The sequence below is a fragment of the Homalodisca vitripennis genome, chromosome 1 (genome assembly GCF_021130785.1).
Source record: "Homalodisca vitripennis isolate AUS2020 chromosome 1, UT_GWSS_2.1, whole genome shotgun sequence".
Lineage (NCBI taxonomy): Eukaryota > Metazoa > Arthropoda > Insecta > Hemiptera > Cicadellidae > Homalodisca > Homalodisca vitripennis.
In genome coordinates this window covers 128,279,682-128,351,770 of record NC_060207.1, presented here as the reverse complement: position 1 = coordinate 128,351,770, position 72,089 = coordinate 128,279,682, and the positions used below count along the sequence as shown (strand labels likewise).

The window sequence follows — 72,089 nt, the reverse complement described above, 5'->3', positions numbered from 1 at the left end:
GTTTTTCTAATTTACAGAGATTTATAGTAACTCATTCGTAATATTAAATCAAATGTTTCTCTCAATAATATTATTCAAGTAAATAATAAGCCACGGTTTAGTTATATTAAAGTGTAACGGATGGCTTAGTTAACAATAGATCCAAACTGTAAGATTTTATTCACATTTCTTATTTTGATCAAAAACAGCCATTGAGTTTAATTTATTTCTACTCTGGAATTCTGGCTGCCTCGAGATAAATCTAGATTAGCCCAGAAACACGCCGATGTTAGATGCACCAATCTCGGTAAAGCTTCTCGGGAGAAATGGATTCCGCAATATATCAGTCAGTATTATCTTAGAGTACGGAACGGTAACTGGGATTTCCGCTGAGTTTCCGGATACAATCAGGATGGAAGATCAGTTTTAGTTTATAACAGGATATTATAGTTGAAATATCTTATTTATGTCATTTTTTAAATCCATAGATATGATAACAAATTGTTTTGTCTGGTAAACAACACCTGGTTGACATTTTGTTGCTTCTGTATGACTCGAGTATATTGAACTTTACACAGTTCATCAAAATCAAATTTTTAAAAAAATAGTTATATTATTATAGGTGAAATATCTTCAGCTTAGAATTTTAATTCCCTGCTATGATCGACTATGTTTAGGCCATTACATACATATTTATTACTGTTTGGACCACTGATTTTATTTAATTTTTTATATACAAGGCTTTCCCATACAATCTCAAACTTGCATTATCTTAGTAAAATTTAAACAGTTTGTTTAAAACATATCAAATAGCAGTTTTCATCACTTATACGTTTTATTTCAATTTTATTACATAGTATTTAACTCAATTTGGTTATATTACGCGGAGATATTTTAGTAAGTGAGTCCATGGACCTATAATGAAATGGAAATAATGAAAAATGTCCTATAAAGGTACTTTCTAAATTGCTTCTTTCCCCAGATAACCGCTATTTTTTTTTACAACCGGTCTATAATCGGTGTTAAATAGACTAGAGATTTCATATGACCCAGACATATACTCGTAAATCTATGGGCTTCATATATGGAGAACGTGGAGGCCATGCCTCAGAACCACCTCTGACTATAGACTTCATTTAAATGTTCCCTCAGCAGCAAAGTGTAATGTGCTGGTGCACCATCGTCCATAAGTATACATTTTGTCTTCTTACAAAAGTTAAATCTTCTAAAATGTCTTAAAAGTCACTGATTAAAAAGTTTCTGTAAGTATTGTCATTTAATTGTGGAGATAAAACATGGGGTCCTGGTAAACAATCACAGATAATACCTACTCAAATGTTTAATGTAAATATTGTTGTTGGTGTCTACCTTGTAAAAACACCATGTGAATTTTCATCACACCACAAATGGGTATTTTGTAAGTTCAGGATACCATCTCTAGAAAGGTTATCTGTAAATATCACGGAAAATCGAAAATCCGGACATCACATGGTCTTCTGAAGAAACCCGTTACAAAACGTAATACGGGCAGGAAGTATTTTTTCAAACATAATATCTATATCCATTATACAAAATTTCAATTCAATCAGTCAAGCCGTTGAACTGCAGATATTCTGAGTACTAAGACACGACAACCAGTAAGTACCGTAATACTGGAATATTAATTACTGAGGAACCTATTTGGGAAGGGTGTGGTGAATAATCCATAGACATGACATGAGAGGATGAGCATATTTTAATTGAGTTCAAAGATAAAAACCGTTAGTGTCGTAACACTTAAACAGTAATTACTGAGGAACCTATTTTGGAAGAATGTATGACTGGTAATCCTTTAAGAAGGGAAGCTAATATTATTTAATAATTTATTTACCAAATTTACAAAGCTGTAATAACTCTGACATATAAAAAATGCGATTCTGAGAAAGTTATCACTAGACCCTTTCACAAGTAATCTTCAGGTTTTGTTCTTTCCTAATGCATCCTAAGACTCACACTGACTAACTTGGCTTGAATTACCAGATCCGTTCCCATAATAACACATATGAAATTACTTTGCGTGTGTTCAGATACCTCGCAAAGCGTTGAGATCATTGATCAAGCAGCATTACCAGTTGGTCAGATTCCAGAGAGTTCTCTTTGCCTTCCTTTTTACCTGTTTTAGTTACTTTCCTGATACATCATGTAACCAAGCGCCCGTACCTGCGTTCACAATTGCAATAATTTATTATTTTCTATCAAATCTAAGATATTAAAAGATTTTAAATTATTTTTATAGTTTTATTTTTTATTTACTTTCTTCCTTGTTAACTTTTATAGTAATTCATTGATTTATAGTATAATTCGTATAAAAAACCAATTTGTATAGTTGTGTGAACCTTCATCCAGAATTTCAAGTCCATAGATCAGTTTGTTCTCAAAATATCGTGTGTACAGACTGACCGACATAAATGAAGTTTTTCCAGCCCATGAAGTGATATTTTTCACTAATGCTCAGCCTAAAATACCTGTGTCTTAATTCCTGATACCTGATCATATCTGAAAATTATTTTACTTTTACAATCACTCTGTGTTAGAAGTTCGTTATTAGTGGTTGATGTCTTTTGAAGTAATATTAATGGTGTGGATATTTCCCAACGTTATGTTTAACTAGTTTATGTTTACTATCACTAAATAGTTCTTTCACTTCAACGTTTCTGCAGTTGTGCAGGTAGCGCTATTTAGAAATTTACGCGTAATTTTCATTTAGAATTATTTTAATGATACCTAACATACTTAAATATTATTTACATAATTAGATTTTATTACTCGATATTTTCTCCATAAAACGCTAAACTACGTATTAGATATTTGGACATCAATGTAGGTTGTAATACTCATATTATAAAAAGTCTGTCAGCTAGTGTTTTAACATGACATTACAATAACACAAATACAAAACAGCATGTCGTCTTAGACAACTTGATGTCCGCTCAGAGTTGACATCTGTACGCAAAACTGTCTCGGAAAATTATCAAACCATGGCATAAACTTGAAATTCACCTAAAAAACTTGTATCCTTCACAAACTGTTCGACCTTGGACTCATTTTTCTTCCTCCACCGTTCCCTAAAAACCACTAGGGAAAATACCTAAATTTAAAAACTAACTTGTTGTAGCCTTTTATATATTCTCTAAGGCATTATGTATGATTTTCATTATTAATAATTGTAAGAATGAGGGTTAGTAAAATTTATACTCGTATTATGAATTTGATGAAATCAGTATTGTTAATTTGTTCCAATGTTACAGTTTAATTAGTAAACAATGTTGGAGTTTGTATAAGCTACTGACTACTGTAACTTGCTCTATCCACCGGCGCTGTTCGACGTAAGTTCCGGAGTTCCAGTGACAAAGTCTATCTCCAGGCAGTTCTACCAACATCACATCGCCACTGCCACAATTCACTCAATATTAACTAAACAGGGAATTCTTCTGCCCGATACACTAATCGATGTTCAAAGTGTTTACATTTTCTCTAAACTTCTAAACAGTCAAAATACGTTCTTGCACATAACACTTATTGCATAAAAATAATTTGCATGAAAACGTACAACAATTTCATGAAGTAAACTGCGTGAAATTTATAGGAAATGTTCCAAGAGTTCAGTCCTTGTGAAACGCGATTTTCACGAACTTTGCCATTGATTTTGAACATCAAATCTTCAGTCGCTAGGCTAATCCGATCGCTACGACTATCATCATAAATATTTGTGCGGCCATTTTTAAAGTTAACACACCACTGCCTTACTTTGCTTTCACTCGTTATTCCATTTCCATAAACTTCACACAGTTGGCGATAGCTTTCAATTGGTTTATGGTTTTTTTCCAACAAAAACCTTATCACTGAACGCACTTCAAAAGTGGTGGGATTTTCGATTGCAGCACACATTTTAATTAATCACGTAAGAAAAATAAAAGATATAGAGGCCGCGCACGACTACGGCTCGATTCGTACTGAACGCCAATGGAGGCTGTAGCCTCGCCCACTGCCTCACCATTCAAAAACGTCTGTTACTTTCTGGATAGCCCTCGTAAATCGGATCCGATATTTGAGAAACATTGGAGATTCGTCAATCAATTATTAATGCGATTATCCGTAATTAAAAAGTTAAGCCAGACGTTTAAGAGTGCAGAAAACACTTTTCGAAACGCCCTAGTGTTGTGATCATTAATTTGTCTCAGTACTTGGTTCTCAAATCCAACAAAATTAAATGTTCCAATTAATTGTGTGAAGATTACACAGAAGGTGGATGAGAGCCAAGACATTACTTGGGCCGGTTGTGTGGATTATCCGTCGTTACAATTGTTCCTTCTTTATCGTCTTCCTGGGTAAGATTTCATTCTATGTTCAGTGGATTAAGAGTAAGTAATTACAAGTCTTTTAAAATACATAATTTACTTTAAATAAAACACTTCTTTATAACTTCTTAAATTTTATTTTGAAAATAGATAATTTCATCCAGGTTTTCGATTAATTAATAATCGCTCCATGTTTATAAACTCGAAATAACCATTTGGCAGAGACATTATAGGGCTGGTGACAGACGATGGTAGGATCCTGAGGAAGATTACACCATCTCCTCACAGCCACATAATGTGTGTACTGTAGCACAGTATAATACAGTGATGTGTAGATATTGATATACGAAGCACTGCAGGGAAATCACATATGAATCTACTTATCCGCATCAGTATAAGACTACAACGATTATCTGAGATAGTCACTGTAATGTTGATAGAGAAGGTGAATAAATAATGAAGTACAACTAAATGAATAAATATGATAAATAGCATGTACTACGGATAAAAATTCAACTACACTATCTAAGGTTGTTTTTTTATAGTTTTCATTGAATTTTAGTCAGCAAGGTGCGATGTACTTAATGATATACTCAGAAAACAGTCAAGAATTGTGAGCAAAATGTGTAATTTCTGAACCATAGCTGAAATCGCGATTGATAGGTTTCTACCGCTTATTTATCACTCATGTTACCGTCCAGCAGGCAGAAGTGTTTTATAGTTATTTGATATCGATGGAAGTGGGGCAATGGTATTGTGACGTTGGTAGAACTGCTTGGAGTTTGATTTTATCAGAAATCTAGATTTTTAGTTGAAAATTGCTTGTTAACCACACTTGTTAGATTTTGTTTCAGAAATCAATAACGGTTTAACTACCCAGAACATCAGTTTATATGTTTATGTATATATATATATATATATATATATATATATATATATATATATATATATATATATATATATATACATATATATATACATATATATGTATATATATGTGTGTATATATATATATATGTGTGTGTGTGTGTGTATATATATATAAACATACATATATTTGTGTGTGTTTGGGGGGGGGGGGTAAGGAGGGGTAAATCATCCCAAGACATCCCGGAGGATAGTGTCGGATTCGCAAGATGCGCCTACCGACTAAAACCCCCCTCCTTTCGTTGCCAACTGTCAGGTCTGAACCATAAACCCATTTCTTCTGCCTCTGAGTCCCTGTGGAAACCGCCGTAAGGCATTACTTCGCAGAGAGAGGATCTAGCATTTCTGCTCTTTTATGATAAAGTATGACTTCAACCACCTGAGGTGGTTGAAGTCATATTTCTTCTCGCCTAGTTACTACGAAGTCTATTTCTCTGTCTTTCAATGAACCTTAATTCTTTCAGCACTTCCATGGCGAAAGTGCTGGTGGCGTCCTATGTAGCTTTCGATGACAGCATCACTTCCACTAGTACCTCTGGTTGCAGCGTCCGGTTAAGAATAGTTTCCAGGTTGTCACGCTGCATTCTGAATCTGCGGCACATAAATAATACGTGTTCTGCATCTTCAGAGACTCCTGGACAGGACGGGCACTCCGGTGAATTTTCGTGCTTAAAGCGATAAAAATATGCTCGGAAGCAGCCATGCCCTGACAGCATCTGCGTCAGATAGTAAAATTGACTTCTCCGTGGCTTCTTTTCAGCGAAACATCCCATTGCGCTTGCCATTGTTGTATGCTGTTCCTCAGGACTTGCCGAAGATGTTTTCCGTCGTTGATAGAGTGCCCACCTTTCTTCGGCTAGCACTCGGACCGGCAGCATTCCAGCAACAACGCATGTGCGGAAGGCACTCGTCACTCTCAGAGCACTTAGCCGATGCGACTTTTCTTATTGTCTCTTGTACTTCAAGCGCATCAGCCCAGATTGAAATTTCATAAGTCAGTATCGAGGTGACTACCGATGATAATAGCTTCCTCCTGCTTTGCTTTGGGCCTCCAACATTTGGCATCAGTCGTGATAGGCTTGCCCTCACTGCCGACGTTTTAGTACTCACATGTTCAACTTGCTGCTTGAAATTAAGCCGGGCATCCAACATCAAACCCAAATACCGAATAAACGGCTGCGATGTGATATTGTGCTCTCCAACGTACAACGTGACGGTTTCTAGCTGCTTTCTGCTTGTGATAAGCACTGTTTTGGTCTTATGCTGTGCCAAACGCAGTCCTACCGTATCCATCCACTTACTGACTTTCTCGAAGGTGATGTCAAACGCAAGCTTTATCTCGTCGAGATGTTTTCCGACAATCACCGCGGCCACGTCGTCTGCGTATACCGCCAGTTTGACGCCCACTGGTAGTTTTATTCTCAGTAAGCTATCATACATAATATTCCACATAAGCGGGCCTACAACTGAGCCCTGCGGTACTCCTCCAGTTATTTGGTATTCTCTCGGACAAGTGTTTGTGTCGTATCTCAGGAACCTGTCCATGAAGTAGCTGGCTACGATTCTACACAGTTATCCTGGTACACGTTTCTCTTCGAGGGCTCGCATGATGATATCACAGATATGGATGTCCAAAGCAGCCACTAAGCAGTACTTCTTCGTACCACGCTTCCATCGGGTCCCCGCGATTGCATCTTTGGCAGTGGTGATAACAAGGTTGATCGCATCCAAGGTTGACCGCTCTTTCCGAAAGCCATATTGGTTGTTAGCCAAGAGCTGGTCCACTACTTTTTCAATCCAGTATGTGTATATCCAATACTGATGTACGAGTATTATTCTTTCCAGTATCTTACCCGCTGTATCCAGCATACAGAGCGGTCTGTAAGATGATGATGATGATGGTGTGTGTGTGTGTGTGTGTGTGTGTGTGTGTGTGTGTGTGTGTGTGTGTGTGTGTGTGTGTGTGTGTGTGTGTGTGTGTGTGTGTGTGTGTGTGTGTGTGTGTGTGTGTGTGTGTGTGTGTGTGTGTGTGTGTGTGTGTGTGTGTGTGTGTGTGTGTGTGTGTGTGTGTGTGTGTGTGTGTGTGTGTGTGTGTGTGGTGTGTGTGTGTGTGTGTGTGTGTGTGTGTGTGTGTGTGTGTGTGTGTGTGTGTGTGTGTGTGTGTGTGTGTGTGTGTGTGTGTGTGTGTGTGTGTGTGTGTGGTGTGTGTGTGTGTGTGTGTGTGTGTGTGTGTGTGTGTGTGTGTGTGTGTGTGTGTGTGTGTGTGTGTGTGTGTGTGTGTGTGTGTGTGTGTGTGTGTGTGTGTGTGTGTGTGTGTGTGTGTGTGTGTGTGTGTGTGTGTGTGTGTGTGTGTGTGTGTGTGTGTGTGTGTGTGTGTGTGTGTGTGTGTGTGTGTGTGTGTGTGTGGTGTGTGTGTGTGTGTGTGTGTGTGTGTGTGTGTGTGTGTGTGTGTGTGTGTGTGTGTGTGTGTGTGTGTGTGTGTGTGTGTGTGTGTGTGTGTGTGTGTGTGTGTGTGTGTGTGTGTGTGTGTGTGTGTGTGTGTGTGTGTGTGTGTGTGTGTGTGTGTGTGTGTGTGTGTGTGTGTGTGTGTGTGTGTGTGTGTGTGTGTGTGTGTGTGTGTGTGTGTGTGTGTGTGTGTGTGTGTGTGTGTGTGTGTGTGTGTGTGTGTGTGTGTGTGTGTGTGTGTGTGTGTGTGTGTGTGTGTGTGTGTGTGTGTGTGTGTGTGTGTGTGTGTGTGTGTGTGTGTGTGTGTGTGTGTGTGTGTGTGTGTGTGTGTGTGTGTGTGTGTGTGTGTGTGTGTGTGTGTGTGTGTGTGTGTTAAAGAATTGGTGGTGTGATGGTAGACCTACCAGGAACCATACTTTATCAGGAATCTAGATTTTTGTTGCAAATTGCCGTTTGATGGGCTAGTATTTGCCTTGTACTGACATTAGTTGCGAAGTTGACACGTATACCCTTCAGTTATTGACGGAAATGTGGCACTGGGGATGTAATGTTGGTAGTACTGCCTAGAGCTAGAGTACAGACCCTGGAACACCCCAATGTGAGTTTAATTAGAGTAGGCATGCAGATAGGGGTGTCAACTTAAGGCAATAAATGAGTGGGTGTTCAGTTAAAATACAATTTTTCCTGTTTTATTTTAGGAAATTTTGTTCACAGCCCTTTGAATATACAATTTCTAAACACGGAAAACAACACATTGTTTATAATTCTTTGAAAATATATATGCATTAGCAGTAAAATTGTTCAGCATCTTACAATTAGGCTCTGCTCAAGGTTGTGCTGCCATAAAACAATATTTATAAAGAATAGTTGACATTTAACAGGAGGAAGTGACGCATTTTTATTTACTAAAAGATTTAATCCTTAAAAAAACAAGTTATTTTAAAACGTGTCTTTTTCTCAGAATGTTTAGGGGTGTCAACTTAAGGCAATAAATGAGTGGGTGTTCAAAACATTTCTTATATTTAATTTTAAAATTATAAGAATCCTTAAGTCATAGTGATTTTTTTTATACATGGCACTCCCGGGGTTCATACCTCACGTATGTACTGACACTTTTACCGTTTTTATGTTCAGCTTTTTTATTTCGGTCTATTTGCTAAATTGGGTAATTTTCTTACTTTAAATGCTTAAAACTCCTCATAGATTCAAAACAATTTCTACTTTTTGTTCAGGGTATTTATGTTAAACTTTCGTAAATTTAAAATAAAAAAATATTTTCCCTACCAAATATGCACCATTTTAATCAGGCCCATGTTAATTTAGCGTTGTTTATTTTATTAGATTTGCTTGGAATTGAAGCAAATCATATGATTAAAATTTTGTTCCCAAGATTTCATTTAAGTTTTATATTAATTTACTTTTAAGTGAAAAAACTGTTATGAGAAAGAATTTATTTTTACCATATTTTCAGTATATTTATTATGTACAAGTTAGTTCACAAACTAATTGTGTTTTGTTTGATGTGTTACTAGCGGCTTCGCACGCAATTCCATGGACCTTACAATTCGGGTTCGAGTGAATTGTATTTACGAGACCAGTATTGAGTTTGCCTTGTTGCCACGATCAAAAAACTCTGTCTGAAAGTGTATATTTATGGCAATTGTAATTTACTACAGTCTTAGTATTTTTGTCCCATAGTTGATTTTGCCTTGTTTCTCGATCAAAAACGCATATATGCATATACAGGTCTGATAAGCCTACTCTGTCAAAAAACAACTAAGATGTGACTTATAACAGTCTATAAATTAATAGTTTGCTTATAATAATATAAATATTATATATATATAATATTACAAATATATATATACAAATATTTGTAATTTTTGCTAAAAATGTACAGTTAACATTACATTTTTCTAAAACTTTTAATTATCTTGTGTGGATATTTTCTTCTCTGTGTTTAACTGCGGTTGCAGAAAAAGTGAAAACAAAAAGTATTGTTTCCATCAAGTTTACTCTATGCTTTCATACTATACATGTAAACAAATTATAGAGGTTAGATTAATTAATCTTCTGGTTGTGGTTGTCCTACCACACAATAATGTTTAAAAAGAACAGTTGACATAACAGGCTCTTTCAATTAATATTTCGCTCCTTTTGTAGGGGGTAGGGAGTAGCTCAGAGGGGAGTTTTGTAATAATAATATTCCTATATTCATAGTAGGCACCCTAAGAATGGCCATGTAAAACTTCAACACATTCGGATTGTATAGGTTACGCGTGAAAGCAAAAAAAAAGTAATTTTCCCTTTTATAACATTGGATGTGACAACTAAATAATGTGTCTTACCAACTGTTTGTTGATAACATTGCCATATAATTCATAGCCTATGAAATGTTATAACCAATTTGTTGTCTTCATACGCATACAATATAAAAGCAGGCATTTTTATACAAATAAAAACCAATCTAAGGTGTGATTTCTTAAAATACGAAAGAACTGAATGGTAAGTATTTACTCCGTTCTGTTTTCCAACTTAATTTAGTCTTGGCAAAACAGAAGTTTAACAGAAGCATAATTTCGACAAGTATCTAATCAAAGACTCGAAGTTATAACAAGACTAAATGGAGCGAATAATAACCAATTTATGTGAACTTACTAAGTGTTACACTTGTTAAAATATTTGTAAAGTAAGTTGGATAGTTATGATTAATGAAGTCTTTAATACCCGTATATGGCATTTAATATTTGTATAACACATTATTGTATCTCATCTTTTGTACACAATGCAGTAGACGTTTATGTGGTTACTTACGTACATTATTTAGTAGCCTACGTTGTAAGAGTAACATTAAAGACTGTTGAGTTAAGCATATATATATACTTTTTGCCTCTGTAATGCATAATAATGTTTATATAATCACTCCTTTTCCAAACTATGAATAGCTGCCATCTTCAAACCACAAAAGATTATCGTAATTAGTTACAAAATAAAACATAATTATAATTACCTAATAAATTTTTAGAGTGCATAATCATTGGTCTATATTAATAACTCGAGTAATTATTTTGCTCAGATGTGTATAGCCGCCATCTAGAAATGTTTCTTGGCTAACGAACTCACCCAAGATATATACAAATATTGCTTCTGTATTAGTTTATTCTTGATATTTAATTCTCTGGCTATGGTAGTTTTGGATTCCGGTGGTCATGAACTGAGAAAATGCTAAAACAATCTTCCGTGAATTCCGTTATCAGTGCTGTTGAAATTCGCAGATCTATCTAAAAGAAACTTATATGTATTGTTATGTTTACGAGTTACAAATCCAAATCCAATCCTTTATGTCAACAATAAGCTTCGCTAACGACTTTATAAAGTTCTTCTGCCTCTCCTGAAAACGAAAGCTTGAGATAAGAACGCAAAATATATTCCATAATATGGGACTCTGCTCTATAATCACAGGCCTCGACTTCAGTTTGTCTCCATTTAATTTTCAAGAAGATACATCAACCCACCCCGGCACGGACACTGTTATGCAAGAACCACTTTTTATGAGATATATCTATTCTAAGTCTCTCTTCTAGTCTAATCAGTATCAGTCGTATGTTTTGTTTTGTCCATTGAATATGGACAACCTGCCGGTATACGATGAAGTTTTTGTATATTTCTCTTAAGACTGAGATATTGATTTAGTGTTACATTTAAATACTGTGAGTTACCATTTTATTTTAAAGGAACGCCATTAAAAGATACAATGAGTTTATATTTAGATATTCGTATTATTTAGATTGAAACATGCGATTGCATTTTTATAAGGATTAGGCTTTTTTGTATTAAAATAATTTTCTATCGAGGACAGAAGAGTGTGATTTCAGCTGTCTTGACCTCATTGTGCAGGGTAACTAGAGCACCGTCGACTACATATACGAACTTGCTTAGCATAGTATCAAATAATGTCAGCAGTGTAGATGTTAAACTGTATCGGAGCTACGACTGATCATTGAGGAACTTCATCATGCGTAGTTATGTATGTATTTCCATACAGCCTATGGAGCCATAAGATGGAGGGACAAGCTATAAAGTTGAAAAGTTTAGAAACCAAAACCCTCCCGCTGAGAAAAGATTAGTAAAATCTGCAGATGGTTTCATCTTTCCCTTCGTAACCGTTCTTAATGATAGATTTCAGTGCAAGTAAGTACCAAGTGGCTGCAGTACTTATTCCCACGCCTGGAGTCAGCTAGTCCTATGTATGTTCAGTGAGAACAGCAAAAATACTGTTGTAAATGAATCTTTCAAATATAGAGTTTGAAACATACACTCAGAAAAGCTATGAGGCGGTTAATATCTACCAGCTCAGCTTGTTTTCCTGGCTTCAATGATTTGTTTTACTTTAGACTGTTAAATACTTTAGACAAGCAGCTAGTAATCGAAGTGATATTAATAAGTTAGAGAAGGACTCATTTTACTTTAGGATACGGATGTTTTAAAAAATCAGGAAATATTTCGTTTATACCCGCAGCATTACCTATTTGTGAGTGAATGGCTTGGACATTTCAAGAAAAGTTTAATACGATATTTAATTTCATTAAATTTGTAGATACAGGCGTATCCGACTTCAGCAGCATTAATTTAAAACCCTAATATCCACTTGACTAAGCCATGTGTTACTATTATTAACTGTTTTGTTAAGAATCTGTTACATATATTGCTATTTAAAAATCCATCTTGGACATTTTAAAAAGTATTTTTGTTTAGTATTTAATGTTATTTATGTAACTTCTTGTGTTTTTCTACTTATAAAATAGTGATACCATTGGGATGGATAAATAAAATAAAATCCTATATCGCTGACCGTTCAACTATATATAATCTAATAGGTCAAGTTAATTTAAATATATTTAAATTATTACAACACAACCATGCCGTTCGTCTTGTTTAAAACCCTCTATTACGCAACCCGTATACCAATTCCAATTTATACTTTTTTTAATTTCTTATATTCTAATAAAACAATAATCATCGTTTCCAAATGTTAAAAATTTTAGTTTAAAAATAAGCTCCTTTCGTTTTTAAAAACAACTAAAACAAAAACTACATAATTCTAAATAAAAACTATTGTACATCGCCTACAAAATTTTCACAATCCTGTTTATATTTTGTCCTAGCATTATAATTACGAATAATAATTCAAAATCTTTAACATTGCCTGTTTTACATTGTCTGCGTACTCTACAAAGTTATACGTGTATAAGTTTAATTTCATATGATATATGGAAGATATCACCAGATCTCTTGATAACACTAATCGCTTAGAGTTTTGGTTTAACAAAGACATAATATAAATTTTATTTCTCAGGTACTAACTATTACATACAAGTGTAGCAATACTGAAATATTATAAAAATTAATACTCTTTTAATACAAATTGTTATTAAATATTTTTACTTTTTAAAATTCCTTTAGGACGTGTAAATTTCTCGTTAACTAGCGATTATAAAAAATTATAATTTTTTTATCAACATTGCTAATGTAATTTTAATACCTGCAGTGTGCACTGATTTATTTTTCAAGTCATGTCAAATAGGAAAAAGTTTTAAATAATCGCCTTAGCTTTGCTTTAAATATGGTTAGATAAAAAAGCAGATTCTGGTTATATAACATTAACTAGCAGTTACGCGAGGCTTCCCACGCAATTTCGTAGGTTTCGCACCTTTATGAGCACTTCTTGAGTGAATTGTATTTCTGACGCCAATGTCGAGTTTGCTTTCTTTCCACGACCAAGAAAATATTTTTAAAAGTGTATATTTATGGCCATTGTAATTTACTCCGGTCTTAGTATATTTTCCTCACTGTTTTCCTCACAATTTAGTAGATGTTGCACATGTATGACAAGTACTGGTTCGAGTGAATTGTATTCCCGATGTCAATGTTGATTTTGATTTTGTGATACGATCAAGAAATTACGATCAAGTGTATATTTATGGCCATTGTAATTTATTCCGGTAAAACTATAATCTTAAAGTCCACTAATGTGATATCAAAGTATAGGCGTGTACATGACTGGTATTTTTGCGGATATAACACTGGTGCTCAGTACAGTATCAAATTATTGTATTACCAAACTCTCATGATGTAATCATATCTCTAACTGCAAGTATTCTGTATCACTTCTAGAAGTTTTTCATATATCATTCGATCAAAAAACTCAACATGGCGGTTAAACATATATTAAAGCAATCAGACACACTTTCTATCATGTGAATAACAGAACTGTGGACTAACATGTTTTAAGCGTAAAATCATATTTAAATATTAGAGCTGATAAGTGTGAAATCTGCAAGTCTGAAAGGAAAGTACCGTACGGCTATAGCCTGTGTGTTGAAGGAACGTTCTAATATATGGGTTTCAAACTGTAATTAGTATTTTGTAAGAGAAGCCAAGGTTGTACTTCGTAACCACAAGTATTATACATACGTGTGTTGGCACAAAATACCTCCAGATTAAGGATTTTTTACATTATTATTTACTTGAAATTTGTGTCTGTCTGTCAGTTGGTATGATATCTTAAAATGAACTGCTGTGTAGATTTGACATTTTGAATGAAGCTTTATTTCTATAATAGCAACACTGAGTTCGATGATGGTGCATCTCACTCCATGCGATTTTGCTGAACGTTAGCGAATATTTTACACTGGCCTTATGGGTAACCATGATGGGTACGAGAAAATAACAGAATAAATAGACTTATAAAATAACTGTGTACAATCTTATGATATTTTAATTTTAGACATTTTTATTCACGGAGTAAAACGAAAATATAATAGAGTGGAAAGCCGGTGACAAGCGTTGTAATGGAGGTTTGATTTTAGCGCACTCTTGCATTGTAATATTCTCCCTAGCTCACTTTAACTTTTATTATATAAACACTGGTATGAAACGTAACTTAATGAACATAATTTGAATGTATCATATGCAAGATATCTCGAAAAATATTTAATCTGTAGACTTTACATTTTACATGACACTTCATTTCTACGTAGACAAGAATTTGTTTTATAATTTTCTAACCATGTAATGTTGCTTGAAATATTTTTTGTATTAATTTCTATTTTTTAAGACTTTCTAAAGTAGTAACCTTAAATTTCTTAAACTTATACTTTTTGCAGATCAACAAATTTGCTGTATATATTATGATGGTTCGGTTTTTTCAAACGGTGAACACAAATCATTTATAATGATTCTATAAATTACTATATAAATTACGAAATGTAAGTATCAAAAAATTACTTATAAGTGGCAGGGTTATGACTTTGCCTATATCTTTGTCTCTAGTATGTACGGGAAAATGTAAAGGTCATCTTCGAAATTGTAATGGAAGGTGCAAAAGTAATTACTGGAGTTGATGAGCACCATATGTTTGTTTTGAATGATGATGCTATTTTTATTGAACATTATGAATATGAAATGTGTTTGTAATGGTATCTCATTTACCTCACATCTAGACAACAACATAATCCATTTATTAAAGAACGTTCCATAACTATACTAATAAAATAAATAAGACAAGGTTATATTTGAAATAAAGTAAATCACCGTATTTATTAAAATTGTCAGTACATCAAATTATATTACGTCTTAGTTGTATCGTATTCTAAACTGACAAGTAATGTTATAATATGAGAAGTTTAAGAAGTATAAGTTAGCAAAATAGCTACAACGACCTCATCTGACTATTGCCAGCGCATTTTAAGCAATAGTATACTCATGGGATTATAAAAAGAATGTAACATTACGTTCACAATACGAATGCTGAGTTCATCTCCATTTCAACTTCCGTTTAGAGCAGCGTCTGAGATCTGACGTTGTTGCAGATTACCTCTAGAACTTGGAGCCGACGTCCGTCTGAAGGGATTCAAAAAATTCTCACATTTCAGCCACGATCCCAAATCACGGTGGAGCAACCGAGTTTTCTACTCGTATCGTAGCTGTGGTGGGAAAGATTGATTCAATACGAATGTTGAGTTGATCTCCATTTCATCTTCCGATTAGTGCAGGGTCGTATTAAATCAACCGTTTACATCATAGCTACGTTAATCATGTTGTACCAACAGCGTAACGATCAGATAACACTCTTCAGAAGCTCTCAAGAGTTATGCTCCGCATTAATGTGTGTTACTGCCAAGTCTTGAGCTTACAGAAATAAATGTTCCAGTTAAATAATTGCCGATTATACAAAACGTGGATTAGAGCTATGATATTACTTGGACCGATTGTGTGGATATCCGTTGTTCCTCCTTAGTCACCTTCATGATAACTTTACTCTTATAAATTTAAGTACTTTTAAGTTAAATATAATGTATTAACACCCGTAGTGTTTCTATGATTCAATAGGAATACAGTCCAACTTAATATGTGTATATAGCATATTATTCTGACTGTCTTCCACAGTTTAAATAGTAGGATAATTATTGTTTGTATTTTAGTATTGTCAGTCTATAAAAAGTCACTACACTCCCATGTATAACAACTTGTCAAACCATTAGCCAGAGACATTATAAGGCTCATGACAGACGATCCTGAGGGACATTACACCATCTGCTCACAACTCCATCGTATGTATATATATATATATATATATATATATATATATATATATATATATATACATATATATATATATTGAATCGCAAATATAGTATTATATATATATATATATATATATATATATATATATATATATATATATATATACTGCAGTTCTGTACACTACAATGATATATCTAGGTACTGCCATACTGAGGACAGGCTTCTAAAGCACTGTGGGGAAATCACTCAATAATATAACCATCACTTATGTGTACCTAAAAAGGTAGTTATCCAATATCCATATTGCGATGATATGATATATATTGTGATGATTAACGAATAATAAGCAGTTAAGTTAATGAATGAAGTGAGTGAGTTTCATAACTTTATTTATAAAATACTATGCATTAAATCATTATATCTGTAAATATAACATATATTTTAAGATTAAATTAAATTCATATATTCTTACGGTAAAGTAACTTTTAGCACAAAAATAAAAGTACGAAACAATAAACAAAAGTATTGCTTTTTCATAAACACAAAACACATGTTTTAACCTTACTATAAACTATCAGAATTGTCTTATTAGCAGTTTAAATTTCGCACATAATTTATCCAGAATATGAAGAAGAAACTAAACAGCAAAATAATCAACCGTAATCCATACTGTATATACAAAAAGTACTGATCGTTTGCTATACTATTTATAAGTACACGTTACGTTTGTAACTTACAATGTACTTTTAAAGTATAAAAAGCAACATTAATTCACTAATGGAGTAATATATGGCCATTTTATCAACAAACAATATTTCTAAAGTTTACATAAGCTATTGACTGTTGAAACTTGATTTGGCCACCGGCACTGTTCAAGTTCTGAAGTTCCAGTGACAAAGTCTAACTCCAGGCAGTTCTACCAATATAAACACGGCCTTACCACACTTCCCTCAATATTAACTAACTACAGAATACCTCTGTCTGCTTCATCGAACAATCTAGATACTGTACAATCTAGTGTATAAAAGGTATTGACTGATGAAACTTGATTTGGCCACCGGCACTGTTCAAGTTCTGAAGTTCCAGTGACAAAGTCTAACTCCAGGCAGTTCTACCAATATAAACACGGCCTTACCACACTTCCCTCAATATTAACTAACTACAGAATACCTCTGTCTGCTTCATCGAACAATCTAGATACTGTACAATCTAGTGTATAAAAGGTATCGACTGATGAAACTTGACGTAGCCATCGGCACTGGCCAAGTTGAGTAGTTTCTGTGGAGTAGAGCCATTACACCAGTCTAAATCAATACCCCAGTGCCTATGATGTCATTTGATGTCACACATGAGGGGTTGTAATGCCAGACCTCATCGTGTCCAAATACTGCAACTACATGTCCGGGAGATATACTTTCAGCGCTGTACTTGTACACAGCTTAAATTACACCCCCGGGGTGGGGGTGTTGTATTAGAGCCTCATCATGTCTAAACACTGGAACTACATCTTTCGGGAGATATATTTCCACGACTGTTTATATACAGTGTCTGAATTACTTCCCTAAGAGGGGTACTGGTGGAGCCTCATTATGTCTGAGTATATTCCCCTGGAGATCAGTTCCAGCGCTGTACATGTACACCACCCAAATTACGCCCCCGAGGTGGGGGTGTTGTATTAGAGCCTCGTCATGTCCAAGTACTGGAACTACATTCCCGAGAGATATAGTTCCAGCGCTATACATTTACAGGCGCGGCGTAAATTACGCCAATGGGGTGGGAGTGTAATATTAGAGCCTCGTCATGTCCAAGTACTGGAATTACATTCTCGGGAGATATAGTTCCAGCGCTATACATTCACACGGCCTAAATTACGCCCACGGGGTAGGGGTGTAGTATTAGAGCCTTGTCATGTCTAAATACTGGAACTACATCTCTCGGGAGATAAACTTCCAGAGCTATTCACATACATGGCTTAAATTACGCCCCTATTAGGTAATACAATACGTCTGAGCCTGATTTCACAACAATTTCGGGTTCAAAGATTGCCAACACAGTTAAACTCTTGAAACAGTTGAAATAATTAGTGAAATTGTTGTCGTTAATTAAATTTTACGTTTTTGGCAAGAAATATCTGTTTTGGCTGAAATATTTCTTCGATCAACTTATTTCTTTTTCGGCGACAATTTGTATGACCAAACCGGAGTGCGGCACTAGGGTCACCACTGCCACCTGTAATGGCAAACTTACAGAAATCTTTTAGAAACCGCACTGGAAGTAACTAAAAGGAAGGCGAATTTATGCATTCACTACATAGATGGAGTATGGATAATTTGGTAGCACGGTAAAGCCATCTTAAGTGAAATCTTACAACATATACATGTCATATATCCAAAATTAAAGTTGACAATAGAAGTTGAAACAACAGAAGTTTACTATTTTTGGTCTTGGTGACAACGATGATTAAAAAGGAGTACAGGTCATTCGTTATACATACCACTATAATTACTCGGATATAATAACGCTAAATCTCACCAATATGTAGCCTTGAAGTTCAGGGTTTAGAATACATTTATCACTCAGGGAATTGACATCCTAATCCTAATAATAATATAAATGCGGAAGTGGCTTTGTTTGTTTGTTTTCCTTTCACGCTTAAACTATTCAACCGGTTGAACTAAAACTTTACATGAAAACTACATAAAACTTATATTCTTGATGAGACACAGAACCTGTTCTGACAAGAATATACGCCTGTTCTCATTTCGAAAATCCCTCTGGACTACCCTCCACTGGTCTGTAAATTAGCGAAAAGTCCCATTTTGGTCTCTAAAGTTGTGGAATATTAAATAAAATATCCTGTCAAATTTAATAAACTGTTGTGTGTAATTAGTAAAACCATGTGTTTAATTAATTAAACCACTATTGTTAATTTGTTTACATTTATAGTGTGAACGCGTAGGGTACGCTAAACATTAAAACACTTCTTGTGTAAATCCTTTCTACAACCGTTGTTTAGCAAAAAGTATGAAAACATTCAGATAATAAAATTTAAATCTTTAGTAAAACATATACTATTAACTGTAAATTTTTAGCAAATGTTAAGTATTAGTTTTAAAAGACAAAGTTACTCTAAATCTATAAGTAGCAAAACTCCTTTTCTTGGTCTCTAAAGTTTCGAAATATTAGTTGAAAAAACCTGTTAAACAGTGGCGTAGCGAAGGGGGGGTCCAGGGGGTCCAGACCCCCCCCCCCCGAAATTTTAAGACATATAAAAAAAATAAAGCATGGAGCAGGAGAAAAAAGGAGAGTTTATTATTACTCTTGTATACAAACATTAAATTGATTGATTTAATTGATTAAAGTGACCGTTGTTAAAAATATAATTGTCCTTTCGTTTAAATCATAAAGTATCAAACGATACTTTTGGGCTCGTCCTTTCGGATAGTGTAGTGTAATCACGGTATTTCTATAGGGCGCGGTCACGTGACGTCGCAGAGTAACCTGGACCGTAACACGGCGAACAGTTTAAATTAGCGACCACTTCGTTCGAATTCGTCTTGAGGACGTAAAATGACTGCTTAGAATTAAGTTACGACGTTGATTTTAGGTGTCATTAAACTGTAGACGTGTATATAATTTATCGAAAAAAAATTATTATATAAAAATCACTTTCGGTCGGAAAAATACCACTTGAAAAACACTACTGATTAGAACTTCAACTAATTTGGACTTCAGTGATTCAGGTAAATGTGGTGTTTTCGACTGAGTTAGGACGATGATTTTTGTTATCATTAAACTGTACAATGTACCTATATAATTATCGAAAAAAAAAAATCACTTCCGGTCGGTAAAATACCGAAGAAAAAGGTCTCTACAGATTCAAGTTTTGACTATTTTGGATTTCATTGGTTGAGGTAAAAGTGGTACTTATAATTATGTTAGGACGTTTTATTTTAGGTATTAATTCAACGTCGACTAAAATATATATATATATATATATATATATATATATATATATATATATATAAATATCGAGAAACAAAACAATAAAATCACTTCCGGTCGGAAAATACCGAGGAAAAGCTCTACTGATTCAAGATTTTGAGGATTTTGGATTTCCACCGGTTCAGTCATTGAGATAAAAGTGGTACTTAGAATTATGTTAGAACATTGATTTTAGGTATCAATTGAACGCCGACTAATACCTATATAATTATCGAAGAAAAAATTGAAAAAATCACTTCCGGTCGGATAAATACTCCGGAAAAACTCTACTGATAAGAAGTTCCGACTACTTTGGATTTCACTGACTGAGTATTATTTCATTTTTCCTTAATATATTCCGATCGGAAGTGATTATTTTAGTCTTTTTCTCGATAATTATAAATTTATTAATCGGCGTTGGATTAATACCTAAAATCAATGTCCTAACATAATTATAAGTACCGACTTTACCTTAAACACTCAACCAGTGAAATCCAAAATCGTCAAAACTTGAATTGTAGAGAGCTTTTTCTTCGGTATTTACCGACCGAAAGTGATTTTTTCTCGATAATTATATAGGTAGTGGAGTACAGTTTAATGATAACAAAAGGCGTCGTCCTAACTCAATAAAAAAATACCACGTTTACCTCAATAACTGAAGTCCGAAGTAGTTGAAGTTTCTAATCATTAGAGTTTTTCAAGTGTATTTTATTTCCGACCGAAATTGATTTTTTTCCGATAGTTATATACTCGTCTACAGCGTAATGATACAAAAAAATCGTCATTATAACTCATTCATAAATACCTCAATCAGTGAATTCCAAAGTAGCCGAACTTCTAATCAGTAGAGTTTTCCGGTGCAATTTCCGACCGTTAGTTTGATCTGTAGGCTACCCGAGCAACACTCGAAAATTGCCCTCCTTTTCTAAAGGGTTTTCGGCCGTCAGTGGCCCAATGTCCCCGAAGGGGTATTTCATTTTCTCCATAGAATATAGTTGTGTCAATTATACGCTTGAGTGAATCTCTGTTTTGTTCGTTTTCTTTCTTATCCAGTGAATCCAACATCACTTTTGGTGCTTCTATTCGGCCAGAATTGAACTTCGTAAAGTTTCTGTAGCTATACAAGAAAATTGGTGGTACTAGAGTTGCTGTGAGAGTTGAATTTGCCTATTACATCTTTCCACTTTCTATAAGGCGTAGTTACTAAAAGCTCCAAATCTTTGGTATTTACCTTTTACATTGGCAAATATCACACAAACGTCCCCCGGATCCCCCGGTTTCGAACCCAAATTTTCGGACCCCCCCCCCCCCCCGAAACGAAATTTCTGGCTACGCTACTGCTGTTAAATGTGATCAAATGTGCTGTGAAAACATTGTTCTATGACAGCACAATCATATTTTTAACAAAAATTGTATTTATTTACAATTTGTTCAATTTGAGAAAAACAATAAGTCGATATTATATACAGATACAACAATAACAACAATTGAGTTAGATGTTAACCATTGTTAACACTAGTATAACTAATTCAAGATATGCCATTTATCATGAACGTTATGTTCCATAATGGAAGAAGTAAAAACAAACAATCAAGTCCTCAACCTAATTTGTTCAATTTGAGAACCAACAATAACAATTAAAAATGGGTTAGATGTCCTAACCATTGTTAACACTAATATAATTAACTCAAGAAATGCCATTTATCATGAGCTTTATGAAATAAGTAAAAACAAACAATCAAGTCCTTAACCTACGAAAATAAACGGAATATATTATCAAACCAAGGAATGCTCAAAATTGAAACTCAACTGACCACTGACTGTATATGATTAATTCTTCGCGCTTTAACAATTCAAAACACAGGTACATACAACATAAATAAGATCAAAAAGTAACTAGACGATTTCCTAGGGAAAACTGAACGTATATATCTTACGTGCTCTCGCAACAATATTGAATAGCACAACCATTTAAATAATCTAATGACTATTTTCAATTTGTTTACATTTATAGTGTGAAAGCATAGAGCAAGCTCCATAATAACAACACTCCTTATTTCAACATTTTCTGCAACCGCTGTTGAGGACAGAGTAAGAAAATATTCAGATAAGAAAATTAAAAGTTTTAGTAAAAATATACTATTAACTTTACATTTTTATTAAATATTAAGTATTAGTTATACAAAACAAAGTTACTACATAACTTTACTATTAATTTAAAGTCTGTTATACAACCTATCTTAGTTGACTTTTGACAGTAGTAGGCGTTTCAGATCTGTTTATGTATAGATTTATAACATCCATAAAGGCCATTTCGACAGATTTCTTGATCAAGGCAACAAGCCAAACTCATAATAATTTACATAGGATAATTCACACGAACCAGAAGTGCTCATACACGAAATTGTATGCGAAGAGGCGGGTAACTGCTAGTATCAGATAAAGAAACTTGAATGCAAAGATAGATATAGATTTAAATAAAGATCAATAAATCAGTAAACAAAATGGTGAAAAAAATAATTAAATTATATGTCAGAGTATGCCGAATCTCACCCAATTAAAAAAATAACTTTAAACCGACGTAACCTCCTTACTTCCAATAAAGGCTGATGAAATAGATAGAATATTGTTTTATATCAAAACGGTATTCATGCCAGTAATACATTAAAGATCATTTTGAGACTAGTGAATGACACTACACTACTAGAGTACAAAAATTCATGTAATATAATTCCACAAAACAAAAGTACTTGTTTCCATATTATCCAAGGGTAATAAAAGGAACTTTAAAATAATCCAGAAAGAATATTTGTATCAACAAAGTAGAAAGCGTGGAATTATTATAGATCTGGCAGCCTGGGTTAAGAAATCATGTATTGACCTTTCTATCTGTTATATTGGTTGTTGATTGGATAAACAATACCCTAACCATGTTACACGCGTAGATTCGCCTCCTTCAACTTACCTGTACAAGCAGACATGTTTTATTTGATCGTTTTTGTTTAAAATCTGTTGACTGAATATGCCATTTCACAGCTAGACATACACATTTAAATAATATTATAGCGTAAACAATGTTTCTACACTGTGTGAACAGGAAATCCTGAATTAATAGCAAATAAGCTTTTTAACTCCAGAAATCTAATACACGAGTATAATTACAGCATGCCAAATACCTCTTTTCTAGCCCCTACTTTTACTTTTGTAGTTTCTAGACAAATAAAACACGTCAGCTAGTTCAGGTAAGATGAAGGGAGCGAATCTATAACACGGTTAGCTGTGTAGTTTACCCATATATATTTGACCTCACGTTTTAGTTTTAAAAGTCAACGAATGGTGAAAGCAAGATTTATCTATCACTTCCCCAATCCACAAAAAAATGCCTAACCTATGTCGGTCAATCAAACTTCCAATGCAAGTTGTATTTGTAGATTTTAACGAGAAATATTGCTTTATTAATAATACTCTAGTTCATCCCACTGCTTTACTCTCTATAAAGCAGACATCTAAATAAAAAACGATACTTTAGCTGTAATGCGTAGTTTACGAAACGCGCTACGAACAACTATGAACAAGCGTCTTGGGTAATAAGGTTGAATCAAGTCAGATTGTAAATTTATAATTTTTATTCCACGTTTGGTCAATCAGCTATGTTTATTAATAATCTATGTCTACGGCACATTTGTGTGTTTTATTTGTTCACAATTTAGAAGTTGTAAAGTCGCGAAAACTTGTATGTTACAACAAAAACCATAAAAGTGTGCTGAAACTTACACATGCCCTGGCTCCTGTCTTGGAAGTGCCGCTTCTCTTAACAAAGTGGAAAATATGAGGATATCTTTCCACGTTAAGGAAACATTACTTGGTCCTGGGTGGACAATAAATTGCGGCGGTATTGGATGGCTGGAGCGAGTATACAGCAATTTATACAGACCACTCTTTGTTTTGCTGAAACTTACTCGTGTTAGAATTTCTCGTTTTAAATTATTATATTTTAGTAATCTAGTTAAATTGAAATATGTATTTACTATTAATTGTCAATCGTAATTTATTTAGTTTTATGAATAAGTTTCCATGCAACAGTACGTGGCTTACTCCAAGAAGTACATTCATTAAAATGGACTAAAATATTCATATACATAACTAAATTTAGTGGCTGAACGGTAACGAGCACTATTATTATTCACGGAGCTGACAAAAATTATGTTTGTTTCACCGAACGATATCTCGAAACCGAATTAATAACCTTAAAATTAAAACCTTTAATAACCAAATTAATAAAAAATAATAGACTTGCATTTTTTCATAAAGCTTCATTTATATTTAAGATGAAGCGTCGTTTCTCATAAAACCAGGTGGAGTTGAACCATCAAACCCAGATGCTAGTAAGAGAAAAGAATATAACTACGCAATCGTCGTGGAGCATCTTCCTGACTTCTCTAATATCGTATCTGCTAAATCAGTAAGGACTTTTAGAATCTAGTAGGAAGTACTAGTTGCAGTTCATGATTACCTTTGCATCTTGCCACAGACTGTTGAAGATGGAGCTTCTATTGGTTATTTTTAACTTATCTACTTTTAGAACACACCAACCAATACTAAAAACTTTTTATTTTGTGATACCTTTCGATAGCAAGGTTTTCTTATTTATTATATCGTTTGTCGTGTATATTAGCCACCCAATCAACTTTTTTTTACTTTATATACTGATTTGTGGAGCTGTGGATAAGGTCAAAATATCTTGCAGGAACTACGATGTTTCGCTGATGGGCGGGCGATTTAACCTTCCAAAAATCAACTGGTCTGATATAAGCACTTATAATGATAATGAGCACCTCTTCCTTTCCTATCATTTACTGGTCGTAAACAATACCATTGTTGTATAATATTTACAACATTGTTTATTATAATGTAATTTAATTGTAATATTAATTTGTGTTAGAGGTATATAGTTTCATTCAGAGGAATTTTAAAAGAAAACTGCAATTATTTACTGTACAATATTTCATTATTATTACAACTTTCTGAAGGACATAAGTATAAAAGTACACTGAGTAAAAATAAACAAACAAAAGAAGAAAGATCTAAAAACAAACTTTCTAAATGTAAATGCAAGTTTTGACATTCAAACAAATTTTAATTAGTTGTATATTTTTAAAAGTAATATGACATGATATAATTTTGAATTTAGGTAAATGTTGTAAATCAGAATTTAAAGATTTAAGTGGAAAACAATAATTTAGCAATTGTTAAGTTCACGTGGTTGCATATATATTGTTTGTAAGAGGCTAGATTCGTTCGTTGCAATACATTATTTGCCCCCTTTGTAAACCGAGAGCGTCTAGTTCATTGTTGCGATACTGGTTCATGTTCAGTTTGCCAAACTATAGTTCACTCTACCCCAGACCCGTCCTCATATTAAAAAAAAAACTATCAGCTGTCTATCTATTTAAAATGTAACTTAATCTTGCTCTGCGTCCATGAATTGTTGTGCCAGGGTGCTTTACTATGAAACACTGACACAGTATCTCATTAAGTTGCAAATGTAACTCATTACTTTTAAAATATAATAAAATGTAAGATATGGTCTGAAAATGATACTCCTTAATACAGTCCTTTAACAGTTACGGTATTAACGCAATTTTACACTAAATATTAATTTATTCATCAAATGTAAACAATGTGTCTTGTCTGGTAGCATTTTCAAAGCAAATGATTTAAATTGAATATTTAGGTATAGTAACCAATTTACAGCTGACATACCCATCTTAAAGCGTTAACTAGTAATATTTTTATTCTACTTGTCTACATTGCTCTATATCCAGCACAGTGCACATTATAGTCAATAACATTTTTGACGTGACAACGTCTTAAATTAGGTTTGCGGCTCGGAGTCACTCATGAAAAAGTGTAACGCCCGGTAACGTTACGATGCCCGTCCAGTGAGTCCGCCACACGGGATCCGCACGGAATAAAGCAGATAACTGTGGGTCCGCCGCACGGGATAAAGCAGATAACTATGTTTATTCGTGAAAATGTGGAGTGCTTAGATTCGTCATTTACAACAACTACAACAATAAAGGTAAATAATTGTACACTGATATTTCATTATCGTAAACTATGATTGATTGATTAATTGTTAGATTGACACAAAAGTTGAGAAACTGAGTTTATAGGTTATGTCATACTATTGACAAATGTTGATAGTGTTAAGTAAATTATTAGTTTAAATCACTCTGCAATCAATCGTAATTCAGTCGATTGAGAAGAAACAGCGCGTATTGCTAGTCAAACATTTAAAATAACAAATTATAACCTCTAACCTGTCATAACAGTGCGACCAAACAAACGAACTAAACCGATCAATCACCACGCGCGGAGTTAGAATTTAACTGTGTTTAGCAAGAATTTCAAATTCCAATTTTAGTAAATGTTTTATTCAACTTTACCATTTACAATAACAAATTTTAATTATTTTCAAATTATGTACAATGTTTTAGTAAACAAAATATATTTCTATAGTTAAAATTTGTGCAATTCTTATTTTCATTCAATTCCTTGTTCCTATTGTGCAATTTAATAATATTCATATCAATAAATATTCTACCGAGAAAAAGACGTTGTCACGTAAAATCTTCGCCCGTAAAACCGACTTTACAGGCAACCATAATTTTTTACAATTAAATTATTCTTCGCTGATAAATAATTACACACACATTATCCACACATCATTTCTTAAATTTAACATTTTACTGTTTAGTAACAATTAATTACATTATACAATTATAATTAACTACTCAACCACAGACCACACAAGTATTCATGGCCAATCAAATGAGTTTTTGTTTCTTGAGAGAAGCTAAAACTTGTCCACAAAATTTGAATTGAAACCCAAAATAAAGATTAAAAAACAATTTTACAACATACCAGAGGGTGTATAAAAATGTCATTTAAGCAGATAAAGCTTATAACAGTAGATCTTTGAGCAGTTAGAAAATATTTTTGAAAACCAATCAAAATTAAAATCAATAACATTATTGTTGAAGATGAACTAAGAATGGCAGATTACTTCAATAAATAATTTTCATCTGTTGCACCACATTCATCTTTCACAGAACCTCGAATTTGTGAAAGAGGTAGTTTTAGAGAGTCAATTGCATCCATGGCTTTGTCTCTTATGGGTGAGCAATAGGCAGCTCATGTTATTCAGAAACTGAATGCGAAAAAGACATGTGACGCCAATGGCATGTCAGTATAGATACTTAAGCATTGCTTCAAGCTTTATACTGAGACAACTCACAAAGTTTATAAATGTTTGTTTTGAAAATGGAAATTTTCCATCTCTTTTTAAAAAGCCAAGAGTTATTCTGATCTCCAAAAAGGACAATCTATGTCTCATGAGCAATTATCATCTGATTTCTATTCTTCCAAAATTAGCAAAATTTTTGAAAAACTTGAAATTTTTCTAGATAAGAACAAAATTCTGAATCCAGAACATTTTGGATTCAGAAAAGAAATCCACAATCAACAGGGTGAATAGCCTTCTGGACGATGTTGCCAATAGTTTAGAAAAGCATGTGACAACAAGACACTCTTTTAAAAGAAAGGTTTGAAACTCACTGCATTTATGGAACTGAACTCATGTGTTCACAATATTTCACTGAACTGAATTTGATAACAAAGTCGTGTCATAACATTTTGCCTTCGACAAATTTAACATGCAGAGGAACCAGCTTGTCTTTCTGAATGGTGTTCTGGAGGAAAACAACTCGACAAAGTTCCTAGGGATATTTCTTCATTGAGAATTGACCTAGAATGATCATGTTGGCAACATATGTGCTAGATTTTCCTCAAGCATATATTCCAGGTGCCACCTTGCAAAATTCTTTTCCCAACAAAGTTTAAAAAAGGCTACTGTGGCCTCATCCATTTTTATTTTGCGTATATCGGAAGATTATGGGGAAGTTGTGTCAAAAGTAAAATAAATCATCTCTTCAGACTTTAAAAAAAGCATTAAGTATTATTGGTAAACTTAATTATAGAGAGCCGTGCAGGGAAACTTTTGAGGAGTCGGGATTGCTGACTTTACCTTGCCTCTATATGTATGTGATCATGTACTGCAGATCAGGGTGCGCCTTGATATGTGGTGGGTACGTTCACCAATACGACATTAGAGGTTGGGACAACTTTCAAAGTCAACAGTTCAGATTGCTGTCTCAACATTTACCGCAACAAATTGATGTCAGATTAATCAACAAGCTCGCTTAAGCTAAAAATAATTGCAACACTCATTCAATTCAAAACTCGTCTCAAATGTGTGTTAATATCCAAAGCATTTTACTCTGGTGAGTTCATGATGAGCTGGAATATACAATATACGGAAAGGTTGGGTCTAAGATCAGTGCAAATGTGTGATATTGTAAGTTTGACTGTGAATAAATGTTCATGTTAGGGTTAACAAATATTGAAGATTTCGATACAATATAATTTTGTGAAATAATAATAGATATTATTATTACGTTGAGTACTCCCTCAAAAGCACTGTTTGGCTTACAATGCCTCATTTTTGTGTAACTCATACAATTGTGTTTTAAACCAAAGAGGTTTTATACTTGACCTTGTCTTTTTGTCACTGACCTCAACTGATGTTTCACAAACTGATGACATTATATTTATTGAAGATAGACATCACTCAGCTTTCATCATATTTCTCTCATTTATGATTATGTTAGACTAATTATATACTACAAAACGAATTTTGGAGTACCAGAAGTGTAACCTGGTGTAGGTTTTTTGTCAACAACAAAAATTGGATTACTGCTTTGTTCATACTACTGATGCTTAAAGACACTTGAATGCTTAAAAATAATAAATAATGTTCAAATAATGAATAAAATCTGCTACCTGTGTGAAAACATTGGAGAAAAATTATCCAGTATGGTCAGTTAAAACATCTTGCTATGAAGAAGACACAGAATTTATAAATCTACATTAGACTTCGTGACTACAATTGTTTAACACAGCAATAACAAGGGAATACAATAATTTGTCTAAGGAATGCTAAGTCATCCATATTAAGAATCTTTAAGAAAGTAAAACATAAAACCAGGTGGTCTCATATAAGCAACTTGAAGTCCACTCCGGCTTTTTTCGTTTAGAATGTTTTATGAGACCAATGAGGCTGATGACTCACCTATTGTCAGATTATGTTGTATTCGTTCTCTAAGAGGCGAGGCCGACATTCTATCATCAACTTTTGACTACTTGCTGAATGATCTCTCTCAAAATGTGTATTCTCTGTCACTGACATTGAAAAGAAATTTGAGACTATGGATGCGAATAAAAAGTGCTGGCTATAGAATTCCACCAGTTATTCTCAAATAGCAAGCTTACATCTTATTTCCATATTTAACCATTTTATTTATTTCTTTTTGTTCTTGAAAGGCATATTTTCTGAAAATCTGAAACAATTGTTTTCTCGATACACTGTATAAAGCGAGGGATAGAGACAACCTGAAGAATTATAGACCCATTATTATAAAGCCAACATTAGCAAAAGTCTGAAAGTATAATTTTGTATCATTTACAAGGACTGCAAAAATGGGCAACATCAATTAGCTTGAGTGCATCATTTAATGGTTTAAAAAGCAACTGAACTTGAATACAAGGGAGGCTAACTTAAAATCATTTACTATTAAAGTTAAGGAGCTTACGGATTTAATACTACAGCTGAGGTTTAGCACAAATTACCCAACACTACCACCACAAGCTAAACTACTACAGACATTTTCTAGTTAAAAAGAGACTACTCTGGCAGTACTAAGTGCGTGTAGATCAGCAGCCAAGACTTGACTCAGAACTAGAAGTCTGGTTCTCTTGGGGGGAGTTTTCCCTGCTGAGTCGCACCCAGAATGGTCCTAGTTCATTGCTTAGGCTCAGCTCAAGTGAACCCCCTTTTGCTTATTATTCGGTTTTCTGATAATAATCTTGCTCTTCACAAGTAACCATTCAAGTCAGATCTGATCTGCCACAGAATTATTGATTTTATTAGACATTGTTTCATTATTGACAAGTCGATATACCGGATGATGTTTTTAGTCAGGTTCCTCTATTGTATCGAGTTGCCTTCAATCTTATTATACAGGGTGTTAAGTCCCGCATGGGCTTGATAATTCCCGAACATTCACAGGTAAAGCAATAAAACTTGGTGCATCATTACTGTACCTATAAATCTAAAGTAACTACCATTTTTTTCATGTCAGAGAGATGGCCCACAAGGAGTCAGGAGGAAATCTTAAATGAGAATAACTCAATAATAGTATATCAAATTAAAGGTCTTTATTAGTTGAGTACAATGCCACAAATCCGACATCAAAAGATTCTTCTTTAAAAAATTACGATGGTTAAAGTTTGAAACATTTAAAATGTAGGTCCTCTTCTGATGGTTTAACATTCCTGTCTTGGCTCAAGTTGTGAAAGTAAAACTTAATAAATTAATTCTGGACTTAAAAAATAATTTTTAAGATAGTGACTTCACATCCAATAGATGATAGCCTACAAAGAGTTTGGAAAAATATTAATGCAAACATAGCTCAAGATATACTTAATTTTAAAGAGTTTGTTTACCAGAGATGATGATAAAGAGCAAAATCTGGTTTCAGTTATTACAATAGAAAGTTCTTATTTTTAGGTAGGCCTTTTTACACTTAGCCAGAACACTTATTTGAGTTTTTCTGTAATAGTAATGCAGTCCAACTTTCTTTCAGTTCATTACTCAAAAGAGTTTGTGATATTGCTTGCAACTTTTCAACAATGTGGCTGGTTGAACGTTAACGAATAACACTTCTTATGATGGTTGGATAGGGAAACAAGATGATCAGAGTGTGTTACATGTTATGAATATATTTGGGCATATTTTTTTATTACAGATTAAAATGGGCACATCATATACCTTACCTTGGCACAAATGTCAGGAAATATATCTATGCCTTTGAAAGATTATATGCTGTATTGGGACGTAAGATAAACCAATATCACATATTTTGCCTAAATCCAGTCCCTCCTTGCGTTTGGAAACATTGCTTAAGGAGGAGCATCCCGATCAGTTCTTGGACCTCTTTTTATTCCACAAAATTACATTAAAGATAGGCTTAAAAAAGTAAACAGTATCCTACTGACACTTTTTTCAAGAAACGTCCGTCTTTCGTTACGCGAGTTGAACATAAAACTTTAACCATTTAAAATTACTTAAATCTAGCTCTATTTCAATATTTAAGCATAGAGTTAACAATTTTGACAAGACAACGTCTTAAATTAGGTTGCGGCTCGGAGTCACTCATGAAAAAGTGTAACGCCCCGTAACGTTACGATGCCCGTCCAGTGGGTCCGCCGCACGGGATCCGCACGGGATAAAGCAGATAACTGTGGGTCCGCCGCACGGGATAAAGCAGATAACTATGTTTATTCGTGAAAATGTGGAGTGCTTAGATTCGTCATTTACAACAACTACAACAATAAAGGTAAATAATTGTACACTGATATTTCATTATCGTAAACTATGATTGATTGATTAATTGTTAGATTGACACAAAAGTTGAGAAACTGAGTTTATAGGTTATGTCATACTATTGACAAATGTTGATAGTGTTAAGTAAATTATTAGTTTAAATCACTCTGCAATCAATCGTAATTCAGTCGATTGAGAAGAAACAGCGCGTATTGCTAGTCAAACATTTAAAATAACAAATTATAACCTCTAACCTGTCATAACAGTGCGACCAAACAAACGAACTAAACCGATCAATCACCACGCGCGGAGTTAGAATTTAACTGTGTTTAGCAAGAATTTCAAATTCCAATTTTAGTAAATGTTTTATTCAACTTTACCATTTACAATAACAAATTTTAATTATTTTCAAATTATGTACAATGTTTTAGTAAACAAAATATATTTCTATAGTTAAAATTTGTGCAATTCTTATTTTCATTCAATTCCTTGTTCCTATTGTGCAATTTAATAATATTCATATCAATAAATATTCTACCGAGAAAAAGACGTTGTCACGTAAAATCTTCGCCCGTAAAACCGACTTTACAGGCAACCATAATTTTTATTTTACAAATTGGACTTGAGGAAGCTCAGTCACTACTTGTGGCCAAATGTGGCAGGGCATGAACTTATAACTTTTTCCCATCTCCCCCGCTCATTCATCAGACCTTGTAACTATCTATTTTATTGTTTGCTACCAAATTTTATTTTTGATGCAACATTTATAAAAGGGTTTACTTTTTTAATTGTTTCTTAAATTAAGTTAAGGATTTTTATAAAGTTGGCTGTTTATGATATACACTACACACAGGCGCCCACATAGGCTAATTTCTATAATTGTTATTATTTATACTTATACATAGTTAATGTCAAAATGTTTACATTTAGTTTCTAATTAGGTCAAGTTGTACTGTGTACAGTAGTTATGCATTTTATTTTTGGAAAAAAGTGTTATTTCACTGTTTGTAAAATGTATCTATTCAGATAATTAATTATAATAAATAACGCGCAATTAAAATTTAGAAAATATTGCGTCTTTATTGATTTAGTTGTTCAATTTATGTACCAAAACTTTGCTTTAAGCTATATGATTTTTTAAGACGTCCAAATGGCTTATTTAAATTAAAATATTCCTGATTTCAGAAACCATAAATATTTTCTACAAATACTTTAAGAAATTGCATACAACATGCTATGTGTAATAATTCATATGTGACACTTTGGGCTATTATTACATTTTTATATATGCTTTTAGACACAAACAAATATAACTTTTAAACTAAATCTCTGATTACCAAATCTTTAGAATCTGTTTTGTGGGGCTGGATTTAAAGTTATAATGTGAGTTTGACTAATTATAGGGACATATTGACATGGAATACCCTAACACGCGGCAGACGCATTACGGTGCAGAGAGAGGATTAAGAGGAGTAGTTCAGTATAGGTCAGTATACAGCCGGAGTGAAATATTTTAAGTATATTTAAATTATAGAAAATGTCACAATGTGAAACCTCAACATATTTTCACTACTGTGATTTTTCAATAAATACACCTTTTTAAATAATTGTTTCAGATTAAAAAATTGTAACATGTTCCAGAAAATTAGCCTTAAAAAAATAAGCAATTTGAAACAAAAGTTCAAAACCAGAATTTCAGGGCTAACAGAAAAATAATCATTAATACTCTTACAATTTTTATTACTTTATTGTTTCAAAAGTATAATACAAAATAAATTAATTTCAAATACATATGTTCTTTATTATGAAAACCATTTACAGTAAGACGCTAACTTAAGTTTAACAAAAACCCATTATCATTAAATAACTGACGTATGTCACGTTAAAACATTGTACATTACGCACCCAAACATACATATTACTTAGTCATTCATTTGTTGTATTTACAAATATATAAGTGATGATATCAATACACACAATGTACAAATAAAGGAACCTTAATCTACCCTATCTCTACACCAACAACTAGCAAAAATAGCCTATGTATTGTTCACGTTTAAAATTGTATACAAATAAATGTATCTAGCATGGATCAACAATAGTGATAGTATAATGAATGGTATTGTACACAGGCCGATAAGTAACACCGACCACTGACGGGAGTAAAATTTGTGACTTCTTTGAAGTGATTAAGACAGTTACAGTTTTTCTGTTTGAGAAAACAACTTTTGGGATGATGAGATTTGTACGTCATGTTTGGCTCGGCTCGTTCAAGAGACGGAACAGTTGGACTTCTCCTGCATGTTACCGTTGGCCTTCTCTATTTCCAAGAGCATTGTATGGAATATGTCAGCGACCGACTGAAAAATAAAATGGGTTAGTTTATTGAGAAACCCTCAAGTTCTACATCTAAGACATAGAAAAATAGCAGGGAAAACAATTTTAACATTGTGAACATGAGCAGCTGCGGCAATATCATAATAACACATAAAAATAATAAATAAAAACAATGAATTAGAATCGCTCCTTTGTTGTTCATAACTCTGTAAATAATTTACCTAGACCTGTAAATAAAAATAATTCTTATTTGTGTGAGAAAAGTTGTCATCAATTGTTCTTTTGTCCAGTATTTCACTACAAAACCTGTATGAACGCTGGTCCCTTGTCAAGTCATAATGCCTGCTACAACTGTTTGTCAGTTAATAGCCACACATATAGTGATTATCAGAGAAAAAACTGTTGTTCTACTTGCAAGAAAAGACGCCTCTCACTACTGCATCGAACTGAAACTGCTCCTCAAAACGAAAAACCACTCAGACTAGTCGCTTATCTTACTGTAGACCTCAAACATCACGTTTCAAAACCTGCTTCTAAAGCTTCTATCTCTGCAGAAACCAGCAACCAAACTTTATGTTCATCATTGCTTAGCTCTTACTCAGCCACTGCTATGGAGCTTTCCGCCACTGCTATGGTTAATGTTGAAGACGCTTATGGAAAATCGCACTCACTAAGAGCCTTAATAGATAATGGCCATCTCTACAAAAATGAGATGTTGTTCTCGGACCACCTGGGACTTCAGCCGCCCTATAAACTGCTGTAGGATACATTGTAATGGGAAAAAACTTCGATCTCTAAAAACATATAAAACACAAACACATTTTGTGCCATTCTAGAAGAACTAAAACTAGACCACCTGGTTCAAAGATTTTGGGTACAACAAAATATACCAAAAACTAAAATTAAGTCTGCTGATAAAAAACGATGTGAAGAGGTCTTTCAAAACAACTTTCATATGACAAATCGATGATACCTTTAGTGTTGGATTACTCTTCAGAAATTCCCAACATCTTCAAGCTTATCAAAAGAACTATGTATTTCAAAATACCTCTGACAAGAGAAAGAGAAGATTGATACAAAGACCGGATGTTCACTGGCTTTACGCAGCTGTAATGCAAGAAAATCTGGATAAGAACATGTTGTGGGTCTCAAACGTCACGAATGCTCCAGCAGACGCGCATTACTTACCACACCACAGAGTACACAAACATGAAAGTACTTCCACGCCTCTATGTGTTTTTTGCCATGGCAGTTCTCCCTCAAACAATTCAATCGCTTTAAATTTTACTCTACATGTCAGGCCTAAGCTCTACCCTAAAATCTTTGACATCCTTTTAAGATTCTGTTTCTTCGAATAAGCTGTCACAGCTAATGTAAGCAAAATGTACTCTCAAATACAAGTCTTACCTGAGTACAGCAAGTACCAAAGGCTAATATATACTTCCCAGACGATGATATTCAAGTATATGAATTGAATACAGTAGTCTTTGATCTAACAGGTTCACCTTTCATTCCTCAACGTGTGATTCGCATGCTTGCAGATCTGGAGAAGTCGAAAATCCCTCTCGCTGCAGATATAGTCCAGTAAGACATTTATATGGACGACCTAGTTACTTCAACTAAAGATAAACCGACTATAATTGAAATCTCTCACCAAATGAAAAATATGTTTGAATCAAGAGGTTTCATTCTAACAAAATAAGAGTTCAAACTCTGAAGAACTTATGAATACAGTCTCTGAAGAGCTCAAACAAAACAAGAATCTAGCTAGATCTTGAAAAAGAAACCACAACTAGTGTTAGGAGTGAAATGGTTTCTTACAAATGACAATCTGATGTTCAAGATTGCTAAGCCTGATGAGAATTGCACCAAGTACAATATTTTATCATTAGTTGCTCGAACTTTCGACTTACTAGAACTTAATGTATCAGTTTTGATCACGACCAAGATTTTAGTTCAAGACTTATGGAGTCTAAATATAAAATAGGATGAGAAAACAATAACAGAAATCTCATCTTAGAAAGGAAAGTTTCCTGCGACGAACTTCCTCAGTTATCAACCTTACAATATGCTCATCACTTAGATGAGCTTGCAGATGAAGTAACTTAGGCCTATGGAGCTGCTGTGTAATGTTAGAACCTGTAATGCTAAGGATGAAGTTGAAGTTCAACTACTATATATGCCAAGACAAGAGACGCACCGCTAAAGCTCAAAATCAGTATTTTCAGTTTTAATATTTTCAGTAAAAGACACATTTTTGACGGGATCATTGCTTTTCCCAATTCTAAAGTTACTTTGTACTGGATCAAACCAATGCTGCAAGATAGAAAGTATTCATCACAAATAGAATCTCGCAACTACAGGAAAATTTCTGTAAACTGGAGACACGTTTCAGGAAAGGAAAACCCTAGTGATTGCTTATTTAGAGGTCTGACTCGCAATGCATTCGCATTGATTACCATAACTTGTGGTTTCATGGACCTGCATGGTTAAAGCTTGATGAAGCAAATTGGCCTTCAACCAAACTTGAATAAAAAAAACATCTGAACATCTATTGCAGGAAGCTAAGAGACTCACCGTTGCTGCTACAGTACAATAACTCTTTCCAATGGGTGATCTTTTATTAAGAGCACCAACTTACAAAAAACTCTTGAAAACCACAGTTTATGTAATCAAATGTTTATGCAAGAAACCTGTGAAGGATTTCCCGTTAACTCCAGAAGACATAGAAGCCGCAGAACTGTGGATAAAAAAATTAAAAAACGTTACTTCGATGAGGTTATTAAAGCTTTGAAGACTAACAACCCCTGTTCCAAGAAACTTCGTCAGCTGGACCCAATTTTGGAAAATGATTTGCTCAGGGTGGGGTATCATTTTGTTGACCTGCTAATACCAGAAAGTAACAAGACGTTTTTGAATGGTGCGGCAGTGGGTGAGGCTACAGCCACCATTTTTATGTCAAAACAAGGCGTCCAATACCCATCGAGCTGTAGTCACGCGCAGTCTGTATATCTTTTACTTTCCTCACAGTAATTAATTAAAATGTGTGCTGCAATTGAAAAAACCCCATCACTTGTGATGTGTGTAATAAGGTTTTCTTCGCAAAAAATCATAAACCAATTGAAATATATCGCCAACTGTGTGAAGTTTATGGAAATGGAATAATAAGTGAAAGCAGAGTAAGACAGTCGTGTATAAAAATGGCCGCACCAATGTTCATGACGATAGTCGTAGCGGTCGGCCTAGCCTAGCGACTGAAGATTTGATATCAATATTGATGACAAAGTTCATGAAAATCGTTGTTTCACAATGACTGAACTGTCAGAACATTTCCCACAAATTTCACAAAGTTCATACTTCATGAAATTGTTATAGGGAAGCTTGGATACAACAAATTTTGTGCCAAATCTTTACAGAAGATCACAAAAAACAAAGACTTGCTGCATCGTTAACTTTCCTTGATAAATACGACAAACATGGTAACAAACTTTTCAATCGTATCATTACTGGTAATGAAATATGGGTGAAAAATGTCAATTGTAAAAAAATGCAGTTATGGAATGGGAGCTCACGCATTCTCAAAAAAAAAAAAACCAAGAAAATTTCTCCAAACTCTGTCAACGAGTTAGATTATGGCAACTGTTTTTTGGGATGCTAAAGGTGTGATTCTGTTTGATTCCCTTGAACGAGGATCATCAATCAATGCACAGAGGTACTGTAAAACACTGCAGAAGCTATGGCGAGCTATACAAAACAAGCGTAGACAAAAATTGAGCTCAAAAGTTTTGTATTTCCTCGACAACGCAAGTCCCCATACAGCCAATTGTACATGACGAGTCTTGGATGATTTTGATTGGGTGGTGTTTGTTCAACCAACTTATAGCCCAGATCTGGTACCAAACGTCTACCAACTCATGGCTCGCAACCAATCAGTGGTTAAGATCTCAGGCAGCAGATTTCTACAAAGCTGGAATCGAAAAACTTGTGTCACGTTATGAAAAATGTCTCAATTTGAATAGGGATTATGTTGAAAAATAGCTTAAGAGTATATATCTTTTAAATGTATATAATAAAATGTTCCTATTTCAGTTGGTTACTTTTTTATTTCAAAAAGTCTGGATAGTCGTTATAGATCACTATCATCAAGAAAATCTACACAAAGGAAGTCATTTAGTGTTGACATTGCTGCAACTCAAATACTGTCCGGATAGTTTCAGCCCGCAACCAGATCGAGAAGAGAATTCGACTTTGTAATATTTGCTTCAAAGCCAACCTAAAGCCGGTATTCCCAAAAATGGCTCCATTGCCAAAAATAAGACTTTAATCAAAAATAAAAAAAGCCTTCACTCACACTGGTGTAGACTATGCTGGACCCCTATAATAACTGTGGCAAAAAGAAGGGGAGCCAAAACTCAAAAAGCATACATTTGCCTATTTGTTTGTTTGGTTGTGAAATCTGTCCACAATGAACTAGTTACAGAACTATTGATTAATGCTTTTCTAAACGCTTTAAAACATTTTCTGTCTAGAAGAGGTCCTTGCTCATTGATAGTATCAGATTATAGAGCAAATTTCATTGGAGGGAAAAATCAATTAGAAGACGAACAAATTTATATGCTCAAGAGACTACAGAAATAGAAAATAGATTTGAGAATGAATTAATCAATTAACACATCAAGAGGCAGTTCAGTCCGCCTACAGTGCCTGGATATATTCCAAACAAATTGACATATCAATGTAAAATCATCACCATACCTATTAAAATATTTTTATGAACTTCTTGAAGGATAAAAATATTTCTCCCCTTTTTCAAAGGGAGGTAGAGGGGGGGGTCACTTTGCAACCCCTATCTTGTGACATGTAATTTGAAAGTTAAATTCAAAAGAAACACAATGATGAACAAAACATCTCTACGACAATCCTAGCAAAAGTTATGGGCAAACAACCCCTTACATCTAAGGGTGTAAATTAAGTTCTGATACGCCTTGATATATTCCAAACGGATTGAGATATCAATGTACAATCTTCACCATACTTATTAAATTACTTTTTTGGATTTTTTGATGGTAACAAAAATTTCACCCTCTCCTTTTCAAAGGGAGGTAAGAGGGGTAACTTTAAATTTTCAAATTGCAATCCCTATATTGTGACATGTCATATTAAAGGTCTATTCAATAGAAACACAATGACACTAATAAAACACATCTACACCGTTTCTAGCAAAAGTTATGGGCAAATAACGCAAAAAATTATAATCTGTAGGGACAATGACAATGTTTTGGGCATATCAACACAATGCAGACTTTGGGGGGCCCAGCTTATTTCTTTTCATAGTATCTAATGTTTCTGGTGTGCATAGTTTTAGTAAGAGGTATCTTTCCCCAGATGGCATTACAATGTAAGGGATTATTTGCCCATAACTTTTGCCAGGATCGTCATAGAGATGTTTTTTCATACAATTGTGTTTCCATTGAATAGACCTTTAAAATGATATGTCACAAGATAGAGGTTGCAATTTGAAATTTTTAAATTACCCCCTTCTACCTCCCTTTTCAAAGGAGGTAAAATTTTTGTTACTCTCAAAAAATTCAAAAAAGTAATTAATTAAGTCTGGTGGAGGTTGTATATTGATATCTCAATCCATTTGGGATATATCCAGGTGTATTGGGACTTAATTTACATCCTTAGATGTAAGGGGTTGTTTGCCCATAACTTTTGCTAGGATTGTCGTAGAGATGTTTTGTTCATGTCATTGTATTTCTTTTGAATTTACCTTTCAAATTACATGTAACAAGCTAGGGGTTGCAATTTGAAAATTTAAAGTGACCCCCCTCTTTTCCTCTTTGAAAAAGAGGGGAAAATATTTTTATCCTTCAAAAAGTCCAAATAAGTATTTTAATATGTGTGGTGAAGATTTTACATCAATATCTCAATCCGTTTGGAATATATCAAGGCGTATAAGGACTTAATTTACAACCTGTATAGTCTCATAGTACGAAACACTAAAAATGATTACACAAGCTTTTTAATTTTGTAAGGTTCTTGAACTATGCATACTCTGACAGGCTTGCCACTAGTAGGTTAAGATCTATACAAAAACTACTTGGATATTGTACACTAAGATAGCATAATTATGATGGTTGCCCAATTCCGACAAACCACCACGGTCAAGGATTGTCAGATAGCCGGCACATCACAACTTACACTACTCCTGAACGGTGAACATACTTCATTCTGCTTGGCAGATGCTTCGATGAAAGCAGCCTTCCAACTTTCTGCCAGTCTTCTACCCTCATCGCTGCTGATCATCCTCTCCATGTGGAGATCAGTCTTGTTGCCCACCAACACTATAGGAACACTGTAACACAATTATTTATTGCTTTAACTTAAGTTGTCTTAAAATCACACGTAATATTCAGAATCATAATGACAGATGATCCTTTACATTTCTGTAGCTGAGTGTTCCTATTTACATTATTAATGAAAGTGTGGGAGTCATTTAAAAGGAGTGGGTTTGGAGAAGTGGTGTGAAACTCACATTTCCATAGTTGCCTCTTTACTTATAAGATGTATTTAGGTTTTACAGGTTCATTAGACATCAAAAAACATCTCGCTTATAAGGTAAGGTTATTTAAGTATAAGACAGTGAGGTGTTGATTTAAGACAAAGTCATCACTTCCAATTAGAAATAAACTCTCAAATGATCAGATATCCCCTTCATCATTTTTTATTTATAATTTCATGTAGAAATACAATAGTGTCAATTTATTATCAACTGCAAAGACAATATTAATCATACCAAGTAGGTTAAACAAAATTAAGTATCATGGTGTCAGTAGAACTCAGCTGGTCTGTGGAGGGCCGGTCTGTCAACCGTCTGCCCAGTTCTCTCTTTAAGTCTTGTTCTCTTAGTTTTCTAATGATTTCCGGAATAGTAAAGCTTGCAGCTATGTAGAGTGGTTATAAGTGGTTTACCCTATGTTTCAAATAAGGTAAGTCTGTGTTAAGGAGTCACAAAAAAGGTACCATGTCTGGTATTGTATTTTTTAAATTATTGTTGCTTGGTATTAGATATATATTTGTCTAAATATTCTCATTGTGTAAAAACCAGATGAGTGTTTTACATAATTTGTCTATGTGGGATGTCTATGTAAGGTTTCTATCTACAGTCATACAAAGCAATTGTACCTTATTCTCAAGAACCACATCTTCAAATTTTTTTGCACTATTATTTTCCCGAAAAAAGATTTTGCTTTGTTTTCGTTGTGTTTGTAACTAGGTCAACTAGGTGTTTGATAAGCCTTATTTAGACTCAGAGAGGAGTGTTTCTTTTAACCCTTTGAGCGCCAAGTGCCGACATATCGACAAGCAGAAGTAGTTTAGTTACGAATATGGCCAACTGCCGAGGTTATCGGCAAAGGGCGGTACACGTGAATACGGCCAAGTGCCGATATATGGGGCAAGTAATACTTTTTTATTTATTGATCGCGTAAACAAACTAAATACTATCAATATTGGTACAAAAACTAAAGCTTTTGAAATATAGCTGTAAGGAATATGTATTATACATGCAGTACTGAAGCGGGTATTTATGTTTACAAAACAAGCGAGAAGTTGCGTGATTCAGAAGGCTGTGTGGTGGCGCTCTCAGCTGATCGCTTCCCGCGTCACATGGTCATTACTTGTTGTTATTTCGCGCCATTTCGCTATTGTTTGTTTACAGCTAAGGTTATTTGAGTCTTTGGTGAGTTGTTGTGTATAATTCTTCTGTTTAGTATTGTTGTATGTGAAATATGAGTGCTCCCCAGTAAAAAGAAACGTTGTCAGTCTCCTGCAAGTGAGAATACATTAGTAAGTGGTTTACAACGTGAAGGAAATGCAGCTTTTACTGATAACAGTGATGATAGTTTTTCAAGATGACACTACGAGCAGTAGTAGTTCATCTTTGGATGGTGACAGTGAAAGTGTTGATGACACAGACGCTGACCCGGACTTTGAGCCGTACCCGTCAACATCGGGACAAGGTAGGCCTAGGCCTAATGGTAATTTCCACCTCCCTCCAACCCCCAACTTGTATGAATCGTCATCGGAAGATGAGGCCCACAACAACATAGCCAGAATGCTAGAGGTGGGTCCAAGACCAAGAATGAGAGTTGGTCGTGCTCCTGTTCGAGGAAGAGGTGGGGGCAGATGTCGACCCGACCCAGAACCAGAAAGTAGTAGTTGGGATGAGCTAGCAGAAGAAATTGATCGTGGGTTTCGACGACCATCAATTTACTTTTGAGGAACAACCTGGCCACTAAACATTGCCCTCCGGTAAATTCCAGGCCTATAGATTATATCAATCTGTTTTTTTACCGCTACATTTATTGCAACACTGGTAACAGAGACAAACCGCTATGCAACTCAATTTATGTTGGCTAATGTCTTATCTCCTCAAAGTCGCATGAAGGATTGGGTCAGGGTTACTGTAGATGAAATGAAAGGGTTTTTGGCTGTCATTATAAACATGGGCATAGTGAGAAAGCCTAACATTAGAAGTTACTGGGCTAGAAAATGCGGCTCACTCTACACCTTGGTTTCGAAAAATGTTTAGCCGAAACCGATTTGAGTTAATTTTGAAATGCTTTTCATGTTGTTGATGGGAACACATTGGCCAGAATTGGTGAACAAAAACTATGACCCCTGCGGTAGATTCCACCCCGTCATTGAACATGCCAACCGACTTTTCAAGTTTCACTATACCCCCTATCAAAAAGTGTCCATAGACGAGTCATTAGTTGGCACGAAAAAACGAACAGGTCTTACTCAATATCTGTCCAAGAAAAAACATCATCGCTGGGGGAGTAAAACTGTGGGTACTGTGTGACTCAGTTACACACTATTGTTTGTCTTTTTTTTGTTATAAAGGGGCACAATACGCAACTGATAGTGAACGGGAGAGAAATTGAACGCAGTGGCTTGAGCCATTACGTAGTAATGAAACTACTGCAAATGGGAAACCTTCTAAACAAAGGATACCATATTTTTTTGGACAATTTTTTTTACCACTATTTCACTGGCCAGAGAATTATATTCAAAAATGACCTGGTTGACTGGTACAATTCGGAAAAAAATAGAAAGGGAGTAAGAAAACCTTTGCTTAGAAAGTATGGTGTTGGTCAAAAAAGGTATCTCAGGAAAGGACCCATATTGCAGATGGCATGGCGTGAAAAAATAAGCAATAAATCACAGTTTATTTTAGTTTCTTTCTAAAAGCTTGGCAAAAACAGTTCAATTTACACGCATGAGACGGGGGAGAGTTATAATAAAAAGAAAGCCAGACATAGTTCATGAATACAACATGGGTATGGGTGGTATAGACGGTACCGACAAGATGTTATACACATACTTGGATGAAAGACGTAATATGAAAACATGGAAAAAAGTAATCTTCAACATTTTTGGTCGTATGGTACTCAACGCCTACATCTTATATAAATTGAACACGACAGAAAATGTACTAAGTCGGTTTGAATTTACAGTTTCAATTGTCGACGACTTAGCGCTCCCGTGGCTGATGACCAGGACCAATGTAGAAGCTGAAATGGAGAGAGCTGATGGTCCAAGGAGACGGGGTTTACAAAAAATTTCCAAATGGTAAGGAAAAAAGTTGTACTGTATGTAGCGGCCGCAACAATCTGAAGGGAAACGCCGGAGAACACGGAACATGTGTCTGAACTGTGAAGCCGGTGTTCACCCTGAATGTTTCACGAAAACATAAACTGCCCATAAAAACCTGAAGGATTAAAACTGTAAATATGTAAATAAGTGTTTTTTTCGTGTGTTAATTTTTGTGTGTGTGTTTTTGTATCTCATTTTATGATTCAGTGCTTATTTCCACTTCATTGGCCAGACATTTGGCTTCACCAAAACATATATGCCCTAAGGTATGTAAAAGTAACTATTTGTACTTATGCTGAATAATTAATTATATCATACATGTTGTTTGAGATATTTCTTTCAAACTTTGTATTTTTATTCTTAGAAAGATATGAAGTAACATGGCATATATTAGAAATGAATTAAATTGTGTTGAAATGTTCATTATGTAGCTGCAAAAATTAAAATTTACTAATAAAAAAATATATACAAAAATGTAAACTAAAAAAATTAATATTTTGCAAAAGTATGAAAAAATATTTAAATAGCATTTGCAAATAGGTCAGATTATTACCTGCAATAACAAAAAAAAACAGAACTCATTTATGTTTATTTACTCAATTGTTATAGAATTTACCGTGAAGGTCTACAAAAAACACTGATTTAGGGACTGGCCATATTCGTATGTACCAGGCGTAATTGGTCTGGCCGTTATCGGGTTCGCCCCACGCTAGCTGCTTGGCGCTCAAAGGGTTAAGTCAGATGTATCTCTACTTATTTTCAGGGTGGTATTGTCTGCATATATAAAAAATGTCCTCATGTCACAAAGATGTTGTGACAGGTCATTGATGAATACAATAAAAAGAACGGGTCCTAAAACCAAGCCCTGAGACGTTCTCCTAGTTATCTGCTTCAGACTGGATTTCAAACACTAAATTATATTTTTCATGTGCATTTTATTTCAACTACTTGGCTATCTCCAATTAAGTATGATTGGAACCTTGATTTTGCTGTTCTTTATATGTCCAGTGGATCACGTTTTGGAAGAATGAGGTTATTTTCCAGGTTACAATCCCCAGATTAATTATATTCTCTATAAAACTAATTATTGCTGTTAAGGTTGATCTTCCTTTAACAAACCCATGCTACTTGTCACTTAACAGGCTGTTGTCTCCGAGGTGGTATCATTGTCTCGTACGAGGTGGTATCATAAAGTTCCCGGACTGTACTCACCATTTTTTTTTTTTTTTTTTGACCGTGACTGTAAAAGCCAGCGTGCCAGTAGTCTCTGCCGCAATACCCGTTGAGTAATTGTGACGAGTTTCATTGTTGTGAGTAGTTAGGTAACGTTTACAAGTTGTGCTTTGTTATTGTGTTTTATTATTACGTAACGATTTTTGTCATGGCTGATACAATTCAAGCAACGGGCTTGCATCTAGTTTCGCTTTTAACTTAAGATATTACCAATGGAAACTTTTACAATGCTTCAAGATAGCTTTTGTAAAACATTCACTGAGCAGAACTTCAATTGAAGATGATCATTGTTCAGGACGTCCTCCCACGAGCAAAACAGATGAAATTGTTGTAAAAACTCAGCACCTCATTCATGAAGATCGTCATCAGACAATAAACAATTTCGGTAGTGGTGTCCGTATTAGCTATGGAAGTTGTCAAGAAATTTTAACCAAAAATCTAGACATGCATTGAGTTGCCGTAAAACTTGTGTCTTGGCTTTTGACTGTCGATTAGAAACAGTGACATGTTGATGTGTTCAGTAACCTCAAAGAGACATCTGAAAGTGACCCCACATTCATCATAACTGGTGATGAAAGTTGGTTTTATGGTTATGATCCAAAAACAAAACATCAGTCAGCAAACCAAAAAAAGCAAGACAACTAAAAATTGCAACAAAAACAATGTTTGTGATTTTTTACATTAAAGGCATTGTGCATCGTGAGTTCATGCCACCTGTTGTTACAGTTAACTCTAATTTTTTGGTGAAGTTTTGAGATGTTTGAAGGTAAAATGTGCGCTAAAAAAGACCTGATTTGTGGAAAGACAAAAATGGATTTGCATCAAGACAAAGCTCCAGCTCACGCTTCCAGGAAAACAACTCAGTTTTTGGCCAAAAACAACATGGCTACCATTCCACATCCTCCCTATTTGCCAGATTTAGCTTCTTGTGACTTTTCTCTCTTAACTGTCGAAGACATACAAAAAAAGACGCAGGAACTTCTCAATAGCTTTCCGGACAAACTGTTTTTATACTTTCCTGTCGTGTATCCAAAAACAAAACATACAATAAAAAATGGGATTTTTTAATGGGATTATTATATTATATTATATATATTATATTATATTGTATATATTATATTGTATATATTATATTATATATATATATATATATATATATATATATATATATATTATATTATATCAAATGGGAAGCGGATAACAGCCAATAATAGCCCAGGTAAAAAAACTAGCAGACCTAGTCCGGGAACTTTCTGATACCACCTCGTAAATGTTTCAATAATCTTGCAAGGACCATTTTTTCTATTATGAGAAATTTGAAACTTAAAATATTGGCCTGTATGTAATTAGTAGTACCTGTGGTAGCACCTTTTTTCTGAATTAGCGTAAACTTTTGAGCATTATAAGGTACTTGGGAACACTTATTCTTTAAACTATTTGTTAGTGGAGACTAACTGAAACTTGTTAATGGAGAAATCAACTCATTGGAATAGACTTTAATAATTTGTGAGGGAATTTTGTCCGATCCTACTAACCATATTAGTTTAAAAGAGCTAATAAGTTTTTTGTAGTTCTTGGTTGGTAAGAGGTATTAAATTCAGAGGTAAGTATCTATGTATGTATGTAAGAGGTATGTATTGCATTCAGTTACATTATTGTGTGATAACGAGGCTCTTGAAATATTATTTTTTCCTCATGCCAGTAGCTCTTACAAAGTAGCTATTAAATTGATCTGCTATTTTGAGGGACAATTTTTGTACTATTCCATCCACTTTTATCTGGACAAGGTATCTTCCACAATAAACATCCATATAGGTATCCACAATAAACAAGGACAAGGTATCTTTTTGTCCTTGTTTATTCTGCTCTTAATATATTATCCAGATTCCTTTTGATTTATATTGTGCTTTTTCAATGACACCTGCTTCCTCAGTGATTTTAATTTCAGGTCATAACTTTTCTTAAAGGCTGCACAGGTTGTTTCGCTCAGTATTCATTAATTCCTGTTAACTTATATCTTAAAAGATCTTGCAGATAATATTGCTTTAACATGTCCATCTTTATTATCATATAATTATTGTTTTTCTTCTTTCTTGTTCTTCTATTTTTTGACAGGTTATATATGCACTAATCAATGAATTAAAGCACTAATCAATGAATTAAAAAATGTGTATGCTTCTTCAGAATTCTCTACACTATACACATCTCTAATCAGTAGTTTGCTGATAACAAGTACTTAAAGTGAAGCAAATTTTCTTCGAGGAAAAGACAGGCAATTTGGCCTGGTTGAGTTGAGTTTTACTGAGTGCTGGACCTCTAATGCCTCTTTGCTGATTGGTGCAAAGCTGAATTAAGATCATGTTTTAAAAAAAGATGGTGTTGCCTTACTGATAAGATCAATGAGGGTCAAAGTAGAACACTCTATCTGCCCACTATCCCTTTTAACAATACTAGAAAACCTCCCTAATTTGAGTATAGAGAAGATCATTAAAGCAACACTCAGCAAGTATATTGCACAACCAAACATTTTTATTGCCTGATGCTGAAGTTAGAGATTGTATTAGAAATGGCTGTAAGGCTGTTATAAAACAGTGACAGAGGGGATTTTTCACCTAGGTAATCAAACTCATGAGAAAGCTGAGTAGGAGTAGTTGCAACTGGAGAGAATGAACGAGTTTGATGACATTTTAACAACACCCATCTGTGCTAAGTGGAACTTGGACTGAAACTAAATATTGCGCTAATCAGTAATTTGCAAAAGATCAACTGTAAGCTCAAGCTACTTTATCCACAGTTTTTGCAGTTTTAAATCCAATATTTTGTAGTTTTATATATACATTATATATATATATATATATATATATATATATATATATATATATATATATATATTCTTCATCTGACTTGTTGATCGTCCAGAGAGATTAATTCAACATTATCTAAATATATCAGAGACGACAATGCAAACAACCCAGAGTCTACTGCGCTGTAAAAGCACTAAACTCTTTTAATCTAAGATGAATCAGTTACAAAATAAACATTGGCCCACTGATGACACAATATTTGGTTAGCTTAAACAATGCCACTAGTACTATTGTAGTTTGGTTTTGAGGTTAACATTCCATTGTCCATGTGATTTCTTTGATAACTACAGTATACTGTGTAATGTGAGTCACAACTGTTCCCAAACATTACTGTACTTGGCAGGTCAATAATAATATTATGAAACCACTGCAAGTACTATACCAAACTCTTTGTTTTTGGACTGCTTGATTTTTGTATTCTTCACTTATTACAGTTACATTATTTTGGATAGCTTTGGCTTATTAAGACCTTACTCAATACTGAAAACTAATTTAAATCAAACTTATTACATTCAAGTATTAAGACTTTAATTTAAAGGTTCACTTTCAACATAAAATCCACTACACAAAATGGTTTTAAATACTTGATATCCAATGAATGGGATCATACAATAAAGCAGTTGAGAAGATATATCATGAATAATCGTTAAAATATCTTCAGTTAATTTTTACCAAGTACTAAAGAACGAATATGTAACACACTTTGTACCTGTTTTTGAGCAATTTTTATTTTTGTTAATTTTAGAAATAGTATTTGCATGTTTCATTGTATATGTTATTTTAATTAGTATATAATGCTACATTATGTATTGACTTTTATCATAGATTTTATTTTTCTGAAAATCCTGAATACTTTAGGTTGTACCAAACAATACATAAGTTCTGGTTCTGAAATCTGATATTAGACTGATGAAAGCAACAATATAATGCAAACTAGGGGATATTACCTCATCGCACTCCACTAATAAATCCATTTACTTTCCTATAACACCAAGACATGTAAAAAAGTTTCTTTAAGTTTAAAGCTAATTTTTATTACAACTAAATTGTAAAAGTTAAAAAAACAATGTATAAAACAGTGTATTTTACTTTAAACCTCCGAGCGTCCATCATATTTTATGAAGTGCACACCTGTTTTGTGAGGTTTTGCAGGCTCTCCTTGTAAAATCTATAATAAATCTAAATATTAACTCAAATATTAAGTGTTATATACCATTTTTTCTGCAAAGAACTGAGCTTTCAGACTGTATAACTATAAAGTTAGAAAAATAATTCTCTTACCTTAGAAGTAACGAAATTAAAATAAAAAAAATAAAACTTTTCAAAAAAGTATGGACATGTATTTGAAATATTAAATATATTGAAAATTCAGAATAGCCAAATTATGGGGAATTTTGTCCTGAAGACAGAAATGTATAATTTTAAACAGTTTATATATGTATAGTTTTTATTTTGTACATATTTTTATGAAAAAGTGCACATTTGACAATTTTCCTAATTGCATTAGTTATATATATATAACACATTGATATAACAATGATCTTAGTCTTTTGCTATTAAATGTTATATATTTTTCACATACAAATCAGAGAATTCATATTCATTACTATCTAATTTTATATTATATAAATATATATATATATATATATATATATATATATATATATATATATATATATATATAAAAGACAGCTTCTAAAAGTATACTTGAAGAAAATAAACAGAAAATTTTTACAAAAAATATTATAAGATATTGAAATATAGCACAAAAAGTCACAATAACACACACACAAAACAATTAGTAACTATATAACTACGAATTGATAACTATATAGCAAAGAAAACAGCACAAAATACACTGTAAATGGTGAAATTTACACTTTCGTATCTCAGCAACAACAAACAAGGCATATACGCTTCACTGGAAATAACAGCTGATGAAAACGATGTAGACTAATGTTCAATACTGACTACGAGATATCCAAAGACCACTAAACACAAGGTAAAATTCACGAGCTTTCGAACTGTATAGGTTATACGGTGATTTGACCGGTATTAGCGTCGTAAAATGAATTTAAAAAGATGAATGTTCATAGTCGAAATTTTCGACGATGACGTTTAGTGAAAGTCTGAGTCGTTGAAAATATCGACGATGGACGCTTTGAGGGTTAAATTAGTGTATTTATTCATAAAAATAAAAAAGAACAACTTACAAAACTGTTTATTTCAAATAAAGTTCAATTTCATTGTAAAACTAAATAAATATTTCAAACTTATCACAACACTACCACACACAATGAAGAATAATAAGGAGATACGTAGTAGACGCGCACTCGTGACAACTGAGAAAGCAGTAATACACACCATGGATATGTTTGGTTATGGCTCTGTAGGAAATGCAGAACTGAGGAGCAGGTGGTCGGAGTTAGACAAAGGCGCTCTCCTCCCTCTGCCTCAGAGTGAAGGTCGTTTATAAATACTTCCTTGGCAACCACGATAAAGCACGGAGCGTGCACAGGATATTTTGAAGGCCTTTTGTAAACTAAAAAGATCTCCCAAGAGACATTCTATAATATTGGATATAACTGTACTTGGCATTTTGGTCAAAGTCTACCATTCTAATATATCCATCTACAGCGTGGAAAGGGTTAAATTTAGTCAGGATATATTTAGAACGTATGTACTAGGTTATTCTTAAAGAAACATTGTAGCATATCAAAACCTAATTTCAAAAGACACTTACTGGATTTTTCCCGTCATATCAAGCAACTTCTCATAAATGATTTGCACCACTTCAAAGGATTTGCTGGATGTGATGGAGTAAACGAGGACGTAACCATGTATGTCCATTGAGTACTGGGCTGGGAATATCGAGTACTCGTCCTGACCTGCAGTGTCCACCAGCTTCAGGTCATACTCCTGACTACGCACTCGAGTTGTCTTTATGAAAGCTGTAAAATATATGAGCCAATCAATAAGACATTCACGGTATATTTCGGTACTACTCCACTACTTTTTAGATCTAAATTTCCATGAATTTAAGATAAATAACTGTAATAGTATTGCTGGAAGAAATTGCATTTCTTGAAAAGCAAGGTGAATACATAAAGGCAATGTTTTTATAAGTTTCATTTAAGATTTCAATTAAGATCTTAGTTCTTAGGCTTACATTTTTGTTTAACATTTGTTGACTAAAGATATTAACATTGTGAGGCCAAAATATTTAAAGAAGTTATTTGTGTAAGCAATTTCTCAACATGGTGTGAACTGGAAGACTTTGATGTTAGTTAATTTAAGATCATTGCCAATTTCCAAGTTTCTTCATTGATATAGTAATCTCCAAACACAGTACAACAATAGTCTAAATATGTATTATGAGACACTTTGTAAGTGTATAATACATAGGCTGTACATATTTCACATTTTTGGCATAGTACCAAAATGTGCAAAGATGTAAAACATGAAAGAAACTGTAATTTGTAATTCAAGTTTAGTTTGAAGGCAATTACGTAACGAGGGCAATAACATTATTTTTGCTATGTTCTGTATCTTGTATAAGTGTACCAAATTACATTAAAAAAAATATTAAGTTGTTACCAGTAGTTTTTATTAAGAATCATCTAAAAACATTCATATAACACATCATTAAAGCAGACAATTTGAATATTAAGTGAACAAAAATAAAATTACCATTTTGGGTTTGTTTAATTGTCTGACAGAATGATGGATAAAATAACAATTAGAAAAATGATGTACACTACTATTTACACTATGTAGAAAAGTGTGCAAAATTACACTATGTACACATCAGTGCCACCATTGTTACTATAATTGTTTCGCATCTGTTTATAGATATATTCTATGCAAACAAATATGAAACAGCACTTGAGTAGTTGAGTAGTAGTGAATGTGATTACTAATAATAAATATTTCAGTGATATATTCCCCAAAATGGAAGTGAAAAAATACCAAATCAACCAAATCTTATACCGATGGCCAGTCTCGAGTAGTACACACTGATGCAATATCACCAGTTGATCCGCAACAGTGTTCTACTTTACCAGCAATATAAAAGGCTTTACGGCTGATCCTAAAAGGGTTCAAAAGTTAAACCAGATTAAATTTTGAATTTGGATATAACTGAAACCTTTATAGAAAACATATGGATAATCTGATCTTTATGAACTCCATTATGTAATTTTAATGTGCTAATACCCCCAGAGAACAATTTTCATTTTTAAGATTCTTAAAACCCAATAAAAATATTACTTTGAGTACCAAAAGTAAGTTTTCATTGTTGAAAACAAAGTTCTCTAAGAAGCATTTGTACCATGACCAATGACAGGCTTTCCACCCTCTTAAGTGCCACAGATAAACTGTACATAATACATTGTTCTGTATTGATTCTCACATACATAGTCATAGTCAAACCACTTTATTCCATAATATGTGCAAGGTACAAAAAGTAGTGTCACTACCATAAAACTAAATATTATTATTAATTTAAAAATATAAATAAAAAATGGAAACATTAGTTCATTAACCCTTTGAGTGCCAAGGGCTGATTTAATCGGCCTAGCAACGTTTCCGCATAGTGCCAAGGGCCGATCTAATCGGCCCGATGGTATTGACGAAAATTGCCAAGGGCCGACTAGATTGGCCTTTCCAATATTGGTCATCTTGTTGCTAAATATTGACATATGATATCGTAAAACGTATCAAATTAAAGCCCAAGAAATGTACGACATAATTCAAGTAGTGATAGTTTGTATATATAGTATACAATATTTTTATGTAGCTGATATCTAGAAGGCTGTGACGCGAACCGCCTGTTGTCACGCTGCAGTCGTTTTGTTTACGTTCAGTTGTTTCTGCTAGCTGTCTAGTGTGGCTGTGTTGACATTTTGATTAGTGTTTTAAAAGTTTCCTACTTTTATTACTTCAGTTCAATTTCATTTTTGAATAAGGTATAGTTTGCCGAAATGAGTAAAAGGAACAAATCGCCCTTAAGCGAAAATAGGTCAGATTCTGTTATATGCCCCCAACGGTTAAACTTTTTTCAATGAACTTAGAACGTTATAAAACGATATAATTGAGTAATAGAACTAACATTATGCCCCCAACACTAATTTTTCATTTACGTATGATTATAATGAATTACAATTGGTTACTAGCTAATCATGTGATGCCGCGCGGCCTGCCGTAATCGGGATTCTCGAGAAAGATAAGATAACAGCGACAACAATACCGATCGCAATACCTGGAAATGCTTGTTGATTGATGGAATGTTAGTTCTGTTACTCAACTACATTGTTTTATAACGTTCTAAGTTCATTGAAAAAAGTTTAAGCGTTGGGGGCATATAACGGAATCTGACCGCGAAAATACATCAATTCATTCTTAGCCTATATGATAAAAACACTCACTCAGTTATTTCATCTGAAGGATTTAGTATAATAGGCCTTATGAAATAAGCCCAAAGTAATTAATTTAAGTCTGTTCATAATAAATAAATAACAGTTGTACAGGGAGCGGCAAAATGATCTGACGGTTTTATAATGTAAACAACTCAAACGTTTAAAGTGGTACAAAGTGTTTTATTGCAGATTTCAGATTGGTATTTATGAACATTTATAAAAATAACCAAAAAAGGGCGAGTTGATCTGTTTAAGATTTGAATATAACGTCTTTAAAATGATGTCCGTCTTTGGCGATGCATTCTTCCAATCTTGCACTGAAATTGTCAAACACTTTCCCTAACATTTCAGGAGAGAGGTTGGCTATTTCTTGGCGTATGGTTTCCTTCAGTTCATCCAATGTGCGGGGTTTGTTTGTGTATACTCTAGATTTCAGCAGTCCCCACAAGAAGAAGTCACAGATGCTGAGATCCGGGGAGCGAGGTGGCCACGCAATGTCCCCGAAACGCGAGATGACTCGGCCACGAAACTTGCTTCTTAAGAAGTTTATTACCACATTGGCTGTGTGGGCAGTTTCCCCATCCTGCTGGAACCAAATTCTGTGGCGGTTGAAGCGATTTATGAGTATTTCCAGGATCAGGAAGTTTTTCAACATAGTCAGGTATCGTTGTGAATTGACGGTTACAGTTAGACCGTTCTCTTCAAAAAAGTATGGGCCTATAACACAATTTGTTACGCCACACCACACAGTGACCTTGGGATTGTGAAGAGGTCGTTCATGCAGTTCTTCTGGATTGTTTTCTGACCAATATCGGAAATTCTGTTTATTAACATAACCATTCAAATGAAAATGAGCTTCGTCGCTCATAATGAGAATTTTTTCATCTGTAAGCAAATCAATCATTTGCTCTGAAAATTCAATACGTTTTGCATAATCACTGGGCTTTTCAAATGTTGCACGATAGCCATTTTGTACGGATGAAAGTGCAGGTCGTACCTTAATATTCTTCTTACCGAGCGGTCAGACATCTGCAGAGCTGCAGCTTGTTTACGTGCAGGCCGCCGAGGACTGGCTTCCACAGCTCCTCTCACTCTCTCGACGTTCTCTGGCGTCCGGGCTGACCTTGGACGGCCTGTTGATTTTAGTTTTAAAGCTGAACCGGTAGCTCTAAAGTTACCCACCCAGCAAAATGGTGTTTCGAGTTGGCACTTTCCCTCTTGGAGCCACATTAAAACGAACTGCCGCTGAACAACAACAACACTATCGCCACTTTAAAAAAATGCTTCCACAACGAACGCACGGTGCTCAGCCGTCCACCGCTCCATGGCTACTAAAAATGTCCGCACGTAGGCTCTGCCACGCCCCTATCCCCACCACCCCCCACAACTCACTCGCTTGACAGCGCAGCAGCGAAAACCGTCAGATCATTTTGCCGCTCCCTGTATAATCTACCTTGATTTAATTTCATAAAACTAGTTAAATATATTTTACATGAACAAGAGTAAGCGTGCATGTTGGTGCAGGTTTTCAGCATTTTGCAGCAATATATAAAAAAATTCAAAACTCAGTTATATATAAATGTATTTTAATGCAACTTGGTACATTTATTCCAACTAACATGGGGAAACATAAAATTGGCACATAACACTAATAAAACAAAAATAAATAAATACTTTTTGTATCTTAAGCAATTTTTTTTTTTTTTTTTTTTTTTACACATATATAAATATTTTTTTTTTTTTATTTATGGTCAAAATATATATATATATATATATATATATATATATATACCAATTTGTAGCCTGTATCTTGCCCTAAATAATAAAGCAAAAAGTGTCCCATTATGTTAATTTTTAAGGAAGATGTTAATTTTTTAGTAAAATACTGCGCAGTAACATAAAAATAGTGCTTGGCACTGAGGGGAATGGCCTGTCACAAATGATTGGCACTGGCCGCATGACCTCCACCACTTCGCGTGGCACTCAAAGGGTTAAAATGATAAAACTTACAATTTATCTTCAATTCTTCTTTAAATGAATTAATTGTTTTTTTATAATGAATTATTCCTCAAAACATATTGAGACAGGTTAGTAAAATAATCCTTTACTTCTTTTTTAAAATTTTACAGATCTGTTTCCATTATAAATTTTGTTGGTAAATTATGTGATTATCTCACATCTCTGTAATATGTTATCTTTTGGTAAAATTCTGGATTGTGTTGGTCAATACGTCTATTAAAACGAGTATTTTATATATATATATATATATATATATATATATATATATATATAAAATATGTGTGTGTGTGTTTAGAATAGGATCTAAAAATTTTTTACATCAATTACTGATTCAAATACGTGTGAACTATATAGTGTCAGAATTCCAAGTTCAGAAAACAATATGTTTAACAGAATTATTATATCTTAAATGACTCTAAAAGATTCTTTTTTGTAGGACCAAATAGCCTATCTAAACTGCTTATCGTTGTTGCTCCACGAATGCTTATTCCGTAAGCTAAATGTGAGTGGATCAATGAGATATATATTAATTTAAATTACTAATTTTAGTGATTAGTCACAATGCATACAGACCAGTACACATCTTATTAATAACATGATCTACATGTTTATCGCAAGCTAAATTTTTATATATTTCATATAAGTCCTAGAAACTTTGTATCATCTACTTGTTTAGTCTGTCATAGTCTAGAAAAAAGCCACAGTTGAAATTTGATCTGGATTGCTTTTTAGAAAAATATTAGATATAATTAGATATTTCTGAATTTAATAAAAGGTTATTTATGTCAAAAAAAAATCCTAAATCCTACTTAGATCAATATACGATGAAATTTCAACATTTTCAAGCTTCTGACCAGAAAAAAAAAACATTTGAATCATCAGCATGCAGACATACGGCACTATCCAACCTCTCCATCACCCCTGGAAAACCTCCTACATAACTTAAAACAATATATGTTCCAGGATAAGCAGTGCGAAACTGCCCATAGATTCCATCCATAGAAGAAACTAATCCTCTGACTCAAATCCTACTCCTGACATGAACTACTCCTGACCTAGTTCCTGAACTACCACTAACCTAGTTCCTGGGGTACACCATGCCACAGCTGTGATCTATGAGCCTTCATATACTGACTTTTATTGTGAAAAATTGTTTCTTTTTTTTCTACATATTGTTTTCTATGCTTGCTCCTTTCCACAGACACGTAAGCTGATTCATTTCCTCATTAATTTTACACGACAGACACTATAAAATGCTCTGGTAAGATCTAAAAAAATTCCTATTACTTTTTCTCTTTTATCAACTGAGCCAATAATGGACTGGATAAATTCTATACCGGCCATTATTGTTGATTTTCTATGACAAAAGGCATGTTGTTGTTTGTCCAACAGTTAGACTCTAGATGTTTTAAAATTTGATCATAAACCACTCTTTCAAATATTTAAGAAAAGAGTGGGAGCAATTACACTGGCCCATAGCATGCGGAATCAGTCACATCACTTTTTTTAAAGAGAGGAATCACTCTGGCAACTTTTAAAATACCAGAAAATGTTCCTGTAATTAAAGAATTGATTATATGGACAAAGAGGTTTTAAAATAAAGTTAATCGAATTTTTCATAAAATCAATTGGTATATCATCATGTCAACAGAAAACTTGGTTTTAAATGACAAAACAATTCTTGTTAACAGATATTCAGACACCGGTTAAAATCTGAAACATGCCGTAGCAGAGGTCGTTCACTATTGGTATAAATGGAGTTAAGCTGAGTAATGTTAGGTAATACTAGTAAGTCAACGGCTGTCACAAAAAAATCATTAAAAGTGTTTCCTACAGTAACAGGATTAGTTATTAATTTTTCATTTGCAATAATAGTTTTATTATGATTTAGACTGGATTGTTTGTTTACTTTGCATATTTAATTATTTAATTTTTTTTTTTTTTGGTCTGTTATCAGAGTATAGTATTTCATCATCGAAGTATTTTTGTTTATTTCTATTCATGCACTTTTCAATACATTTTTTTTTTCCTTTAATGATTACTTTGAAATTTGTGTTTTAGGAAACTATAAATTTGTTCTCAAATTCAACTATTTCATTCTTTTTTATTTGTATATGACCAGTAATCCAGTTTTGTAATAAGAAATGTTCTTTAACCGTTTGACTAATTTTAGGAAAATCTATTTCAAAAATATAGCTAAAAATACTATGAAATAGTTGATATTTCACATCTACCGATGCTTGATAAAGCTCTATACATGTCTTAATAGCTATATCTTGTAAAAATAGTTCAGTGTTATTTAAAATAAATCTTCTGCATAGTTTTTTTTATATTAATTTTACTCAAATCAATACACTTTAATTCTAAAAATTCTAGAAGTTGAGTATCATGATCGGATATTTGAGTTATGATACCTGATAAATTTAATTTTGTACAATCTATTTTCGTGATGAAGCTATCTATGGCTGTCTGAAAAACAGCTATATGACTCTAGCTGGGAAGTCCACCAAATGACATATTATACATTTTTAATATGTTACTACATTTAATATAAATTAAATCTTTTTTGAATACATATATGTTTATATCTACAGCTAAAAATCACATGTTCTTAAATTATTACAGACTACATTAAAAAATATTTCTGAGTTCCTAAGTTCTACTTCCACATTTTAAACAAAGATTTTGTTAATATAGAAGTCCTTACTATTTCACAAAAGTGATATTGAACAATGATTAGCTTTATTATACACTCTAACAACATACTCACTATTTTCTATTGTTGGGTCATAGGAATCCACAAACTGTCCATCTACAAACTGGATGCTCAGGGATGATTTACCTGTAACATTATTACATTATACTCTTTAGAAAAATTATTGAGCTAAACAAAGTATTGCTTTCGACAAATTTAACATATTTTAACCACTTAACTCAATTTTTTTAACACTAACTGTTGACGTCTTTTGATGACACCAACTTTTAAGTAATAAAAATGCATTTAAACATATTTAAACTTCAGCATTGATAGTCATTCACTATTTCCATGTTTTTATTTCTTACTCTATGGATTATGATATATGAAATGTTGTTGGCAGTCACCTGGAATATCAGTAAAAGTGGTTTGTTTATGAACTCGTTGTCATGTGTCGCAGTCGCGGCAGCCGGCCGGCCGTTTGTTGCTACTACTTTAGTTTACGATTCTTTTGTGAGTAAATACAATGAATCGTGACAGTATTGAAGGCAATCAAGTGCTAGAAAAGTTACTCAGATTTTTAAGTGACAATGAAAGTGATGATGTATTTCAAGATGACACAGATAATAATCCTGATTTTACTACCTATGGACTAGTTGACATTGTTTTCTACAAAACTATTTATAACAAAATTTGTCTTTTTGTTTATTTTCAGCTTCTGATGAAGATTTTGATAATTCCCTGGAGCAAGTGGATTAGGTCCCCACATTAAAAAAAATTAAACATAAGTGGATTTCAATTGTAAATATTTGTAGCTAATTAAAATGACTGTAATTAAAATGGTGAATACAGCAAATAATAATGAGAAATACATTTATGTTATAGACGTACATGATGATTTTTTTCAACAAAAAAACATTATTTTTCAGTTTAGAACAAAATTTTTTGTTGACAATATTTATGCATGAGTATTTGTATAGAAAGAGTAAGAACTCAGCTAAAAACTATATTTATTTGGTACTTTGGGATTATACCGACCACACCCAGACATGAATCGTTATTTCACATTTCGTTTCTACTGATTACTAGATTAGCGTAGAACAATATTTCGTCAATATAAAACAGGAATTGTCTTATCGCAAACACCTCCCCATCCTCAGACAGAGGTCAAAGTCGAGCGTCTAGTAGATAACGTGATTGCAGAGTCTCGCCGCCCGTTCAGCTGGTGCATCGCTTTGTTGTACTTCCGTGTTTTACCTCTACATTTCTCCAAACACAAAAATTCAACAAAAACAAACATTTACCAAACTAAACTTTTTATTAAAAAAACACTCAAAACTTGTTTTTATTCTTGATCACATTCCGCCACCCAAAATGCGAGTGCCTCCGGCCATCAGCGCGGGCTTCGGCAGCACCTTCGGTGCTGCCCCGCGCTGATGTCGACAAAAGAAAAACATCCCTCGAGATAGTACCTATCAGTAAAATATCAAATTCTAGAGGGGCTAATCAGAAATATAAATTGAATTGTAATGGAAAGGCAATGATGTACCGTGCAAATCACGTGATGCCGCGCGGCCTGCCGTAATCAGGATTCTCGAGAAAGATAAGATAACAGCGACAACAATACCGATCACAATACCTGGAAATGCTTGTAAGTTTGTAATTTTGTAATTGAAGAGTTGTTTTTTCGTTCTATCATGTTTGTTTCTATAAATTTCTATTTTTGTGTTCTTCATACTGGTGTGGTCGGTATAATCCCAAAGTACCATTTATTTTAAAAAATCATAAATATGGATGGTAGTATAAGAAAGTTGTCAAAATGAGGAGGTGGCAGTGAAAGTATTAAAAGTGTGTACACAGCTTGAATTGTAACTGCATGTGGAAAAATAGTTTTCAGTAAAAAGATAGTCTTTAACACGTTCATGATGGCGTGTACCCCATGCAATATACACAATATTTCATAACTGATTAAAAACAAATTTTCACAAACATATTATTTAAAAAACAAAATATGCCAATTTTGTTTTTGAGGAATGTAATACATCAACGTTATTTCACAATGTTGGCGATGAATATGAAATTTAAAGTTCGTAGCAAGCAATCATAGAGGTTGAGGGGAGTAGAATATCAACAGGCAGTATAGCAGACTATCTTTTTAATTATTTTGTAAGCTGCATGAAAGTAAAACACCTGTCAGGTGAGAATCCTTTCCTCCATTTCACAAAAGCTTTTGCTCACTGCTCTCAGGAAAAGCTGTAGGTAATCTATTGTTAAGTATCTCTGACATGTAGGTCCTATATGTTAAAGTTGGTCTTTGTTGTTGTAATAATGTCTTACTCTTGTTGTTAATGTATAATAATTCTTGACAGCAAAATACTCAAACTTATTAGTATTATCTTGAGTCATAGTTATAACAAGTTTTGGTTGTAACTTCTTTAAAGCGTGTGTTGAAAAGAACTTATTCAACAATTTTGTGGTTTAGAATAATTTTTGTTCTTGTACAATTAGGCTATATAATATTGAAACCGGGCAAGATACCAAATCACTTGATACTGGCAATCAAATAACCAGTGTAGGCTGAATATTAAAGTCTTACTGAGTATGAATTTGTTGCCTATTTATGTAGTTGTTTTTAAATCACAAAACTGATATTTTGATCGATCCGAAGTTACGAGTAGCCTCAGGAAGCTGAACGTTGTTTGTAGATATGGAGCTTACAGATTATTTCTGGTAATAGCCTATAATAATTAAAGAGATTGTTAAACATGGTTTTATATAACTTAATATGGCTAAAATAAATCTTATCTGTTACTGACTGTTAGGCTGTTACTGACTAGCCTAGTCTTGGGTGCCCCCAAAGTGGAATCATACCTCGCCAAACACCATATCTGTGTCAACTTAGTAGTCCATTTGGGAGTTGGATATTTGACTGTTTTTAATGAGATACCCATAAAAGCTTGAAATTTCAAACAGATAGTAATTAGGCCTAGAGGCTTTCATTAAAGTTCTTCCTAATAAAGACTATACAATTTACTTACAACGTTTTAGTATTAAGACATGGAATCAAACATTATGAAATTAATTCTATTCAAATTAAATCATTAAGAATTCTGTGACCTGTAAAATTAAAGAATCTTTGAACAGCCTATGTCAATAAAAGACCAAATGTCATTGAGTAATCTGTAATACGACTTAAACTTACCCACTGATCTGTATCCCATAATTGCAATCTTTCTTTGTTTCGGTGGCATATTGTTGTAGTTTTTGTTCTCAAAATACCACAAACATATCAAAGTTAAGAAATTATTTAATTATTTTAAACCACAACAATTGACGTCCACATGTACTGACACAACGTTATTTCACAATGGAAGAAAATTCCTTAGAAAACGAAAATCAACATAAACTAAGAGGATAAAATAGAATAGTATAATTACAAGCACGCAATATCCAAAGAGGAAATATTTGTATGTGTAAAAATATATGTGTATGAGAAAAATAATGTAAAAGTGTACAATCTTATGTTACATTTATTTCAATAAAACGATATATTTTATTATTATTACTTTTTTATATATTTTTTCAATAATATACCGTACTTTTAATTTTTGTATTTCTATAACAACTCTTTACATGTATAGAGAATTTTGTTATGTATTAAAATTATGAAATGTATTATCTCGGATATATATATATATATATATATATATATATATATATTGTATTGTCATCTTCTTTAATTGGCCTCAACGCCATTTTAACTTGTCAATAAAACTATTAAAGAGATTAGATGTTCTGACACACAAGAATTCAATACGTATTTCAAAACTACCAGTCAGTTGATTGAAGTCCGTAGTAAAATTATTGTATAGGTCCAGTAAATTATAGTTATTTCATAAAAAAAACTGTCTAGTGTTTTCTAATGGCTAATTCTGACGAGTGTCAGTATCCTCTTTCTTTTTTTCTTTCTTGTTTGCTGTATTCAGGAAGTTCTGTCTGTTTTGGGCATGGAACCTCAACAAACATCAATTTTGTAATTTACTGTATTTGAATTTTAACACTCAGTTTATGTCTTCACTGTTTCTTGCATACGGTTGTTCAGATTGTGTCAAATTTTATTTGATTTACTGTATTTATTTCTGATCTCTTTAGGAAGAGAGTTAGTACCTACTGCGGACATAAATATTAGTTACAGTAATAGCATGTATATTTAATTCAAGAATATAACATCCTATGTTCTGTTATGATTAGTTATGTTATAAAGTTTTGATTACATTTTTAAAGAAAGATCCTTGGTAGGTATGACCATACTGGATCGATTGTGGACCCAATCCAAAGATAGAGTGCTTCACGCTAGTGACCCTTCAAGCGATTTCCTACTCAAAAACAGGGACAGGCCCAGGACACTTATATTATTATTATAGTTGTATATTATTATACTAGATTAAAGTTGGCCAGTAGGTCTTTTAGTATAGGTTTATTCAGTATCGGCAACAAGCTGGAGGTAATTGCAATATAATAAGATCTCGAATCAGAGAAAGTAATTGCAATTAAAAGCTTCCTTGGTGTGCGTTGTGGTAGATATGGTGAATTATCTATTTCTATAAACTTGTTTATAAAGAAATGTCTGTGTGACAGCCAGCAACAATACGGCAAAATTAAAACCCCACGCTATTAAATGTCCTTGAAGATGAACGCAAAACATATCTTGACGTCTCTAGATTCTTGTAAGTGTGTGGTTACATAATGTTTAAGGGGAACTGAACATGTAAAATATGTCTTTTTTAATACTCCATTGCATTTTTCGATTCTTTGTTTCATTCTAAAAAAGAAAACATACAATACTTAACATAAAACTATAGTAAAATCCGAAAGAAAAAATATATTATAAAGTAATGCAATAATATTTTTGACACAGTTTGTAATCGTATGGGAATTTTTTATGGTACAGTATTGCTGCTGCACTGCCTATTACAATTCCCTTCGTTTGTTTCAATGTTGGCTACATTTACATGTTGGCAACACTTATATTGGTTTAAAATCACAGTGGTTTAACGTCTGTACTGTTTACTTTTATAATATTTGCAAAAATAATCAACAACAATCAATAGATTACTGTGTCTCCTCCTCCGTAGGCTAAAGGTTATAGTCTCGGCTCTCTAACTGAGAGATCACGGGTTCAAATCCCGGGGAGTACCAATAATGTATATACACGAAAAAGTGTGTGTATTTTGAAAATAAACCAGTGTACGTCGAAGCCTACATAGCTGAATGTGAGGCTTAATAGAGAGAAAAAATATATTACTATTTTATTATTTCATGGTGTTGTATTAGTGTTTTGTAGTGTAGTATATATTAGTACAGTCAGTTTATTTACCCTATATCAGTGAGATCAATATGGGAAGAGCCGAGCCTTCTTTCAAGAAAAGGAAATTTCATGGTAACAGACATATGAAGTGTAATGTTGATCAACACAGGCCTACATAAGATAAAAATGTGTCTAGACCTAACTCTGGACCTGTAAATGAAGTTCATAAGCTTACACCACCCAGCTTCAAGGAAGAAATTAAGCCTTGTAAATGAAGAGTGATAATTCTGATAATGAAACTAACTCAACAAATATTTCAATTAGTTTTGACATTTTACAAAATATATTTGAAATTTTATGTGAGGTTTGTGGTGAAGCTCAAGTATTCAGGAAGCAGCAAGGGACCGGAATGGATTAGCGTGTAAACTTTGTGTTACCTGTTACCGATGTAAGAACGATGTTTACTTTTGGACTTCAGAGGAATGCATAGAATGGTCTAAAGAAAGAACAGGAGTGTGCTATGTAAACTTCTTAGGAGATGGAAACTCAAATGCATTTGATAAGCCTAGTCTGAACCAAGTAAAACCCTATGGTGATGATGTGGAAATAAAGAAACTCGAGTGCGTCGGACACATTGACATCGGATGGGCACGCGACTAAGAAACCTTAGGCGATATCTAAAAAATACCATGTTGAGTGATGGCAAAGCATTAGCTACAAGAAAGGCCATGATTTGCAAGGTATGAGAAAAGCTGTTTGGGCCACATATTGTCATTGTGGTTCAACGGACGATGAACCCCTACATCTACTTTGCCCCGATCCACCAAACACATTGGTGTAAGTATGAAATTGCTGAACATGAAGGAAAGTTTGGAAACTTTTAAACGCAAAAATTCACTACCTCAATCTGTCATGGAGGCAATAAAACCTGTCTATAAAGCTCTTGCGAACCCAAGTTTATTACGTAAGGGTTCGCATGGAAAAACGCTGAATGTAAATGAGCCTTTCAATAATGTGGTATGGACTCGAGTACCTTAAGGAACATTTGTTGACAGAAATAATAATAATAATAATAATAATATTTTTAATTGCGGTAACAATTATAAAATTGCATACAAACGTCATAAATAAATATTTAAATAGTAAAAAGGTAGGCCTAAACTTCATTCACTCACGCACACAGTCACATGGTTCTCTCATTCACTCTCATCTTCATTCTCACCAGACAATCCTGCCACTGCCACGCACACCAGAACCAGAGGATTGATGGTGTTAGTTTTGAATTTCGTCCCAGCACTCTTCATAAACTCGTCAACCGAGTAAAACACCCCCCGACAGCAAAAGATGTCTTAGTCGAGTTTTAAATTTTTTTTTTTGGTCATTCAATTGTTTGATCTCTTCAGGGAGCTTATTGATTAGCTTGACACCCAACCTCAGACGGCAAACGTTCGAATGCTGCAGTTTCTGTGTTGTTGAACGCGGAAGTATGTCCCTGCCTCTAGTCCCGTACTGGTGAACGTCCCTGCCTTGAACCAAGTTACACTTAGAACGGCAGTACAGGACAACCTCCAGGATATAGAGACAGGGCAAAGTCACAATCCAAGCTCCCTGAAGGTGTTTTTTGCATGAATCTCTGAAGTTCAATTTTGAAATGATTCGGACAGCTTTCTTTTGACTTCTAAATACACGTTCGAATTTGTATTTTAGAACAGCTGCCCCACAGTCTCAAACCGTATGTCAGATGTGGATATATACCAAGCCAAAGTAGGCCGTTCTTAGTATATCCAAAGAGCAGAATTTTGCAAGGTTCCGTAAGGCATAAATGCCTGAGGAAACCTTTGAACAAATGCCGTCAATGTGATCGTCCCAAGTCAGCCCTCGATCTAGGTGCATTCCGAGGAACTTGGTGGAATCAGTTTTCTTCTATTAGAACAATCATCCGCCATCACGGCAGCGAAGTTGTCAGGTTCTTGCTGCCGGAGAAAAAAATTGACGACGCTTGATTTGGAACTGTTGGCCCTCAGATTTAGTGTTTGAAAAATACTGAATACATGAATTCAGTTTCTAAAAATGAGTTGAATTTCTAATTCATCTTTTGTTTTTGCTCTGATGCAGAGAGTTGTATCGTCAGCATACTGAACCATCCTCCCCGTAAGGATCGATGAGTTCAATCTGTTGACGTACACAAGGAAAAGGACAGGTCCAAGGATAGATCCCTGTGGTACACTATAAGTCATTTTAACTTTTCCTGACAGGGTATTCGCAATCTGCACACACTGGCTTCTATCCCTGAGGTAAGACGAGATCCATTTGTGCGGCAGACCTCGAACAACCACATGTCGTCAACTGGCACAACAGTGTTTCGTGATGTACACAGTCGAATGCTTTAGAGTGAGGTCTAGAAATATGCTTAACACATGTTCTTTTCTCTCCAGGCCCATCGACAACTGTATCGATTAGGTCTGTGACCGCATCGATTGTTGATTTTGTTTTTTTCTGAAACCAAATTGTTCGGAACAGAGGATTTCAAAACGATCAAGAAAAATTTTCAAATCTGACAAGAAAAATCTTTTCAAAAACTTTGCTCATAACTGGGAGGATTGAAATTGGACGATAGTTGCTTGCAAGGCAAGGATCGTCTTTTTTGAAAAATGGGTGTGACTTTCCGCAGATTTCAAAAGGGAGGGGGAAATGCCTTGGGCGAAAGACAAGTTGATCAAATTTGTGAGTGGAGCCAAAAATATGCTTAGAGCAACGTTTGAGCAGCCACACAGACATGCCGTTGATGTCACATGATTTTTTTGGTTTCAATCCCTGTATCACGCGGGCCACCTCTTCCTCACTCACTGGAGACAGTGCCATGGATGAGACCGGTCCCATCGATGACACTTCGCTGCAATTGAGGGCCTTTGAATGATGGGTCAAGTGATGCAACAGATGAAAAAAAATGAGTTGAATTCACTTGCCACTTTATAGGGATCTGAAATAATTTCGTCCTGGATTTTTGAGCTTTGGAATTGGAAGTGTTTTTTTTGGGCAATTTTGGCTGTGTATTACATTTTTAATAATGCCCCAAGCAGTTTTGGAAAAGTTTTCGCAATTTTTCAATTTTGTTTCAATTTCACGTGCTTTTGCAGATTTTATTGTTTCCGATATTTGCTCTTGAAATTTCTAAAAAAATTTTTAAATTGTTCATTTTCGGTGCTAAATGTAAATCGAATGATAAAATTTGAGCCGTTCACGTTAATTCTAAAATTACCTTCGTCACCCAAGAATTTTGTTTTGCTTGTTTGCGCTCTTTAAAATTTTTGAAAGGACAAGTTACATTAAAGGTGATAAACAAAAATATTATGAAACGCGGTGTAAGCTTTCATCTACGCTTTCAAGATTGTCTAAAAACGACCAGGACTCATTTTTTAAAAACGTATTCAAAAGGGCAATGTTTTCCGAGCTAGTGTCTCTTTTTGATTTTGGATGACGGGTGTTCAATTTCTGGCTGAAAGTTACTGATTAGTGGGTCTCCCTGAGCGAAGTGGTCAGAGATTGGCCGCATTGAAAACAGTGACTGAGGCGTTTGGAATGTTTGTGATGACGTTGTCGATGGCTTTACTCGATGTGGCGGTCACTCGTGTTGGCGTGTTTTACTGACCAGATCAATCCGAAAGAATTTAGGATGTCGCGTAGCCGCTGGGTCAGGGGATTGGTGTGGTCTAAAACATCAATGTTAAAGTCGCCAGTTATGATAAACTTGCACGACTTTCAAACAGATAGAATTTAGAAGATTTTCAAAATTTTCAAAAAAAATATTGCTGCATCCGTTTGGAGAACGATATAAACCAATAATTGTAATTTTAATCATCAAAATTCAGGCCGATTTTTATTCCATCCACTTCAAAATCTAAATCACAACTGTGAGTCAACTTGTGTGGAAAGGAATTCAATATCAGATTTTACGAAAATTGCCACACCTCCCCCTTTAAAATGAGTTCGATCGTAAGATTGTTACCAATTTATAGTTGTCAATCCTGAACAGTCTGACTGTTTCAGGTTTTGAAACCATGTTCAGAAATAACAAAAACGTCCAGGATGCAGTTCGCGTGCCATGAGCGACAGCTCGTCTGCTTTTTTGGTGTGGCAGTCTGTGCATTTTGATGCACAACCGAGAAATGTTGGTTGAATTTTGAATTTTGTTGGTTTGATGTTTTTCTGTGGAAATTTTTGACGCAAATTTTGACGCTCTGGCTCTGATGTGTCTATCCTTCTTTTACATTGGTTAAAAACCGACAGTTTTTTTTTGTCCAGAATCATCACCGCACTGGAGGTTGGCTGGGCGTTGGCTCTTCACCGCCTCGGCGAAGGTGTCGTAGGCCTTGGTCCGGACCGGTGGTTCAGGAGAAGCCGGCGACACATGGGCGGCGGGCGATCCCGGCTGGGCCGGCGGCGGCGGCCCGCAGGTGCTAGCGGGCGATGCCAGGACCGGGGTGACTGCGTGGTCCAACCTTTGCACACACTCCAGCAGCAGCTCGGCTAGCAGGTGTTTTGTGTGTGGGCTAGTGGTGCATCCCGTGCGGTGTGAAGGCCTCTCTGCCGATGAGGCCGAAGTCGAGTACTTCTGTCCCACGAATGCCTCACGCACAGCTCCTCGATGTACGAGTTTACTCGCGCGTCTCCAGGTTGACAGGATGGCTCGCAGGCAGGTCGTGTCTGTGGGCAGAAGTAGCGACGACAACCCCGCCGGCAGTCCTCAGCTTGCTGGTGATGCGGCCGCTCAAGGTGTTGGTAGATGTTCACCTGCTGACCGGCGGCAACATCGTTAGTGCCGGCAATGATGGCGCAACAACTATCCGCTGGAGGTGGGGTGTCGGACGCCACTTCTTGGAGTTTAGCTCCCGGCTTGCAAACTCCTTGCACCGCAGTCCCTTGGGCCACCATCCGCCGCACCAGACCAGCCAGACCGCGACTGTGGCTGTCTCCGTCTATGAGGATGGAAGAGAAGGACAGTGGAGTTTTGCGGTTGGTCTGATGGTCTGATAAGGCGTTAAGGTGTTTAGAGAGGTTTTTCTGGCTCGTTTCTTCTTTCTTCGCCGTTTTTGTCGCCCGTCATCAGTCTTCCGCCTCTGGATTTGGGAGGTTCTTTCTCTGAATTACACCGCTCTCTGCGGCATCCCTGTTCTCCGAAGTAATCGGAAGGCGTTTCTTGCTGTTGATAGTCCATTCCATCTCCAGCACTGCTCCTCCACACTTGCAACGCGCCGCCCCCCTCCTTCAGGCACCGCAGCTCAGCCTCCAGAACCTCAATGGTGACCTTGAGGCTGCCCACGAGGTCCCTGGTGTCAGCACAGCGCTGGTCCCTGCAGTCGGAAAGCAGGTCACACTGTACTCCGCAGTCGGTCGCGGAGGCGCGGCTCGGTGAGTCCAAGCCGCGAGGAATTAGCCACGAACACCTGATCTGTGTACTGCAGCAGTCGTGTGTCTGATTCTATTGAGTGGTCTAGGACACACTTTCAGCTGATCCTTAAGCTGCTGTATCTGATCTTTGAGCTTGCCATTCTCAGTGACAAGGTCCGCCACCCCCTGGCATCGACGCTGGCTGCTCACAGAAGGGATGAAGAGCCGACAGGTGCCGCGGCATTAGAAACTTGCTCGGTTGGCGCGGCAGGACCGACCGGGGGTGGAAGCTGCGGGGCGATGCCGCTGGTGAGGTCGAGGAGGCCGTCGATCCACCACCCAGATGCGGAGATGTATTTGGAGACGTCAGTGTCCTCATAGTGACAGGGTGCGGGCCAGTGTGCCTACTGTGTGTCACTGTTACGGAAGTTTTTTCGGCGTCCGTTTTTATTGTGTTCCGCATGTCCGGCCCAGGCAGCGCCAGACTATCTCGCCAGTCTTCACCGTATAGCTCTCTCTATACTTATAGTTTTTAAATAATAGGTATTTGGGAAATTTTAGTAACATTCAATGATAGCAATGCTGGAAGAGTACGTACCCTAAAAAGCTGGGCCTGAAAGACTTAGGAAAGTACACTGTAGAAGTACTGCACCGATCCGACGTTGAAAGGCTTCGAAAGCAGACAAAGCAGCAGAGGATGTAAGTGTAAAAGAAAAATGTAAAGAATGTTCTTTGATTATAGTTCACGGATTGAAAATGTTTATTTCAAAACTCTTAATAAATAAGGTTAGTTTGGTTCTTCAGAGTTCGCTTTAGCTATAACAAAACATGTTTTAGGACTTTTATGGTTTATGCAAGTTTTACTATCCGAGAATTTCGAACACCTATTCTTAGTTGCCAATAATCATGTATGCATACTCTGTTGTTTGTCAAATCTATCAATTAATAGTGATCGAAACTACTATCACTTTCTATTAATTTGAAAACTTGAAAAATCGTAAACAATATGAAAACTTGTATAAAATATAGCAATGGATACAATTTCAACTATGGTAAACATCGTTCTTAATAATTATACTAAAAAGTAATTATTTGATTTCAAACAAATAAAATGAGGAACAACTCTATATTCTTTCTTAGTTTCGTAATTTAATTGGGTCGAGTGTTAGTTACATGTTACTTAAGCTATACAGGGCAATGTTTGTGAAACAATAACTTTGACAAAATGCCGATATTTGTAATTGGATTGCTTAATTATTTGTAAGTAAACATAATTTTGTATGGAGGTTTGTCATTTATAAATACACATGAAGCACTCAATATAGTAAAATGTAAAGAAATATTTAAAATATTATAATACTAAAAGTCGCTCAACGCTACGCAGTCCACAATTTTTATAAAACTCAGCCAGGCCAGGGTTGCCGAGTGGAAGGGGGAGTACGATGTTGCAGCAAAAATGCCCATGCATGTTGACGTATGTAATGACTCATTTCATACACCTATCTCACATTCATTTCAATATTTTATTTAATTTAGAAATTTATTAGTAGTAATAATTAAATAATTAAGAAATAATTATTTATAAATTGTCTCAAATTTTAATACAAACAATAATAAATAAAAAATTAAATATATCAAAATTAATTAAAATTCACCTTATTACATATAAAACTCAAAAGTTATAAAGTAAACTAAAGTCAGTGATACAGTGTGCAGGGATCATTGTTGAGTGAAGAAAGCAGAGGTTTAAAAGTGAAGAGGAGAGAGGGATATAGAAGTGAAGCAAGATTATTATTAGTTAAGTAAAGAAACTGGTTACATTTTTTATTCAGCAGTATTTGGTTCAAAAGAAAGGTTAAATTATTAAATTCATATTATCACTGAAGTACAGAGAAGCAGAAGACAGACATTGGCTGAGAAAATTCCTTTTAAATTTAACAGTGATCCATTGGAAGAACATAAAAACCCAGGAACATTCGATTTGGCTAACAATTCAAAATTAATATAATTAAAATTTAACAAAATTATTTTTCAAATTACAATATATTTTATTAACCCTAGAACTGTTAATCGACATAATTATGTCGGTTAATGCCGCTTTTGTGGTGTTAACCGTCAAAATTTTGTCGATCAAACATTCCCTCCTATAATTACTTTTTATAATATACTCCGGTAACGTATCGATATAATTCATGCACCATTGGATTCGGGAAGAAAAAATGCTAAGGAACAGATGAGTGTTATTCCTCTTTGTATTATGGTTATGACGTTAGCAAGCTTGTTATTTTGAACGTAAAAGAAAACGCGACGCCGTTTGTTGTGACCGCCATATTGCCGCTGCCGTTCTGTATCACTTTCGTGCCGAGCTGTGGATATTTGTAAGTTTTAATAGTTTTACGCGTGTTTTAGTGTCGTATTTAATGTGTAGTGTGTTGTTTGATGTCGTAGTAGTGTAAACATATATATTTTAGAATAAATCAATTTCTATTTACTGAAATATGTTTGAGAAATTACCGGCTTTGTGTAGGCTATGGCAGAATGACTTGGCTAAAATTCATTTCACATAGTTTGTTATTGTTTTCACTTACTAAACGTTATTTATAGCACTCTTTTTAGCTCTGAAAGTAACTATTTATTTTTGGTAAATAGATAGTTTTCACAATAAAATATATATTTCCTGTAATTTCTTTGGTTATATATAATAACTGTTTGGGTTATTCTCTATTTTTTTAATATCTTTAGTTATATTTATAGTTTTCTAACTACATAATATTTCCTATTACTTATAAACCATAAATTTATAAATTTTGATATAGTACAAGCTTTAGAAACTATTTTATATTTTGCTGAATGAAAATTTTTCGCAAAACTTTTGAATAATGGCAAAATTTAACTTTTTTTACTTTTCAAAAAATAATTTATGGTAATTATTTCATTACTACTGTATATTCTATTTCATTCTAAGTAATAGAATATGCAAAATAACATGTATTCATAGATAAATGTATTTGAAAAACTTGTTTTACCAAAGTCTTACGTGTACACCCGATTTTCAGAATTTATACGCATCGCTGCTTTTTGTGTTCTATAGCTTTATGATGCTTTCATAAATGTGTATAATGTTTATGTTTTTCTGAAACTAGATAAAATTTGACACAGAATGGCTATCTCACTTATAAATATTTCTCACTATAACTTCATTTGCTAGGTATGGTCCCCCCCAAATTTAAGAAATATTTTTCGTAAATTTTTATATTTGATTAAAAAAAGTGTTTATTAGAAAATTTTTTTATGGTTAATTTTACAATATAGTGCAATTCTACGTTTAATTCTGAACACAAAAATATATACTCTTATTTATATTGCTTTTATTTTATATTTTTAATAATTTTTTTAAAAAA

General features: G+C 34.3%; 1 protein-coding gene across 2 annotated transcripts; it reads right to left on the bottom strand.

Moving 5' to 3' along the window:
* Window positions 1–33,487: 33,487 nt before the first annotated feature.
* LOC124371260 (GTP-binding protein Rheb homolog) lies at window positions 33,488–61,385 on the bottom strand. Of its 2 annotated transcripts, none has more exons than XM_046829596.1 (5): window positions 61,195–61,385; window positions 58,068–58,139; window positions 50,605–50,812; window positions 40,306–40,459; window positions 33,488–34,124 (listed from the first exon to the last, which is right to left on the bottom strand). In XM_046829596.1, the coding sequence occupies exons 1-5, from the start codon at window positions 61,241–61,243 to the stop codon at window positions 34,035–34,037; spliced, it is 573 nt and encodes a 190-aa protein (XP_046685552.1). In that variant the 5' UTR covers window positions 61,244–61,385; the 3' UTR covers window positions 33,488–34,034. The 2 variants fall into 2 exon arrangements, with proteins under 2 accessions (XP_046685552.1, XP_046685561.1); XM_046829605.1 differs by having other exon boundaries at window positions 40,330–40,459.
* Between the last annotated feature and the right edge of the window lie 10,704 nt (window positions 61,386–72,089).

Bases quoted from the DNA above. Each gene is read 5' to 3' on its own strand.
- LOC124371260 (XM_046829596.1), bottom strand. From the start codon at position 61,243: ATGCCACCGAAACAAAGAAAGATTGCAATTATGGGATACAGATCAGTG. The intron at 58,140-61,194 runs GTAAGTTTAAGT...ATAATGTTACAG, and splicing joins TATGGGATACAGATCAGTGG to GTAAATCATCCCTGAGCATC. The intron at 50,813-58,067 runs GTGAGTATGTTG...TATATTTTACAG, and splicing joins TGACCCAACAATAGAAAATA to CTTTCATAAAGACAACTCGA.